The sequence below is a fragment of the Olea europaea genome, chromosome 13 (assembly GCF_002742605.1).
Source record: "Olea europaea var. sylvestris chromosome 13, O_europaea_v1, whole genome shotgun sequence".
NCBI classification, from domain to species: Eukaryota; Viridiplantae; Streptophyta; class Magnoliopsida; order Lamiales; family Oleaceae; genus Olea; species Olea europaea.
In genome coordinates this window covers 24,024,994-24,097,082 of record NC_036249.1, presented here as the reverse complement: position 1 = coordinate 24,097,082, position 72,089 = coordinate 24,024,994, and the positions used below count along the sequence as shown (strand labels likewise).

General features: G+C 34.8%; 3 protein-coding genes and 1 pseudogene across 6 annotated transcripts; 1 reads left to right on the top strand and 3 right to left on the bottom strand.

Moving 5' to 3' along the window:
• Nucleotides 1-682: 682 nt before the first annotated feature.
• On the bottom strand, nt 683-4,796 carry LOC111408568 (annotated as a pseudogene).
• A 32,744-nt stretch (nt 4,797-37,540) lies between these two features.
• LOC111407962 (3-hydroxyisobutyryl-CoA hydrolase-like protein 3, mitochondrial) lies at nt 37,541-43,718 on the bottom strand. 4 transcript variants are annotated; one of them, XM_023037690.1, is made up of 11 exons: nt 43,410-43,718; nt 43,153-43,254; nt 42,929-42,973; nt 42,637-42,689; nt 41,456-41,590; nt 41,211-41,307; nt 40,423-40,552; nt 39,222-39,400; nt 38,613-38,740; nt 38,414-38,515; nt 37,541-37,975 (listed from the first exon to the last, which is right to left on the bottom strand). In XM_023037690.1, exons 1-11 carry the CDS (start codon nt 43,645-43,647, stop codon nt 37,877-37,879), a joined length of 1,308 nt encoding a protein of 435 aa, XP_022893458.1. In that variant the 5' UTR covers nt 43,648-43,718; the 3' UTR covers nt 37,541-37,876. The 4 variants fall into 4 exon arrangements, with proteins under 4 accessions (XP_022893458.1, XP_022893455.1, XP_022893456.1 ...); XM_023037687.1 differs by lacking the exon at nt 42,637-42,689 and having other exon boundaries at nt 42,909-42,973; XM_023037688.1 differs by lacking the exon at nt 42,929-42,973.
• Nucleotides 43,719-45,537: 1,819 nt separating this feature from the next.
• LOC111407961 (uncharacterized protein At2g34160-like) lies at nt 45,538-50,587 on the top strand. The gene is made up of 5 exons (XM_023037686.1): nt 45,538-45,847; nt 46,050-46,098; nt 48,294-48,356; nt 49,923-49,987; nt 50,247-50,587. Exons 1-5 carry the CDS (start codon nt 45,728-45,730, stop codon nt 50,328-50,330), a joined length of 381 nt encoding a protein of 126 aa, XP_022893454.1. The 5' UTR covers nt 45,538-45,727; the 3' UTR covers nt 50,331-50,587.
• A 1,070-nt stretch (nt 50,588-51,657) lies between these two features.
• LOC111407960 (signal peptidase complex catalytic subunit SEC11A-like) lies at nt 51,658-58,811 on the bottom strand. The gene is made up of 8 exons (XM_023037685.1): nt 58,629-58,811; nt 57,585-57,697; nt 56,910-56,981; nt 55,490-55,525; nt 54,293-54,338; nt 54,046-54,133; nt 52,197-52,254; nt 51,658-52,049 (listed from the first exon to the last, which is right to left on the bottom strand). The coding sequence occupies exons 1-8, from the start codon at nt 58,705-58,707 to the stop codon at nt 51,999-52,001; spliced, it is 543 nt and encodes a 180-aa protein (XP_022893453.1). The 5' UTR covers nt 58,708-58,811; the 3' UTR covers nt 51,658-51,998.
• Nucleotides 58,812-72,089: the final 13,278 nt, after the last annotated feature.

Below are 72,089 nucleotides of genomic sequence, written 5' to 3'. Positions count from 1 at the left end.
AGCAGTAAGGTCCAATCTCCATATGCCCAAATCTATCAGGGTCTGCGACTAAAAGAAGCAAATCACAATTAGGGAAACAATGAGTATTGATCTACACAATCTGAGAACAACAACCTAGGCAACATGGATAGGAAAGCAACTTGTGGAGCATATGAAATTAACTGTCATTTAACTAGTGAGCAAAGATACAACAGAACGACCATATATTACTATGATTTTTCTACATGGTACATAGAGTATTAAAATAATATTATGTATGTGGTCATATTAGCATTTTTGTTCCACATGAACTGTTCGAATTACCAGTTTTTGTTTTGCCTGGTGAATTGATCTACATCTAGCTAACAGTAGCCCTAGCCCACTTAGGGTTGTTTGAAAAAGCTTTACATAAAAATTTTAGTAGAATTTTGATAAAAGTTGATGAAATGAGTGGTTGAAAAGTTAATAAAAATTGCGGGTTCCATGAAATGTCTAGGCAAAATTGAAGTTTGACCAGTTGAAAAGTCGATAAAATTTTATCGTAGTTATTCAAACGAGGGCAAAGAACAGTAATAAAGAAACATCTTTTTGATGAGGGGAAAAAAATTAACACAATGTATAAAGTGCAAACTGAGCCCATAGTGCCCATGATGCTTACTTTTCTGTTGGAAGCATGATGAAGACATTAGGGGAATACCGTTTCTCATGCAATGTTGTAGGCACGCTTAGCAGAGTCGAGAGAATTGGAAAGAAGCATGGCGATGGTGACAGGGCCAACACCTCCAGGCACCGGGGTAATAGCTGATGCCTTTGTAATTGCTTCTTCATAGCAAACATCTCCAACAACGCGGTGGCCATGCAAACTATTTGCATCCTGAAAATCATCACTATACTGTAATAAAAATTTACATTCACAAACAACAGTCAAATGACTAGCAGTGAAAGACTTGAAGACATCTAAATTAAATGGTCATTTCCGAACAGTTAAATTTGCTTTGATATAAAAGATTTAGGTCGCTGACGCTATGCCAAGTGGACAAGACCGAACACTAAAATGAGCAATATTCCGATGCTATCCAATCCCGCCGCCAAAAAATTTGGTTTATAATAGATTATAGGGGAAATTGCAGCCGAGGTACCAAACCTTTCGTTTATTAGCAGACTTTGCCCAAACCTTTAGTTTGTGCCACCCACGATACCAAACCTTTCAAAAACTCGCAGTGGAAATTCAAATGGACGGAAATTGTTAATTTGACCGTTAGTTGACCAAAGATTTAACATTGACCAATATTTTGACTAATTTTAAAAGGATATAATGATAACTTTACATTTTTTAACAAAAAAAAAAAAAAAAAAAATTCAATATATTAATAATTAAATCAAAACACAAAAACACTATTCATCTTCTTCTCCACCCCCTCCCCCCCACACTCACTCACCCACTCACTCCACAAAACCAAATCCCACCAAAACACACACTGTGAGATGGGCGAGACGGAGAATTTGGAGATGGTGATGCAGAAGCCATCTACCCAAGTCCTAACAATTCCCTAATCAAGAAATTCTGTATTTCAGCTACAAATCATTCTATAGCAAAATTCCTAAAGTTTCCAATCTTTACAAATCAATGAATCAATAAACTATATCCATTCACAGAAATTAATTAAAAAAAATTCCTATACAAAGTACCAATCATCAACAGACCAGGTCCTTTCTAAAACCCCAAATTCTGCACACATCAAGAAACAACAAAGAGACTTCCAACTTTCAGTTTAACCAAATGGAAGCCAAGTTAACAAGAACCTAACCAAATTCAATATTTTTTATTCATAAAATTGATGAGAAAATCCCGGATTGAGCACACTCAAAAATCGTATATTGATATTAGCAGAATGAAGGAGGAAGATGCTGGCAAGAGAGCCAACGATGCGACGGAAGATGAATAGTGGTTTTGTGTTTTGATTTAATTATTAATATATTGTAATTAATTTTTTTTTTTTTGGTTGAAAAATGTAAAGTTACCATTTTATCCTTTTAAAATTAGTCAAAATATTGGTCAATGTTAAATCTTTGGTCAACTAATGGTCAAATTAACAGTTTCCTTCCATTTGGACTTCCACTGCGAGTTTTTGAAAGGTTTGGTATCGTGGGTGGCACAAACTAAATGTTTGGGCAAAGTCTGCTAATAAACGAAAGGTTTGGTACCTCGACTGCAATTTTCCCTAGATTATATGATTCCCATTAGAAAATCACTTTATTCAAGCAGATTCATTTCAAAACTCAATTGTATAACTTTTCTTTTTAACTTCTAATAAATTTTGTTTTAAATATCTTCTATGTAGATTTAAATTTATCTTTATTTTTTTTAAAGAACTGAACGAAGACTAATATGGCCAAGAAAAAGTTCTTTAGTTTTCAGGTAATTCCTGACAAAATGTAAGAATATAAACCTCCATCTACCTTAACAGAATTGGTTCCCTTATCAATCACAGTAGCCTCTGGTTTCAGCCAAAAGCCACGAACTATGTTTGGAACTCCAATATCCGTAATCACAATGTGAGCTTCAGACGTAACTTGCTCTGGGTTCTTTGTCATTGCATGCACCATACTGTGGCGTGATATCTCTGTAAAGAACCAATGCAGTATGAAAAAATCGAAGGTTTAAACAAACTGGTCGTCACTAAGCTTCATATTTGTTTCAAATTGTTTACTGAACTAATCTTTGTTACAATTTGATCACTCTCAAAAGTCAGTGAACACTAGTGTCTTAAACTCAAATATCAGGTAGTCAGAACATTAGCAGTAAGAAAAAAAATATGTGTGTACCTGCAAAAGCAATGAAACGGGCAATCCAACAATTTTACTTCTCCCGATTACCACCGCTTTCTTTCCAATGAGTTCCACACCATATTGCAGGAACAACTCAATGCAGCCCTTTGGGGCACAAGGAACAAACAGTGGTTCCCTTCCTTGAATGGCAAGATTCCCCATATCAACGGGATGGAAGCCATCAACGTCCTTTTCTACTCTAAAAAAATTCATGATCTTCCCCTCAACCAAATGCTGTTCCAGTACATGATTTATTAGAATGAATGAATGTATGAAGACCCACAAGAAATTTTTAACTTATGGCTCATGTTCAAACTATCTGATCAAGTGGATCTCTGGTATTGCCAAGACTACATTTTTTTTAGACAACATGAACTAGCATTTTCAAGTTATCATGGCAATTTCGTAACCGACAACAAAAAGACAATTGTAGGTGTGATGCCATAAATTGCACTAGATTATCTACAACAATTTAATAACGTCGAAGTGGCAATGATAATGATATGCATAAAAGTAAGTTCTGCAAAAACGTTTCAATTACAGCACAGTATGATTACGAACAAATTAAATGCTTCACTTGTACTAAAAATATAGAAGACCATAGATCACAGGAAATATGAACCTAAAGTATCTCTTTTAGGAAAATAAGTAATATTAAAGAAGAATTCCTCCAGAAAAGCCTTTCCAGTGTTAAATTTATAGTAAAACTAAAAATGAAAAATAGTGGATAATAATAATAGGAAACTCATAAATCATAATATCAAGGGAAAATCAAACTCGAAATATAACTACTAGTGGAATCAACTGAGAGCACTTGATGGATTGCATTCCTAATGATTGAGATTACAATCCAAAAGTATATACTTATTTAAACCATAAATTTAGAAAGTAGATGTAATTTTATTTCTCATAATAATTGTTAGTAAGTTAAAGGAATTTCTTTCCTGTTATTTTATCGAGTTAATTACTAACTCTAGTTAGGATTTCGCATATAAATATGGCTACATGGTCGATAATTCAAACATAAATTGATGTTCCTTTCTTTCTAAATTTTGCTACTATTCATTAGAGCAAGGTAACCTTCACTACGTCTTGACACTACACGGTTCCATATAGAAATGTTGTTATGCTAGGCCTTGGCTAAACGTTGGCCAGTTTTTGCTACATCTATTATACAATCCAACACATTGTAGTAGGAGAAAGCAAGAAATTTATATAAAGAAACATAATTTTGCAAAGTACATTACCCAATACTATTATAATGCAACACAGATTAGTTTCCATTATAGTGCTTCATAGATCTTCGTGCACCTCCTAGGAACTTTCACCATCTATAATTGAAATTCTAAATTTATAGAAAGCAATTGTCTAAGTTCGAGTATGATTAAAAAAAGGGCAATTGAGTGGTGCAATAAAACAATTTCCTTCAACATTTCTGCAAAATGTGTTGTAAATTCACCTGAAAATAAATCAGAGGAAAACAAACAATTCAACATAGCCAAAAAGCAATTACTTGAGGAAGAGAAAGTTGCACAATAACTCCTTTGCACAGATGGATTTTCATTAAAACTAGAAACAACTTGAAGAACATCAGTCTCTTTGCAATCCTCGGGTAGCCCTTCAACAAATGATGCAATTCTGACTTTATCACAAGCTTTTACCTTGATGCGAACAAACTATTGCGAATCCATTCTTTTACCTACAAGAAGAATACCTAATTCAGGAACTTTTCCAATGGAATTCTTCATTGCACAAATTTCACTTGCTATTTCAGATTCACGATCTGTTCGATAGTGATTATGAGAATTTATTTTTTGACCGTTAGAGAGAAAAGTGGATCACACCTATAAGTAAAAAAGTAAAAAATGATAGCTGGACAGTGAAATAACAGTCAAAAAATTGATTTTCTGGGGTGAAAAATTGCTATAAAATGGGGGCTTAATACTGTTCACAATTGACTTCCCATTAAGTACTATAGCAGTCTTCATGTTAGCTGTTTTAGTTTGCATATAGTGGTGGACAAAGTCAGTTTCTTAGAAACACTACTTATACATAGGGGAAAACATAAATAATTAGTGTTAAGATATTTCATCCACAATCTGTGGTTTTAGAACATAAGTGTGTCTTTGCACATAAGAGAGAGAGTGATCAGTGTCATGTTATTTGATCTATGAGCCCAAAATATTGAAGGGAAGCGAAATTATACACATTCTAAAAGTAAATCACTGTAAAGGAATTCTTGCTATCACAATTCCATTTCCCATTCATGAGTATATAGAGCCTTCATTGTCTAGTATAATGAAACACTAATAAACATGGTGCAACTACCAGAATTTATAAATTAACCAACTTTTAGGATTATATGAAGACAACTTATTGATAACAGAGGAAAATAATAAGAAGTGGATTTTAGGATGGGCATATGATTTCCTTGATAGCAAACACAATGTCACAATCAAATGAAAACATCCTCATTTTAGTATGTAACAAACTTCAAATGTCAATTATAAGAGTTAAATTTGAAACAGGTCACCGAATTGAATAATCCAAGGAGCCGTTTATGTTGAAAAACTGTTTTTTTTTTTCGATATAAGAAAAGAAAGGACATTCAAGACTGAAAGACACAAACCTATGAACCAGATTATGAAACTTTAACAGAGATATTCTATTGTGACAAATGAAGTACCATAAGAATTGAATGAAAAAAATATTCACATATAGTAAATTCAACAAAAGCCATTGCCAATAAGTAAAAAATTATTTTAAAAAAAAGGCAATTGACTGAAGCCAAATTTTCATTCTTTGTGCAGTTATTGGATTATGTAGAAGTCAAATAAAACATTTCTTGTTGTCGGATGCCATTTGCATCCCACGGATTTGCAGTGCAAGATCCGCTCCAGAACATTTTTGTCAAAACTGATTATTTCATCCCAATATCCACAGGGACAACTAAAGATTCTAATTTTTCCAAGCTACATAGAAATGCTTTCCCAAATATTTCCATCACTGGCAGGACCAAAATGACAATATACTGTGGTAACAAATATCTTTACTTGGCTCTATCGTATCCAGAAGTCCCTCTGAGTTACCATAAATTTATTATCACCTTGCTAATTTAACAACTGCGGTTTGCTTTGTCGATCAAGCTCCTTGATGAAAACCCAATAAAGAGCTCAAGGTGTAAACTTACTTTGCGTTAAACATTAAATTTTCAGCTTAACTCTAAATTTTAAGGGGGCGGGGGGTGTTTGTTTTTGTTTTGCCGTTGGGTGTGTGTTTGTTTTGTTGTTTTATAACTTTTTAACTTTTAATAACTTTAATCCTACTCAATACTCTCCTTAATTTTCTATAAATCTTTTATTAGAATCATGTATAAATTCTTTTTTTTTTTCACCACCTATGACATACAAACTTGAACCTGATTTCTTTCTATAAGGTTACCTATGGCACTTGATAAGTGTATTTTTGCACATTTATTTAGGTCATGAACATGACTTAATTACGAATAAAATGATTGAATTGTGATTTAATTTCGTTACATTTGTGAATTGTAGGTAACACCGATAAACATGGTGAAATACATGAGAAAAGACGCGAAAAAGGGCTAAAATGACACAAAGTGAAAGTTCAAGGACCAAGGTGCAATTACCCAAAAGTTGACCCGATGAACAAATCAAGGAATTGGCTGAACCAAATGCCAATTGATGATGCCTTGGGATGATAGAATGGAAAGAGTGAAGAAAAGAGGCCTAGAAGTGAAAAATTCAAGTAAAGGGACTAAATTGAAGTTTTTGGAAGTTGAAGTCTACCATGCGGTCGCATGGTAGAACTCTCATGCAGCCGCACGAAGGGATGCAGGGAATTCAATTGGAAATTGGAATAACCATGCGGCCGTATAGATTAAAACCATGCCGTCGCATGGTTATCTGTCCGATACGAAATTTTTTTTCCTTATACGATTAAAACTCCTTTGGTAATCTAATATTGATAGGATATAAATATCAAAAACATTCCAGAGATGACAAGAACGCAATTGGAGGCCGAAAAACACTTCTTGAAAAGGATTTGAGCGCAAGAACAAAGATTGGCACAAAGAACTTCAAGATTTCTTCAAGATTTCATAACTCGGTGATATCTTTTATTCAAAACATGATGTATTGTGTTATTTTAACTATGTTAGGCTAGATTTTTATTATGCTAGGAGATCGATAAACCATGTGATTTGAATTTTAATATCCTCATTTTGCAATTTGATGTTAAGACACAATTTTTATTGTTTTGAATGATTTATATGCAATTAATGTTTCCGCAATTAATGGCTCGTAATTGTGTGAATTTAAGTGATTTATTCTTGCATTCGAGAGAATTGAAATATATTTGACATAATATAAATCATCGTAGGGTCCGACAGTGGATAGAAATATACCGCTATACCCTACGTGAATCTTTAAGTGTTCATAAAACCACATGCATTTTTACATATACTCTTGTCATAGAAATATAGGCCGGTGGTATGTAGAAATATGTTTGATATATCTCGAGAGAGAGTATTGGATAGATTTAGGAACATTGATTCGTCACAATTGAAGCGTGTTGTCATATTGTGAAACTAGGGTTTAAAGTGATAATTGCATGGGAAATCGTGATCCTAGCGTATTTAATTTCTAATAATTATAACAACGTGCGTTCTCAACTTTTAGTTTTATTCTAGAATGTTAAAATATTGTTTTAATTTCAATTTACTCATTAAATTTGCATAATTAGGGTTTCTTTTTGAAATTAGAGTTTTTAATTAGGTCCATATCCACTTTGACAATCCAATTTCGGTTAAGGCTACGTTAGATAAAATTTGAACTAATCAATCTCTGTGAAACGATATTCGAACTCATTGAATCCACTTTATTACTTGTTAATGAACCGTACACTTGCGGTGTTTTAAAATCGAAAGAAAATATTTCGCGAACAAGTTTTTGGCGCCGTTGCCGGAGATTGAATCTAGTTTAATTTTATTTCTCGAGGTACTAATTCGAACTTTAATTTTTATTTTGCTAGTATAATTTTGTTTTTATTTTTATTTTAGGTTATTATCCTTTATTTGCGTTTTAGTTATTTAAATTATTTGAATCTCAGTGCTCGTACTGGTTTTAATTCTCAGATTTGCATGTCACGATTGCCTAGAGGAGAATTGATTCCAGCTGATCCTGAAATTGAGCGCACTTTTCATCGATGACAAAGAGATCACCGCAAAGCACAAGTACAAATGGCCAACGAATTAAACAATCCTATTATTCAAACTAACGAAGGAGAGGCAATGGATGAAAGAAATGAAATTCTGGGGGACTTCTTGACTCCTCAAGTTATTCAAGGCCAATCCGGCATTGTATATCCACCGTTTAGGCAGCCCAATTTTCAATTGAAGACCAATGTGATACAGCTGTTTCAAAATGGACACCAATTTTATGGCAAAGCCGAGGAGAGTCCACACACACACGTATCTCGATTTCTGGATATGTGTCAACATTTCAGATACCAAGGGATTTCAGATGACGCTATTAGGTTAAGGCTTTTTCCACATACGTTACGAGACAGCACTTGAATGGTTGGATTCACTCCCAGTTGCGAGTATCACTACATGGAACGAGCTGGCACACAAATTTTGCACAAAGTTTTTCTCCCCAGCCAATATAGCGAAGCTAAGACATGACATATCAGTATTCAATCAAGGAGAAACTGAATCATTCGATGAAACCTGGAACAGATTCAAAAACATGCTTCGGAAGTGCCCTCATCATGGGTTCGATAAAAAGACCCAAATCCGATTCTTCTACACAGGATTACTTCCATACCATAAGAGCATGGTGGATTCAGCATCAGATGGCTCAATATCCATACGAACAGTTGATGGGGCATTGGAATTATTTGAGCGAATGGCTACCACATCAGCCATGTGGTCTTCTGAGAGGGCGATCCCAAAGAAAACTCCAGGTGTCTACGAGGTGGATGCTTATTCAGCAATATCTACAAAAATTGACTCTCTATATCACAAGGTGGAAAGCATATCACAAGCATCATGAGCTAAGAAGAGCAATTGTGAGGAATGTGGAGCCGAGCACAAAACATCAGATTGCCCAATACTCATGCAACAACGCCAGCAACACAATCAATATGGAGAGACTTTCAATCCCAGCTGGAAGAAGCATCCCAACTTCTCTTGGAGCAATCAAAATCAGAATAAGTCACAGGGACAATTTCAACAACAATAGAAGAGGCCTCAATTTGAAGATATGATAGGAAAATTTATGGAGAAAGCCGAAGCTACACTTCAAAATCAAAATGCAGCCATCAAAAATTTGGAAACTCAAATGGGGCAGCTAGCCATCGCATTGACTGGTAGAACGTCAGGTAACTTACCAAGTAATACAAAAATCAATCCTAAAGAGCTAGCCAAGGCTATTACAACTCAAAGTGGAGTACAATTGCCTGAAATCCATGTCAAGAGACCGAGTGTGATTGGAGAGACATCTTCCCCCACTGAAGAAGAGACTGTTGTAAAGGAATCAAGTTCAAAGGAAAATTCAGAAAAGTCACAGGATAACGCCAAAGTCATAGTCAACCCCTACGAGCCTCCGATTCCCTTTCCACGACGCTTGAAGAAGCAAAAAGTGGAGCAACAATACAAAAAAATTTCTAGAAGTCTTCAAAAAGCTCCATATCAACATCCCACTAGCCGATGCACTATTTCAGATGCCTAGCTACACAAAATTTCTGAAGGATATCATATCAAATAAACGCAAGCTGGAAGACCATGAGACAGTTATGCTTACGGAGGAATGTAGTGCCAGAATCCAGAATAAGCTCCCACCAAAACTAAAAGATCCAGGGAGTTTTACTGTTCCTTACAAAATCGGTGAAGTATATTTCGATAAAGCATTATGTGACCTCGGTGCAAGTATTAATTTAATGCCTCTGTCTGTTTTCAGAAAACTCGATTTGGGAGAAGCTAAAGCAACCGCTGTGACACTTCAGCTGGCTGACAGGTCACTGACACATCCCAGAGGAATAATTGAAGATGTACTTATCAAGGTTGAGAAGTTCATATTCCCAGCGAATTTTCTTATCTTGGACATGGAAGAAGACAAGGACGTCCCATTGATACTTGGCAGACCATTTCTGACAACAGGGAGAGCGTTAATTGATGTTCAAAGGAGGCAATTGATTTTAAGATTGGGAGAGGAGCAGATATCGTTCAATGTATTTAAGGCAATGAAACTACAAGCAGAATTTGACAGCTGTTATCAAGTTGACATTATTGACTAGGCAGTACAGGAAACATTCCTACTACACAGTCCATTTGATGCATATGAGGCATGCATTGCACAATCTCAATCAGTTCACTCAAGTTTTCTTGAAGTTGAAACATGTGCACGATTTTTGGAGACCAACCTGCCATACACCCGAAAATGGCACTTCGAGGAACTGGGGAAAGGAAATAAGAAGCCACGGCTTCTATCCAGCAGCCGCTAGTTTTAGAACTCAAGTTATTACCGCCACATCTCAGATATGCATACTTGGGTGAGTCAGATACACTTCCAGTGATCATTTCAAAAACAGTCAGTGAGGTGGAGGAAGAAAAATTGCTCAGGGTACTCAAAGAGAACAAGACGGTGATTGGGTGGACAATAGCTGACATGAAAGGAATCAGCCCTTCTCTGTGTATGCATAAAATTCTAATGGAGGAAAACTGCAAGCCAAGTATAGAGGGTCAGAAAAGATTAAATCCGAACATGAAGTGGTTAGGGCAGAGATACTGAAATCACTGGATCTAGGAATTATCTACCCAATTTCAGATAGTGCATAAATTAGCCCAGTTCAAGTGGTACCGAAAAAAGGGGGAATCACAGTGGTGAAAAATGAGAAGAATGAATTAATTCCCACCAGAATAGTTACGGGATGGAGAGTTTGCATCGATTATCACAAACTCAATGCAGCCACACGAAAGGATCATTTTCCCCTCCCATTCATTGATCAGATGTTAGAGAGATTGGCTGGACATTCACACTACTGTTTCCTTGATGGATACTCGGGCTATAATCGAATACCTGTCACACCAGAAGATTAGGAGAAAACCACTTTCACCTATCCCTATGGTACTTTTGCCTATCGTAGGATGCCTTTTGATCTTTGCAATGCTCCAGCCACATTTCAGAGATGTATGATGGCGATATTCTTCGACATGATTGAAAGGTTTATTGAAGTTTTCATGGACGACTTCTCAGTGTTTGGATCTTCATTCAATGAATGTCTAGAGCACCTGAATTTGGTCTTACAGAGATGCAAGAAGACTAACCTGGTTTTAAATTGGGAAAAATGCCACTTTATGGTGCAAGAAGGCATTGTACTCGAGCATCGAATCTCAGCAGAAGGAATTGAGGTGGACAAGGCAAAAATTCAAGTTATTGAGAAGTTACCACCGCCTACATCAGTTAAAGGAGTTCGTAGTTTTTTGGGACATGCAGGGTTCTACAAGAGATTTATAAAAGATTTCTCGAAGGTCACTAAACCATTGTGCAATCTGCTAATGAAAGACGTAATCTTCGAGTTTAATGAGGAATGCCTCACAACATTCAACACTTTAAAGGAGAAGCTTACCACAGCACCAGTAATTGTGGCACCAGACTGGGAACTGCCTTTTGAATTGATGTGTGATGCCAGTGATCATGCCGTGGGAGCAGTATTAGGACAGCGAAGAAATAAGATTTTTCATGTGATCTACTATGCAAGCAGAACTCTAAATGATGCGCAAATCAATTATGCCACCACTGAAAAAGAGCTTTTGGTCGTGGTATATGCATTCGACAAATTTAGATCATACCTTGTTGGGTCTAAAGTCATCGTCAACACAAATCATACTGCATTGAAGTATTTACTCACGAAGAAGGAAGCAAAGCCGAGGTTGATTCGTTGGGTGCTATTACTGCAAGAATTTGATATCGAGATACGAGACAAGAAGGGCAGTGAGAATGTAGTAGCGGATCACCTATCCCGATTAGAGCCTGGAGAGATAGAAGAATTAGTGGACATCAATGAAATCTTCCCAGATGAGCAGATGTTGAGAGTAGATGAAGCACCTTGGTATACAGATATCGTCAATTACTTGGCGGGTTCCATCCCACCACCGGACTACTCGAGTCACCAAAGGAAAAAGTTCTTCGCCGAATTGAAGTATTATTTTTGGGAGGACCCAATTCTCTATAGGCGAGGGGCTGATCAGATAGTAAGGAGATGCAACTTGAGGAAGAAGTACATGAGATTCTCGAGCACTACCATTCATCTGCATACGCAGGGCACTTTGGGGCTTCAAAAACAGCTGCAAAGATTCTACAATCAGGGTTCTACTGGCCTACACTGTTTAGAGACACATTTGAGTTTGTCAAGAGGTATGATCGATGTCAACGCACTGGGAATATCTCGAGGAGGAATGAAATGCCACTGAATAACATTTTGGAAGTGGAGATATTTGATGTTTGGGGAATTGACTTCATGGGACCTTTCCCCCCTTCGTTCTCAAATTAGTATATTTTGGTAGCAGTGGATTACGTATCAAAATGGGTGGAAGCAGTTGCACTACCAACAAATGACTCAAATGTAGTAATAGGGTTCTTGAAGAAATACATTTTCACCCGATATGGTACACTGCGGGCTATAATCAGCGACGGGGGCAAGCACTTCTGTAATCGCCAGTTTGAGCAGTTGTTGAATAAATATGGCGTTAAACACCACGTTGCTACTGCATATCATCCACAAACCATCGGGCAGGTTGAGGTATCTAATCGGCAGCCGAAGAGAATACTCGAGGTCACTGTGAGCCCATCTAAAAAGGATTGGTCTAAAAAGCTGGACGATGCATTATGGGCTTACAGAACAGCATTCAAGACTCCGATAGGCATGTCTCCATACCGCCTAGTCTTTGGGAAAGCGTGTCATTTGCCACTAGAAATGGAGCACTGAGCATATTGGGCTATGAAACAGTTGAATATGGACTTGAGCGCCACCGGTGAAAAGCGCCTACTGCAACTTAATAAGTTAGATGAGTTTAGAATGGAAGCTTAAAAAAATTCAAAACTTTACAAGGAACGAACCAAGAAGTGGCACGACATGCATATTCAGAGGCGAGAGTTCGAAGTGGGGCAGAAAGTGCTATTGTATAACTCGAGACTCAAGCTTTTCCCAGGAAAACTAAGATCAAGGTGGTCAGGTCCTTATACTGTCACGAAGGTCTTACCATATGGGGCTATACAAGTGAGCCATGAGACTAAGGGTACCTTCACTGTTAATGGGCAAAGACTGAAACACTACTAAGGCGGTGACTTCTCCAACCAAAAGTCCACCGTTCAACTCAAGACGCCAGAATGAAGCAACTGCAGAAAAGTCGAGCTATCGACTACAACCTAACGCTGGGTGGGAAGCAACCCACTGTATCATTTTTATTTAATTTATTATGCTCTCTGCATTAGATTAGGAATTATTATTTTTTTTCAATTTCATTTTGCATTTTTTATGTGGTCATCGATCATCCATACATGTTAAAAGAGTCCAAGCACTGTTCACATGAGTACTTAAGCATCACACACGAGTTCGGGTCAATTGGAGTAGTTTGGGTGATTGAGTGTGGAATTCACGCATTTCGAGGTAAATTTTATTTTCTAAATTTTACATGTCAATGTATGACTTTGAATACAAAAATTTGGTTTTGGATACTAAGTTTAAGACCCATACACATCCCAGAATGTTTAGAAGTATGCTTTTGAAAAATTGGGGGCGTTGAGAGCCGGGTCAATTCATTAATTGAAAACCAAAATTTTAGTCAAAAGTCGAGTTTTTGGGGATATCAAATGTGTTTTATTTTATTCCCATTATTATTATTTTTTCCTTCCTATGCAAAGTCATTTTTTTTATATAAAAAAAAAAAATTCAAATGTCAGTGCGTGATTGTGAAATTTAATCATAATTGTGTTTAAATAAAAAAAAAACATTTTTACTGTGGTCACATGGTACGACCGCACACATAGGTACCGAAACTCAAGTGGCTAATGCCACTTGAACCATGCGGCCGCAGGCGCTATAACCATGCGGTCGCATGGCAGAGACGGGTGTGATTTTAAAATCACACCCGGTTTCTTTCTTCACAAAATTTTTTTTCTCTCTTCGTGTTCTTCCCCCAAAATTCCCTCACGATTCATATAACATTTTCACACACACATTCTTCCCATCCAATCACGTTTGCATCCCACGATATTCATCCTGTATATCACGCCATACACTTCAAGGTAAGATGTTGTTTCTCACATTTGTCTCGGCATTCTCTTTTTGAGTAATTAGTCTTGGATTTCGTTTTTTTTATGAATTGAGGAAGAATGGGCTAGTTCACATCGGGATGGTGTTGTTGTGATTGTGTTGTGTGCTTTTGGGATGAATTGGATATTATCTTCATTCACTTAGGATTACTTTTACATAAGGCACACCAAGTGTTTGATGAAATGCCACAATACCCTTTTGTGTACAATTATGTTTTTTATGCATATACGTTGATTCACCAACATGGCATAAGATATATTTTCATGGATTCCCAAATAATTTGAACTAGAAAACACCATTTTCACATTGCACCACATAGGCACATGACTAGGTCACCGCACATCACGGCATCCTCAGTCCCTTACTTTGCATCTTCATTTGACATACCAAACGACATCCAATTGAGTTGAAATTCGAGTATGTGCTACACTTCAATGAATACTTTGATATGCCTAGAGATTGTCTTGGAAAATTTTGATAATTCTCAATGATGTCAAGGGCTGAAAGTGCGCACTCGGTCATCGTTCCAAATTCTGAAATATTGCATAGTTACGCCGAGTTTTTCTCCATTTTTCACATTGGCAAAATACTTGAATTCAATTAAACATCATATCTTGACTAGTGCATACCATGTTGCTACACATGCATCTAGGAAAGTTTGGGGGATTTGTGTAATGCATATTTTATTTTCTCATTTCTTGCCTATTCTTTTCACATCGAACTTAGTGAGTGTAATCTTACAAACTTTGCAAGATGCCTCCTAAAAGAACTTTGCACGGGAAAGAAAAAGCAAGCTCCTCGACCGGGATAGCCCATCCTCGAGAGCTCGCAGGAGAAGTTCAGCGATTCTTAACTGCAACTACCGCGGCACGATATGAAAACATCGTACGCCATTGGACTTTACATGCTGAAAGACCCGTTAAGCTTGATGACTTCCCGGGTTTTGAGTTGGTAAATTTAATTCAACTCTGTGAGTGGCAAAAGTTAGTGGAGAGACCGCATCCACTCTATGAGATTTTATGTCGAGAGTTCTTCGCCAATTTCAACAGTGACATTGACACGCTAGGCTCCGAGCATTTCCATCAGACTTGGGTACGGGGGAAATGGATTATGTTCTCTCCCGAGGTCATTCATGATTACTACTAGCTTACCATGGATAATGTGATTTCTCTCCCAATTGACTTTCATTGGAATGAAGTGGCTGAATTTTTAATGGGGCGGGAGAATGCATGGCCCCTCGAAACTACCGAGTGGCATCAGATTGAGCTTACCCCTTCCATGGCCATCCTATGGCTCTTTATGTGCCACAATGTCGAGCCCATATCACACAGGACTACATTTTCAGATCAGACAGTAGGATTCATCTACCATTTGGCTCGAGGCAACAAGATTGATCTCGCTACTCATATATACAATCAACTACACTCATTGGGAACTTGGAGAGATCGCCGCTCCACTTTGATATTCTCGAGCCTCATTAGTGGCATATGTCGGGCTGCGGGGGTTGCCCTCCTACCTGAAGAATTACCTGAAAAATCCAGCCCCATGATCAAACGAACTACATTTGACGCTCAAACAAGGGCTCGGGTTAAACACAGGGAAGAGCAAGAAAATGAGCGACGTAGACAACAGGCAGAACAAGGCTAAATCCTTGCAGATCAAGAACACCCACGGGTTCCAATACCACAAGCTGACGTGGACAATCAGTTGCTGAGACAGATCTTCTCCACCACCATGGGCATTAGCCGAGACCTTCACAGTTTCTTTCAAGATTTTGGCAACATGAGGACTGAATTGGGAAGTTTACAAAGAGACAATCACCTTGCGTTGAATTACATCAGAGATGCTAGGGATCATGCTACAGTCATGCGACGGGAGGTTGATACCATGAATGGCCGGCTGAGCATGTATATTGGCCGGGTGGACGGTATCCAAATGAGGGTTAATGAAACTTGGGAGACCATGAGAGCTATCCAGGCTGAGCAGACACAGCAGTCTACCTTGATGCGGGAAATGAATGAGATGATACGGCAGCTCCTTGGACGACACCCTTCTCTGCTCGATGATGGTACAGCAGGACCCAGTTTCCCACCACCTCATCCATTTTGATTCAAGGAAAGTACTATTTACCACATTTTGATTTTCCTTTTTATGTTGTCCGTAAAATTCTATCTTTAATCTTTTGTTAATTTTACATTGAGGACAATGTAGTAACAAAGTTTGGGGAGGTGACATAATTTTAACTAAATATCTGTGTTATCTGTGTTCATCGGTATCTGTTCCCAAAGTGCGTGCATGATAAAATAAAATAAAATAAATTTTTTTGCATTTTATTCAGTTTTGCTTTAATTCTTTTCATGCATGCTTGTGTGGGCTTGATAACCTTGCTAGCTTTGATGTTATAATTGGACTAGTTTAAACTGTAAAATCTTTGGATCTGATGCAACTAGGCTAATTGACACTTGTTGATGCAAAACTTGACATTATCTGTGCACATTATTCATGCTTGACATGTTAGATAAATGACTGGATTTTGAGTATAAAATAGAAAAAGAATGATAACCCTCTATTGAATTAAATCGTAAACTGCCTTAAGATAGCTTGGTGATGTTTGAGCTATTGTAAGGGAGCATTGAGATGAGTGGAGGCTCCGTGCGTGAATTTGAACGTTTTCTTACTATAAAAGTTGTTAATCTATGAGGACTATCTGATTTTCTTATTACTCCTAATTTTATAAGTTCTTCTATATGCATTTTAAAGTCTTCAATATCATCATTTGTAGCTTCTATATTTTTTGTCTTCATTATATATTCTGGATTTTTTATTTTTAATTCACACATTATTCTATCTTTTTCCCAATATTTTAATACATTTTCTCCTATTATTTCCATTTTTTCTAATTTTGATATTAAACTATCTATTTCTTGTTATGTAACTAATTTATTATATATTTTTTCATTGTCTAAGAATTCATAATCTATTATTTCTATTGTCTCTAGATCTATTTCATATTCTTCTTCTATATTATTTTCTATTGACTGACAGTCTTTTTCTTTTTTACAGGGACATTCTTTTTCTTGACTTTTACTACTACTACTACCACCTTCCATTATTACTGTAATCTAGATTTTTTAATAACTATAAAAGATTTTTCAGAAAAAATTAAGATAGAAATTCAAACAAAAGGATATGAAGACGTAAAATGTGGAGATAATTTATTAATACATATAGGATTCTTAGGGAGATGTTCTAATAATTCAGAAACTAAATATAAAATTTACATAGACAAAGTAGTAAATTTAATGAGTAGCAAAGGAATTAATATGGTAAGACCCAAAGAATATTCATCAAACAATTAGCAGGATTATAATGGGATACGAATAGATTTTTAGAAAAAAGTCAAGAAAAAATTATAGCACCACAAGAATCATTAACCTATAAAGACATTAATGGAAGAACTAGTTTAAGATTCTTAGATTATAATCAAATACAAAATAATAATTTTGAAGAAGAATTAAATCAATCTAATTCAGAAGAACAAGAACAAGAACAAGTTAATGAATATGTTCATATAGAATTATTAGAAGAAAATTTAGATAAAATAATTTTCCCTAAAGAATTAGGAATGATATTAGATAAAAAAGAATTATTATCATTAGAAGATCAAATGTATATTAATAAACAAATAAAAGAACTAGAATATTTATATTATGACTCAGATTTAAATATAAGGATAGGAATAAGTAAAGAAGAAATAGAAGAAACAATATCAGAAAGATCTAATTATAAAGAACTTATGGATGATGAAAATGTTTATAAATCTTTTGATAAGACACCTTTTGATAGAACCATAAAACATGAGACATTAACCTATGGATATGGTTATCCTCCAAGAGGAGCTTATAATATTTATAATAACCCACCAGAAAATACTAAATATGTTTCAAGAGGAAGTGAAAGACCATTAGAAAATAAAATAAAATTTCAAGCAGCCAATAAAGCACAAATATTAAATATTACAGCACATGATCCACAGACATGGACAAATGTAATAGATGTATGGAAAAATACTATAATATGACATTTTATTAGAAATTTCCGAGAAATGAAACCTTTAGATATGTATAGGTATTTAGAAACATTTTTAGGAGAAAGTACTAAAGCAATGTTGGAAGCATTTCAAGCAGACAAAAAAAGAATTTGAACAATTAGTAAGCCTAGGAAGTAATCCTTATAATTTTGTCAATAAAATTCAGATATTAATTACTGGAGCAGATCCAAATTCAAGACACATGAGTATACAAAGGAAAGAAATGAGAGATTTAGAACAACTTAGTTTATATAAATGGACTAAAAGTAGACATGTTAAGAGATTTTTAAATGAATATTATTACTTAGTGTCAATTTCAGGAAATACATTTAATCAAGAAATAGGAAATAAATTATTTCATAAATTACTAGGACTATTAGGATTAGAAATAACAGATTCATGGAATAATTTGAATTCAGTAAAAGAACATCCAGAAAAACAATGGAGTATAGAACATAGAATTCAACATGTAATAAGATGTTTAGAAGGAAAATGTGTAGAACTACAAATACAAAAACAACTTAAAAGGACAGATTATAAATTTTGTAAAAACATTTTTACACCACAAACATATGGAGCCTCTAGTTCAAAGAATTATAAGAAAAGATATAAAAAAGATAAAAGACCAGTTAGGAAAAAATATTTTATTAGAAAATCTAATAAAAGAAAACCTTATTTAGATGAAAAAAGACATATTAGAAAATTTAAACAAGATAGAACTTATAGAAATAAACTTAATTGTTATGCTTGTAATAGTAATGAGCATTTAGCCAAGACTTGTTCAAAAAGAATAAACAATAATGATAAAAAAATACATTAATAAAATGCACTAATGAAGATCTAATACGGGTAGATGAGTATGTATCAGATAAAGAATCTATATATAGTATAATATCTATTGAAGATAAAAATCTGGAAATAGGACAAGAAGAATCTGATTATGAGATTTTAGATGAATTTTTAGATTTAAAAATTAATAATGAATCAGAATCAAAAGAGGATATAGAACTAGTAGAAATAGAGGATTGTATACATAATTGACAGAAAAATATAGGAACAGATAATATAGCATGTTATTTATGTTTTTGATATCCAGTTAGCAAATCAAGAGCAAAATATTTAGAATGTTATAAAAAAGCATGTATTAAACGTTTAGAAAATAATAATTTAATAATTAAAGAAGAAGAAGTAACAACAGAATTTACTCAAGAACAAATAGAAATTTTAGAAATAAGAATTCTTAAGAAAAGAATTGAAAATTTAGAAGAAATGCAAAAGTTATTTATAAAAAAAAAATAGAAATCTTAGAAAATAATAAAGGAAAAATATTATAAAAGAAAACCAAGACTCAATACAAACAGAATATATAGAAGTAGTTTGTAATTCAGAAAAATTAAAAGATATTAAGATAAAATGTCAAATAAGAATAGACAATTATATTATAAAATGCTTAGGACTTACAGATTGAGGATGTAGTAATTGTGTAATTAATAAAAGATTAATACCAGATAAATATATTGTAAAATAAAAAAATCAGTTAATGCACAACAAATGGATGGAGAATCATATACTTATACAGAAAATATATATATGTATGTATGTATGTATACAAATATATGTGTACATATATGTGGCAGTGAGATGTATTTGTTAAGTCAATATGTATTGATGAAAAGCTAATAGGGAAGAGGAAGAAATTTGATGAGGACATTTACTTTTTATTTATTTTTAGTTGGACTTTATTCATGTTTTGAGATTTTTATTTATATAATTGGGCTTGTATTGGTCCAAGCCCATTCTAGGTACGGTTTTGTTTTGACTATTTAAACCTAATTTGTCGTGTAATTTCATTAGTTGATGATTATGAATTATTGAAATTGTTTGTGGTGGTTCCTTTCTCTTCCTTTCCCTTTTCCCCTGAATTTCTGCTTCTTCTTCGATTTCTTCCCCCGGTTCTCTCCGGTTCCCCTCCCCTTCTTGCTTTTTCTTTCTATTCTTTATTTCGTCCTGCATCAAATTTGGTATCAAAGTCGAAACTTGGGTAATTTTTCATCTACAATCCAAAACTTTCTTCAAATTCTATTCCCCAAAACTTGTATAGCAGCACAAACGAAATAATTTGTTTTGAGGCAACAATTTTCTTGCTTAGTTGAAAAAGAGAGAGTTATTGTTCACCCGAGAAAAAAAATAAATAAATCAGTTCCTTTAGTATTCTCATCAGTTTTTGAAAAAAAATAAAAAAATATCGAATTACTATACCTGTTGCGAATTCCAATCTTTGCTGCTGTTCCTGAATTGTCATATTCTTTACAAATTGACAACCCTAAAGCCCACTATTTTCAAGAAGCCCAAAGTCCCACATGCTCCCAACTTCAATTAGCCGAACACCAACTCCATTATAAATCATATAGCCCAAGCCCAAATACCTACAAATTGATCACTAAACCCAACTACCTAATTTCATTATCATTTAACCCAGTTCAACCTAACCCATTACCCGGCCCACATCACAACCATCATCCTCCAAATTTAACCCCAACTCCATGACCAATCCCAATTAAGACCCCTACTCCCTTTGGCCCCCATCGTTTGCCGTCCACCCTTGCGTTGGCGTCCCACCCAGCAACGAATGCCGATGACACCCGCCGCCTTCCCTTATCATTACACGTCAAGAACAAACCATAGCCCACCGTGAGAGAACAACCCACAATCACAAGCACCTATTTCCACATACACACAAATACCACCCACTTTCTCTCCCTGCGTAAATGTCACCCGCCACCAATGTACCTTGTAACTCTTGACTATACAAATCGCTCCACCATAAAAAAGTCACTGTCAATTATAACTGCAATACTACCATCGCCACAACAACCACTGGTTGTCCTTCATTATCAGCAAATACAAAATAAGCACACTACCATCTTTACATAACAACCACCACTACAGCCCACAATAAAAAACTTGCCTTCTGCAATTGCCAACAAGCATCAACAACCACGCTCTCCACATTTTTTGCCACACCAGTGTGATAGTCGTAAAATAAGTGTAATGTTGCTTTACAAGATGCATTTGGAGTGGTTTTTGAAGCTGAAGACTTTTGACACGGAGCATGGGACACAAGCTGGCTTGTAATCCTCACTTTACCAACTCAGACCAAGTGGACATCAGATAGTCCTTGATCTCTATTTATTATTGGTTTATACTACCCCTACATTTTTAAAATTGCATTGATCAAAATCTTTGTGTTGCTATTACCTTGATAATATTAGCCTTGACCCTACTTGATCGGAATCATTGAATGAATTGAATCCCATAGTTTCTCCACTTACCCTATGTGAGATTTTGATTCACCATTTGTACACTTGCTTTCAACCCCTCAACTTATTTCAAGTGATTAGGTTTTTTACTAGTGTTTGACCCCTTGCTTTGCTATTTTACATATACCAGCAATATTAGCTTGCCATATTTGGATTTATTTAATCCCAATATTTAAAATAAAAAGGGGCTCAATTTGTTATTTTCCATTGATTGCACTTATTATTCATTGATCTCACCATTGCACATCATTTAGATGCTAATATAGTGCATACATAGTGGTTGACTGACCGTCTTGTCACTTCTAATTTCAGTAACTAAACATGGACACTTCACAATTTGACGAACTCCCTCGACAAATAGCAGTTATCCAATCCCGGATGATCGCTACTCTTGAACACAGAGTAACGCCCTCTCTGCTAGTCTGAACAACTTGCAAATCCCTCATTCAATTGATGTTAATAATTCTGAAGTGTCTCACAATAGACGATATCGTTGTCGACAAGGTGACCAAAAATATTTTCAACACGATCATAGGGATAGGGATCAAGTTCGAGAGTGAGAACTGTCAAATTGATTTCAATTGCCCCTCAATGGAGGATTTTCCTTTCAATATATAGAAAGTCGTGACTGGTACATGGCTGATTTGTCGGTAATTACATCAATTTGTGTTCCTCTAAATATAGTAAGGATACATTATTTCTATATACAAAATCCTAATTAAGCTAATTAGGATGTGTGATTTGGACAAGAATATTCCTATATAACATCCCCCTCAAATTGATGCTGGATGATCAAAAAGCATCAATTTGTCAATCATCATTTGATAGCGGTTGCGAAACAAGGCTTTGGTAAAAGTATCAGCAGTCTGATGTTCGGTGGAAATGTGAGAAAGTGTAATCACCTGTTGATCAAGAGCTTCATAAATATAATGACAATCTACTTCAATATGTTTGGTAAGTTCATGAAATACCGAATTTGTGCAATTTGAATAGCAATAGTATTATCAGCATGGAGAGAAGTAGCAGTAATTTGGGAAATGCCAAGTTCACCTAACAAATCACGAAGCCAAACAATCTCTAAATAGGCAGATGACATGGCACGGTACTCAAATTCAGTGGAGGACTTCGAGACCCTATCATGTTTCTTACTTTTTCAAGAAATAAGAGCATCTCCAAGAAACATGCACCAACCAGCAATTGAACGATTAGTATCCATACAACCAGCCCAATCAGCATCACTTTAACCTATTAACTGTAAAGAGTTGACAGTAGAGAAAAACAATCCACGGCTAGAGGTACCTTTGAGGTAACAAAGAATTCGTCGTACAGCTGCAAAGTGAGGCTGACGAGGACTTTGCATAAATTGACTAACCCGCTGCACGGTAAATGAAATATCAGGTCGAGTAATCGTCAAATAGTTCAAGCTCCCTACAAGCCGTTGATATAGAGATGGATCAAATAAAAGCTCTCGTCCATCCTGACTAAGCTTTACATTGACCTCTAGAGGTGTAAGAACAGAACTTCCCTACTAAAGACCGACAGATGTAAGAATCTCTTGAGTATATTTGTCCTAATGTAGAAAGAGACCATTTGGACAAGGATGTACCTCAAGACCAAGAAAATACTTAAGAGAACCAAGATCCTTCATATGAAAGGCAATATTGAGATGCTGCTGTAGTTCCTCAATCAACTGAGTATCAGACCTGGTGATGGTAATATCATCCACATACACTAACAACACAATAATGCCAGTGATAGTTTTCTTAAAAATAGAGACAAATCAAACTGACTTTGAGTAAAATGAAAATCAAGCAGAGTAGTACGAAATTTTTCAAACCATGCACGCAAGGCCTGCTTTAATCCATAGAGAGACCACTTCAAACGACATACCTCAGTGAAGAATAAGTGAACATGCCGAGGGGGGGGACGCATATAAATTTTCTCCTTCAAGCCCCCATGTAAGAATGCATTCTTTACGTCTATTTGCCAAAGAGACCATCCTTTAGATGTGGCAATTGCCAAAATAGTCCTTACAATAGTCATCTTTGCCACATGCGCAAATGTTTCATTATAGTCAAGGCCATATTCTTGAAGATTCCCAAGAGCCACCAATCGAGCCTTATACCTTTTTACAAAACCATCAAATCGAAGTTTGATGGCGTATACCCATTTGCATCCAATAAGCTTTATTCCACTAAGACATGGAACGATATCCCATGTGTGATTATCCTAAAGAGCTTGAAGTTCTTCTTGCATGGCTTGTTGCCAACATGCATAGTAGAAGCCTGAGAGTAGGATTTAAGCACAATAGTAGTATCAGGAGTAGCCTAATGAGCAGTATGAGAGAAGCCATATTTATCTGGGGGTCGTGAAATTTGAAAAGATCGTCGAGGTACAGTGATCAAGGGATCAGGCATCGGTTCAGTGTGAGAAAGGGACAGTGGAGACGATGGAGGACGTCTCTGGTACTCAAATCCGGGCTTTAAACGTTCAATAGTACATGATAAATCATCAGATTCAAGTACGTGAATAGAAGTAGAGGGAAAATCAACACGAGATTGGAATAAACATTGAGTTTCAAAGAAAATCATATTTTGAGATATACGTAGCGTGTTAGCATCTACATCATAACATACAAACCCTTTCTATGTATTACTATACCCGATGAATGCACATCGAGCAGCTTGTGTAGTAAGCTTGTGATGTTCGGTGGAAGGTAAATGGACAAAGCAAACGCAACCAAAGATATGAAGAGAATTATATGTAGGTACAATACCGAACAATCGAAAATACGGCATATCAAATTGCAAATTTTGAGAGGAAAGCCGATTAATCAAATAAACAGTGTGGATAAAGCTTCTACCCAAAATCTAGGAGGCACAAAAGATTCAATCAACAAGGTACGAACAATATCTAAAAAATGACGATTCTTACACTCAGCAACTCCATTCTGTTGGAGAGTGTAAGGGGAAGAACGCTAACAGAGAATCCCTTTTATTTTGAGATATTCTTGAAATTCATTGGACGTGTATTCCCCTCTCGAATCAGAACATAATATCTTAATATGAGTAGAAAATTGGGTCTCAACAAATGCAACAAAATTTTTAAACCTGGCAAACAAATCAGCTTTAGAGCGAAGAAAATATATCCAAGTGAAACGACTATAGTTGTCAATGAATGTTACGAAATACTTATATTGAGCATGAGAAGTTACAGGACTCACGCCCCATACATCAGAATGAATAATCTCAAAACATATGGAAGCTCGATTAGCATGTGACGAAAAAGGTAGAGTTTTGCTCTTACCAAGTTTACAAGAACTAAAATCGGAAGACATGAGAAAATGAATCTTTATTGCCCAAACAACCATTGTTTATTAGATGAGTCAAGACATTAGAATTGGGATGACCCAATTTCTTAAGCCAAACATTATGATCAGTAGCAATAGCAGTACAAGCAAACGAATCAGAAATGAAAAACTGAAGAGGAAATAAACCCCACACTTTAGGCCCCTTCGCGATCACTTTCCCCGATGCTTGACCTTGCACACAACAACCAGAACGATTAAAATGAATTTTACAATTATCATCTACCAACTATCCAACAGAAATTAAATTCGTAGATAATTTTGGTGACAAAAATACATTGGTAAAAGAAGATCCCAAATTTTCGATTTCTTTGATAGGTAGAGTATTGCCATTCGCAATTCGAATATGTTGATCACCCTCATACTTACGAATATCATGTAGTGCGTCTGTACTACCAGTCAAATGGTTGGATGCTACAGAATTAACTAACCAAGGAGAGGTAAGTAGATCTTGCTTACCTTGAAGAACAAGAGCAGTAAAGGTAGAAACAATCATCTGTTGGACCATCTCAGGTGTAAGAGTAGTGGAAGAACCAGTTGGAGGTGTAACGGATGCATTAGGCTAAATAGTAGTGTGAAAACCTGTCCCTTGTTTAATTTGAGGTCACACTCGACAATCTTTAATGATATGCCCTTCCTTTTTGCAGTAATTGCAAAATTTACTAGTGCAATTTTTTGCAATATGCCCAGACTCCTTACAACTGTAGCACTGTACCTGTGTCTTGAATTTTCTTTTCCCTTGAGCTACGTATGCCACATTAACCATCTCAATAGTCGTTTCTGGAATTATTCCAAGTTGGGTGGCAAGATGTTGTTCCTCACGTAGCAATTCTCCTAGGCATACATCCAATGAGGGAATAGGAGTACGATTCAGTAAATTAGCCCGCACAAACTCAAATTTTGGTCTCAGCTTCATCAGAAATTGATCTCTCTAACTCTCAGCATGAATAGCTTAGTGCCGCTAAAGCTTCCTTAAGGACTTTGGAATGAACTATCCCAGAGTATTCACTCCACAAATTAAGAAGTCCAGCATAAAATTGATCAATAGAAAGATTACCTTGATTGTAGTTTGGCAATTTCCAACTCCAATTGAAACTTTCGAGCATTGTTGTCTTGATAGTAAATACGCTTGAGATAATCCCTCATTTATCTGGCTATAGTGAATGAAGAGAGATTATTGACCATATGTGATTCAATAGAACTCAGTAGCCATGAAGCAATCTCAACATCTTTGCTTTCCCATGAATTAAGTTCTTTAGCATCAATCGGTGCCTTAGAAAATCCATCCAAATGACCCCATAGTTCTTTTCTTTTCACAAACATAGAGTAATTTTTTCCATTAAAACGAATAATAGAATTTTCTCCCGACATAATGAAGCAAGAAATTAATTTACTACTTAAATCCAACAAAGTAGCAATGCAAATAAAATAGTCCAAGTCCAATAGAATAGCCCAACAAAGGATTAAAGTTCAAGAATTTAATAATAGCAACCCAACAGATTAAAATCCAATATCCTAGTAATGTGGTCCAACAACAGAAAGCCCAATCAAAAAAAATAAAATTATGTCCAAAACCCAACCAAATCTGGTCTTGCCTCAGATCAACAGAAGCTCAAACCTAAAATTGTCGATTGATGGCCTCGGCGATTCATACTGAACCAATCCAAGAATCGCCCGTTCTTGTCGACGCCTGGAGCAAATGAGCTAAAGGAGGAGACGGCTCTGAAATTTCATGTTGACAACCGGAATCGAACCACAGAGAACTCCAAATACCAAGAGTGCACCAGAGACACTGACCGCACTTTTACTCACTCGAGATTGCCGACCGAACTCAGAGCCTAGAACGACTGCCCAGAACCAGATATTAAACCAAGAAATAATTCTAAAAAATAAAGAAAGGCTCTGATACCATGTCAAATTGACTTCAATTGCCTCTCAATGGAGGATTTTCCTTTCAATATATAGAGAGCTATGATTGGATACATGGCTGATTTGTTGGTAATTACATCAATTTGTGTCCCTCTAAATATAGTAAGAATACATTATTTCTATATACAAAATCCTAATTAAGCTAATTAGAATGTGTGATTTGGACAAGAATATTCATGTTTAACAAGAACGAGGCCATGGTCGTCATAGTACTCATTCTCTTCCTCGTCATAAGAAGCATTTCTTTAGAGACATTAAGTTAGATACTTCTACGTTCGATGGTTCCTTAGATCTTGAAATTTTTACTCAATAGAACACCCTTACACAATGAAATTGGCTAGTAACTGAGTACATTGTTCAATTTGAGGAATTTCGAATGAAATGTCATGTCGTTGAGGATGAGGCCCTGACCTTGAGTAAGTTTATACAAGGTCTAAGAGATGATCTTAGGCATGAGCTTTTCTTGCGAAGCGTCACTACTCTTGATCACGCTTATTCTTTAGCCCGAGACTATGAGTTGATTATTAATACTCCATATGAAAGGCGCGATCACCATCATTCATCCATCTTATTAGCACCACCTCATCATAAGTCTATCATAGAGCCTTCCCCGTCTAGTGTTCCTCCCATTTGGAAAAATATGTGTAAAATTTGTGATAGTCTATGGCCTTCTTTTCCATATAGAAGGCATATTGAAAATCATTATTCTGTTTCATTAGCTCAACTTTCTCCCGTTAAGTCCCTTCTAGGACCTCTCCCGTCTAATATTCCTCCATCTTGGAAATTAAGGGTAAAATTTCTAAAATTCGAAGGACGTCTTCTCACTTGTTATACGTTAGCTGTAAGGACTTTAGCCACATCTCTTCCAAATGTCATAGTCGAGCCTTAACCATGGAAGAATGAAAGAATGTAATAGATGAGCCGTTAAAAGATCTAGTCTATGAACCTAAACTTGAAAATTTGGATAACTTGGATGATAATGAGTACACCTCATTAGGTAGTATCCGGACTTTTCCTATAACTCTAGGTGTTGTACCTCTTGTTCTCGATATCTCTCAGTCAAGTGTTGTGTATTATACCTTTATCCAACCCAAAGGTACTGATGATTTGCACAATCTTGCTTGGAATTTGATCCTCCCAACTGTTCAAATGGCATATAACAATTTTATGAATTGCTCTATAAGTCTAAGTCATTTTGAAATTATTCCTGATTATAAGTCTAAGATACATTTAGACCTTATTCCAATGTCCCCACATACTAGTATGTCTATGTCAGCTAAGGCATTTGTACATCATCTTCATGACTTGCATATTGAGATCAATAAACAATTTGAAGCAAGTAATGTATTATATAAACTTCAAGCTGATTTGTATAAGCGGAATTTTGAATTTAATATTGGGGATTATGTTATATTGCAAGCCTGCATGCTGGTCCTTATGAAATTTTAAAGTATGTTGTACAAATATATGTGTCATTGATCTTTTCTTTCATTTTGGCCACCACTCTATTTTAACTGTTGAGGACTTAGGTACTTACAAAGGTCTTTTAATTATTTTGAAGATCCTTTTCTACTTTCACATGTGGACACCCAACCTACATATCCTACAATTTCTACTCCAATAACACTCATCACAGCACACAAAGATAAAATTAATGCTATTTTAGATGAACATGTTGTGTTAACAATTAATGGAGAGAATTGATACTCCCTTGTTTGTTGGGAAAATCGACGTGCTTCTTATGCTCCTCATTATGTACAATCATGTGAAAATTTTGAAGATGAGGTGCATGAGTATTGGTTATTTGGAGTTCAATATCAATATTTGGTTAGAAGGAAAGACCGTCCCACTTGGTCAGATCATATTCTTGGGAATCAGCTATAATTTTTATTACTGTCAATCATGGAGTTTTGATACTTGGCTCATCAGAAAGATCGTCCACCGTAGCATGACTTGAAGCATTTGGAGTATCAACTTGACTGTAGCTTTTTTGATCTATCCACTCAATAAGGTCGAGTTTTTCTCCTACCCCGAGAGAGTTGATGATGATATCTACTTTTTATTTATTTTTAGTTGGACTTTATTTATGTTTTGAGATTTTTATTTATGTAATAGGGTTTGTATTAGCCCAAGCCCATTCTGAGTAGGGTTTTTTTTGACTATTTAAACCTAATTTGTCATGTAATTTCATTATTTGATGATTATGAATTATTGAAATTGGTTGTGGTGGCTCCTTTCTTTTCTTTCCCCTTTTTCCTTGAATTTCTGCTTCTTCTCCGATTTCTCCTCCCTTTCTTGCTTCTTCTTTCTATTCTTTATTTAGTCCTGCATCAAAATTACACTACAAGGTGCCCATGAAGTGGTAATATAGGCAAAAATAGAGATTTTGCAACTGACTCGCCCAAGTGTATCAGTTAAATGTTCGCTCTAGTGCCAGCTGACAAAGGACCAAAGAATAAAAGGTAACTAACTATCTAATTCTACACTACAAATGCAAGGGAAACTTCTCATTTGCATAACTTCAAGAAAACTAGTTTAGCTGTGTTAAATAAGGATTGAGATTTTCAAAGAGTTGTAGATAAGTAAAAAAATCTTGCACAAAAAACAATAAAATACTAAGGTTGTGTTTGATTAGCATGGAAAATGTATCTAGAATGTTTCCTAGAAAAGAAATAATTTCAAAGCACGTGTTCGGATCCTGGTCGTGCATTTGGAGTTCCTTCTCTTTGTCTGAGGAAGCTATGAAATATTGGAAAAAGGTATAAATATGGAAACATCTCTGCCATTTGTATTGGAGAAGTTATGGAGGAAATCGGGTTTTAAGCGGACCCCAATTGAAAGGCACTAGACGGACTAATAGCAAGCGAGATAAAGAAAGCTGCTAGCCCAAGACTTTCCGGGATAGTATTAGGATCTCCTTGTCCTTGTTTGTGTTCCAAGTTACTTCCACTACTGCATCTACGACATAAGGAGCAGAGGCTGGGAGCTCTCATTTCTAATCCAAGAGAAAGCATTTGAACAGAGCTTATTCGATGCTACACGACCAAGCTTTTAAGACCCCTCCCCCCCAAAAAAATGTTTTCCTTAAAAACAAGGAAAACTAGGCACATTGCAAATGTTGGGAAAAAATAGCAATCAAACACTCCAAAAGTCGAAATTTGGGTGGAAAATTTTCCAATCAAACACAATCTCAGTTCTAATTGCATCCTTGCAGTAACAGTTGGTGTTTAACATGAAAAATCACTCAATATTGCTACAAATAGCCATTGGATAAACTTAAAAATCGTGCCTTAAAACCCACCTTAAGGAAATAAACATACACTTAAAACACTTAAATAAATGCACAAAATGGAAAATCTATATAAAGAATTCTACTCCAGGCCAATTCTTCTAAATCACGACATACCAAACCTCAATTAATTCTTATCCTGCTTCGTTTACAAGGTAGAACCAAAATTTAAATCTAGTAACTATATACCACAATTATTTGCAAGAGCAATAGGCCGACATTTGTGAGCACTGGGAATCCATTCATCAAGGAGATCGATTGATGTGAGAGTGTGGAAACTTGATAAACAGTTTCATAATTGTTGGGAAATTTTCGACCATCGAGGTTGGAGAATAAATAATCCACCAGAAAATCAAGAACATGAAAATGGAGAAGAAAAAGAAGAGACAAAATGATATGAAGGCTCGAACGTGTAATTGCTATCCTCAAACTATATTTGCCCCCTCTCGGATATGATTTTGATTCATAAAATGTCTCACGGAAAACGGTTTGAAGGATTATAATAAGCCTTGTAAAGAATAAACACTTACGCACTTGTGTGATTCTCCAAAACTTGAAGAACACTAGGGAAATTTCAATATGGATGAAGAAGATTTTGGTTTCTTCTTTGTGGAATGAAAAGATATTTTTTCATATGTTTATGATATGAATTCTATTATTGTTTCATTGATCATCCATGGCCTATTTATAGGCCTCAATCAATGCCACGAATTGGTGCCAAAACCATGTTGAAAGATTGCAAGAAACTCTCCAAAAGCCGCCAAAAAACTAACTAGAAACAAACTCCAATGGTCACTTGTTTACTACCATGCGGTCACATGGTTCAAGGATAACATGGCTGCTAATTTTCTGCCGTAGGCCATGCAACCGAATGGCTAGTCTGCCATGCGGTCGCATGGCACATACAATGAGCCATCATTTCGGGTTTTTTCATTCCATTTCGTTTCACTTTCATTCCACAAAGTAAAGTCGGAATCAAAGGTAGCGTGAAGTTTTGAACCATTTGTTCCATGTGACAATACCGATAAGAATACACTGACGAGTATTACGTGTTCTCAAGTTCCTCATAACTCGCTTAGCACTAATATGGTCTTGCGCTAATCCTTTTCAACAAACTTTTAAGAGAGAAACTCAAACTCTCTATTGAGGCGACACCACCACCTCGAAGTTTGTTTAGGTAAAGTTCTTCCAATACCTTTGTTACTTTTAGAAGTACTTGTATTTTAGCACTGAACTTCATTAAGAGCTTAAAGCTCAACCCTCATTCAGTAACAACCAGCATTATTTTAATTATGATAGGATTATCACGGATTTATATAATGCTGCAACCATCCACGTATCGAATGACTTGTTAGTACCCTTTGAACCCGTGAATTACCTTTTTAAGTAATTACAGGTATGGTTGCCGTCATTGGTGGACTTTTATAGTTTAGGAGTTTCAATCTCATCCTACTCAAAGTAGATGCTACTAAAAATTTTATTTAGTGTCTAGTTAAAGGATCCGCTGAATTCTTTTTAGAAATTATTCCATCTTTGATAATTTCCTTGTGACGTCACCTCTAAGAGTTATATGTCTTTAATTCTCATTTCATGTGACTTAGTATCTTATCAAAATATAGCTAGCCAATGATCGATTCATTTGATAGGTACAACTCATCACCACCAAGAAGCCACATGCTTCTCACTCACTTTATTTAAAGTCTTATAAATTTTCAAAACACCGTTGGATGATTTCCATCAAATCATTACACTAGTCAAATCAATTTTATTGTGGATTCCATACTTGGGTATTCACTTGCAAATCATTCAATTATTACAATGATTTTCAATAGAATGAATATTCTTTAAATATTCCATTAGTTTTGCAAGTGCCATGATCGACTATCACCTAATTCATCCATTTAGACTTAGTATATCTCATCCTTATAATTATAATCATAAGGGCTTTTCTACGTTTTCTTCTTTCATAGATATCTTTATATGATTAAAAGATATAAGCAACTGTAACTTTTAAATCAAGTTAACTTCACAATTCCTCACTTGGGAATTTATATGCAATCTTGTAAATAGCATTCACAAGTCTTGAACTTCTCATGTAAGTTCACGATTATTAATGTTAACCCCCACGTTTCGGGTTAAACTTCAACTTATAATTCATCAATATATTAACCTCCATATTTGGGATTGTAATTGAACTTAGAGTTCATCAACTCTTTCATAGTTAATTATCTTGTCATTTTAATAATCTTCATGAAAGTCTAAGTACTTTCTGATAGTGGTCGTTAAATCACTATGTACTTCAATCCAACTATCTTTAATTTTGATCACATAATTTGATCAAGTTCGTCTTATAGACCAATAATGCTTTTTCAAGCATAAACCAAATTTAATTGGTTCCATGATAGTAGTCAAATTCAACAACAAATAAGAGCTTCTTGTTTCACAAGAATTGCATTTTGTCACTTTTACAAGAAACATTATATCATATCAAATAATAAGGCACATATTCACCTTACTCACTTTTGGACAACATCAGAGTTTGTCCTTGTATAAGATCATCTCATTTGATTGAGGCTATCGTGAAAAGTTAGTATAATTTCCAACCAAATATGAAAATTTAACTAAATCACCACATTCAAAATTTTCCAAATTTGAAGGATGTTTAGCACCACTGCCAACTTTAGGCACAGTTTGTGCTCTACAAAGTATTTTCATGTCTTATTTTTCGCAAAAATTTTCACTAGAACAAGTCACAATTTGTCAAACTTTATGCAATTATAATTGACATAAAGTCATCTCACTTGATTCCACAGGATTGAATGAGGCTATCAGCATTAACCCAAGTTAATATAAGTTCAATAAGACATGAAATCAATCAAACAAATTTGTCATGTCATTTTCAATTTTCTAGTAGAAGAAATGGTCATGAAAGTTCAAGTACTTTCTTTCATAAAATTTTCCATGTATTTCAACAAAGAGATGAAAATTCAAACGCATTCTTCCAATAATCATGCATTCACTTTATCATGACCAAAGTGAATGAATAGCATACATTTATTTTATGGTTATATTCCATCTATATTTACAATCTTATTCTCACAACAAAGATTGCCACTACCACAATTGAATTAAATAATGGCCGAGATCTATATCATGCAATTCCAAAACCAATTGGTACTCTTCCAATACCACACAAACAATCTGGGAAAGTCACTTCATCTTTCTTATTGCAGTCACGGTCATTTTTAACATATAAAAGTTAAACAAGCCTTTTTGACCAGATCATAACTTTTGCAAGTGACAGCCAATGTATTGGAATTAGTCACCGAATAACAACCATAGCCAAATAAATCTCTAGCCACCACAGGTTTAAATTGCACTCTTAAAATGTCATGCATATGAGCCATTCCCAATTGTCCCAACAAAGTGAGAATAATCAATTCATCTAAATTGATTTCCACAATATCCTTTACACATTAATGTTATTTAGAGCATATCATAAATTTTCCAAATCAATACAATTAGAGGTCCCTTTAGACCCATATGTAACATAGCGATATAACTCTCTGAGATTTTTATGCAATAACATGATTTCCATAATAATATGATATGCAGATTAAACTTTAACCATTAAAGCATATGGATGATCGCCAAAACATGCATTTGTTCAAGATGGATCAATATTGTATTTATTGATCATGCACCTTTCCATTGATCCTCATCAATTTAATTATATATATATAATATATATGCATACCTTTTGTGCAAGCAGGCACCTCAATTATAACCACCACTTAATGGATTCGAATTGAATGAATACAATTCTCTATTAAAGTTTCCAATGGCAGTTATTCGCGAGTCGAGAAATGGCATGTACAAAAGCAAAATTCATGAATACGCATTTCCAATTTCCAGATTTAGAATGCAAATAAGTATTTACCTGGAATACAACATGCATGTAGGCAATGAGAAATCCCATATACAAACAATATGAAAATTTCAATTTGTGCATAAAAGGCTTCAATGATTTTTTACACAACGTTATTTAAGACCATCACTGTCAAAAATGACATATGCTTTTGACATTTGCCTTCCTTAGTTTCCACAGAATGCATGTGAAATATATAATTAGATTCTAAAGTAATTTAGAATATTTGCATTAATTGAACAGACAACTTTCCATAAAGGTAATATAAAATCAGATGGTTTCTTTCCATGTGCAGATATATGTATGGTGTTTATTTACCATAACAAGAATATTCTCAATGAGAATATAAATTTCAAGTGTCAGCATCGATTCAATTTGAGACACCATATATAAACTTGCATGAACCGATTCAATTTTGGAACCACGTGCATCTATTAATTATGACTAAAGCAACCAACAGTTGTCGGGAAAATCATATATTGTCTGGTAAATGCAATCAGATTTTAAAAACTAATTAATTTCAAGTTATTCCTTCCATGGTTGACAAGGATGCCAATTATTGAATTTAATGAATTATACAAATTCATATAGAACTTATTTGCAGTTTCTCCATAGGTGACATGAGTTAACCAGACAAATATTCAACAAAGAACAAATAAGCATCCGAATACTTACATTTTTGCATTATCTCAATGGTCATTGCATACTTTTACCTGTTTGTAGTAGAATATGCACATGGTTAATTTTAATTCTTCCAAGATTAAAGCCATGTATAATCCCAAATTTGAATTTGGAGAGCAATTTTGACTTACAAAAAGATCTGGATTCATATTCTTCTACAAGTTGAACCATTTTGCGAAGTTAATGCCATCAAACAATCCTCACAAACAAAGCCTCAATCCATCACTTGATTATCGCCATATTTCATTCTCCATCGCAAAAATATAGTTTGAGATTGTTGGGAAATTTTCGGCCACCGGGGTTGGAGAAGAAATAATCCACCAAAAAATCAAGAACATGAAAATGGAGAAGAAGAAGAAGAGACAAAACGAACATGAAGGCTTCAACGCGTAATCGCTATCCTTAAACTATATTTGCCCCTTCTCGGATATGATTTTGGTACTTATAGAGTCTCATGACAAATGGTTTGTAGGATTATAATAAGCCTTGTAAAGAATCAACACTTAAGCACTTGTGTGATTCTCCAAAACTTGAAGAACACTAAGGGAATTTCAATATGGATTAAGAAGATTTTGGTTTCTTCTTTGTGGAATGAAAAGATGTTTTTTCATATGTTTGTGATATGAATTCTATTATTTTTTCATTGATCATCCATGGCCTATTTATAGGCATCAATCAATGCCATTGATGCCAAAACCATGTTGAAAGGTTGCAAGAAACTCTCCAAAAGCCGCCAAAAAACTAACTAGAAACGACCTCCAATAATCACTTGTTTACTACCAAGTGACCGCATGGTTCGACACCATGTGGTCGCATGGTTCAAGGATAACACAGCTGCTAATTTTCTACCATAGGCCATGCGGTCGCATGGCACACACAATAAGCCATTGTTTCGGGTCTTTTCATTTCATTTCACTTTCATTCCACACACATGTTTATTGATTTTGAACAACATATTTTCAACGGTAATTCTCGACGAAAGGAATGATGAATGGAATTTTAAAGATTCCTTTATGGAAACGGAACATCCCATAGCAATACCAGTAAGTATCTCCATAGCGTATCATGTATGTTGAGAAGAGATCGTTAGGCAAAGGTCTGTTTCGGTTCGATTCGATTTTCGGTCCAAAATTCTCTGGTTTTTAATAAGTAGAATCGTCAGTTAAAATTTAATTATAGAATCATTCGAGTTTGGTTCTATTCGATTCCCAAGTTCCGTATTATAATTAAATTTGATAATATTTACTAAGTTACATTAATTCAATTAATAATATGTTCAATTTTAGCTCTTACAAAATAACGTAGTCCAATCTTATGTGTCTTTTGTATCTTTTTTTGCTAAATTCTTCATATATTTGATTGTTAAAATCATAGAAAGAGGAAGATAACAAACTCAAAATAATTAAGAGAGACGTTGTCAAGTTTTAATTCGATTTCTATAGATCGTAGAAACGGTATTACGATAGAGTAACAGATTTGGATAAAACTTAGGTTAATTTGATTAATTTGACTTTGAATTGAAAATTAGAAATAGGAAAATCATATTTTTTAGTTTGAATTAAATTAACTAGTTAACAAATTTATTTATAAAAAATAAAATAATTTTACTTACTTAAAATAAATTAATTAACAAAATCACGGAAATTCGATTTTTATTCGATTTTTCGGGTTTTGATCTAGAACTAAAAATCGAACCGAACCCATCAGTTCTGGATTTAGATACCCGTTATATTTTTTTAAGAAGAACCGCTCAATTCAGTTTGGTCGGTCAGATTCGGGAGTTTTATCTACCCCTCGTTAAAATATAATTGTATTAAGAGAGCTGTTATATGTACCCAAAAAAATAAATAAAAGAAAATAAAAGGGTACTGGCAGCAATTGCTGAGTAGGAAATTGTGTGTGAAAATTTATTATATTCAATTTAATTATTATTTGTGATTATTAGGCTATTAAATTAGGTTTATGCTATTAAAAATTAGCTCTATTATATGAATATTGTTAAGGAATAAAAATCTCATAACGAATAAAGATAAAAAAATATATATAGATCAATTTGTAAGGATTTGAACTATTTCTCTTAATAATGTTGACTTTTAAGATGAAGTTCCAAATTTAATATAGTATCAAAGCCTATCAAATTCAAATGAACGATTTGATTTGATTAAACTTCAAAAAAAATTGAACACGCGAATTTCAAGATTGATCCATTCAAACAAACCACCTTCTTGTGATGACATGCTAAAGAATAAAAATCTCCTATCAAATTAAGATTAAAAAAAAAATGATAGACCAACTTGTTAGAATTTGAACTACTCTCCTTAATAAGATTTACTTTCTAAGACGAAACTTCAAGTTTTAACAAATATGAATATGAATTTTTTGTAATTCTCGTTCCGATATATATGAGAGCCCACAAATTTTACAAAGTATTGATTCTCCAAAATACTTGCCATAATTTTAACTCAGCCACTAGTGTCTCACGAGCCAACTCAACTCAACCCACCAAAGGACCCGAGATTTTTGGAAACGAACTAGCTTGCCCTCAATCCGTCTTGTATACGTGCACAAGCTATCTTACGTAGTCGAGCTGAACCCGACAATGAACGAATTAAATAGCCCCACTCAATCCATTTAATATCACCAACTCCTTCAAACCAGCTGGAGAAAGGAGCATCTGACATTAGCTATATTTTTTTTAATTTTTCTCGTGTATGCTAATTATTCAATCCTTATTGGAGACGACATAACAATTTTAAAAAATTTAAAATCTCAATTTGTTGAATCACCACCACTTGCATATCTCAAATCCTAACATAATCTTATGCATCGTACTATCAATATTGTCTAGTAGACTATTCCGGGAATCAAATATAATAAGAACGAAGGGCAGCCATATCATGAACCTGTAGCCATCACACACTGTCCTTAAAAAAGGACCGAAAAAAAAAAAAAAGAGAGAGTCCGAATTCTGCCTTTTATTGTTTATTTGCACCTATTGGGCAGGATAGAATCAACAGGAGCCAACCATCGACACATAGCTTTGGTACATCCAAATAAGAAGCCATTGATCTCTTCATGCACGAAGGTGCGAGAATTGCAAGCCCACGACTCACACACGCAATTCTTCTTCTGAACTCAAGGGTTCGAAAAGAGATTCTACTTCATCGGTTTTCACTTCTTCCAAGCTTGAAGGATTCCATTTTGGGTTCTGTCAGAGAGCAAATAAAAGTTAATTAGTTATAAATAACATTGAAAAAAATCCCAATTTCTTAGTTTTCATTCATCCAGATCACGAGTTAAAGATAACCGTGCAATCTTTACTGCTGTTTTTGCGTACTGATAATGCAGACAAATTTATCAGAGGCAATTAAAAGAAATGCATTTTGAAGTTTAGCCCACTTTGAAGGGGAAAAATGTGAGCTCACAGCTTGCCCAACTCTATGCAAACTGCTCAGACAAAATACACCAAAAATATAAATAAAACAATAAAAGAACGTCTGAAGAAGCTGTTATATATTGTGTAATCAAGGAGCGCCAAACTAATGGACAAAAGGAACTAGTGAAAAATTTTCTTCATTGAATGGAAATGGAAATTTAAAAAAAAAAATTAAAAATAAAAAATAAAAACCCAAGTGTAAGAAGTGACCTGATCTTTATCCACCAAGACAGCCCTAACACCCTCAGCAAAATCATTTCGAAGAGACGACCTTATAGCTATGCGATATTCAGCTTTCATCACACCAGTCAGCTAGAGAGAGATTTGAAAGATGATTAACACAGGGTAACATTACAAAAATTTTAATGTCATCCAGGCCAAAGAATTGAAAGCAAGACAAATTTATCACCTTAGACAAATCTTGGTCACTTTTTCCTCTAGCAGATGCAACTCTTGAGAAATGCTTTTGTGTGAGGCAAAGTGAAAAATGGGCTCCTTTACTGAGCCCTTGCAAGGCATCCTTTGCCCACTCAGCCACTGCCAAGAACACAGTAGAAAATAGCATAAAGGATAATAATTAATAGGAGAAATCACACCATTCATCACCAATATATTCCCCCAATATCAAGTTCATCCCAAACTTCCAATGTAGTTGCACAATCAATCCTCGCTAACAGAATCTTTTCGTTAAATAGTCATACGGCCCATGGAAACATCTAACTTCAAGTTTCTAGCTGTCAGTCCAAATTGGGAAGCAAAACCTAATTTTATAAAGTTGGAGATGTGAGGACCATATGGTAATTCAAAGGAATTTCTAATGGTTTCTGCAACTGGGGACTACCAGTGCAGCTATAATGAAAGACTGGATCCAACCTGCTACTTGGGCAATAGAATGGGAGCCAGTGGTGTACTTTTACCAAATTAATAAATGTTCAACATGTTTCTTAACATCAATGAACAAGAAATCCAACACGTGCACTCCATAACATGCGCAGCTGACAATTTGACACTATCTTACCCAAGGTATCGGTACTTTCCTGATGTTTTTCCAGCTCCTCGATCATCTCCTTAACAGACTTATTACCTCCAAAAGTTGAAATTATCCGAGGTAAAAGCAACTTCAGACGAGGTTCAGACTCCGGGTTTGTGCTATATTGTTCCAGCATTGCTTTGATTTCCTGATCTGGGTCCTCGGAACTGCATGGAAAACATAATTTTCCAGAATGATAGACTGATAGAAGCTAGCTTTCTAATAATAAAGTTTCCACTGCATCAAATTGTTTCGTTAAGACAGTCTAGCAGAATATGTACTATGGAGTGAGACCAAAATAAAAACCAAGCAACCCCAGTTAAAACATCATTTTTAACGAATACAAAGGAACACTTTCTGATCATGCTGATCACTCTAGACAACGTTCCTTTCAGTGAAGAAAGAGAAGTAAATTCAAAATATTCAAGCACGAATCCAGACAGATAAAATACCATAAACCTCATTTGACAATGTTCATTAATAACAAATACAGATTCATGTCCAGCTGTTGGCTAACAGGAGAAACAAACAGAAGAAGAGAGAGAAGGAAAAAGAAATTGGGAGATGGAAAATTCAGTCTCTCTGTATTCAATTCAATTTCACTTTAATCGTGAAATCCTACTCCTACTTTAAAAACTTCAAATATAAAATAAAATAATCCCAATCGAAACTTCCTAACTAATAATATGGAAAGAAAATAAATTAAATGAGATCAAATCAAATCAAATGAAACTAACGTCTATTTTTTTCTCATAAAATAGGTCTTCAAATTTAAAAATGTTGGCCAATTTGCCATCATCAGCCAAATCAGATTCACATTACTAAACCAGACACCAAAACATAAGATTTTGTTCTGAAATCAAATACATACAAGGTGGCTGCTAATAGATCTTTCTTCAATGCATCCAAGTTCCCAGAAGGCACATAATGTATTCCGAGGCCTACATATATAGCATCAGCTGGAGTTGATACCCTATTTCCAGTCAGTCCAAGGTAAGCCCCTGCAAAATTCAAGTAGATGAAAAGACAAATGGATCGAAGAATAAGACCTGTTACAGTGGGAGCTTCATCTATATTTTTCAGCAATTAACCATGCGTTGATTTCCAAATTAGCAAAATATCAGTACATAAGGAGGGTGTCAAACTTAAACATGAAACATAAGATTTTACGAAGAAATGAAATACATACAAGGTGGCTGCTAATAGATCTTTCTTCAATGCATCCAAGTTCCCAGAAGGCACATAATGTGTTCCGAGGCCTACATATATAGCATCAGCTGGAGTTGATACCCTATTTCCAGTCAGTCCAAGGTAAGCCCCTGCAAAATTCAAGTAGATGAAAAGACAAATGGATCGAAGAATAAGACCTGTTAAAGTGGGAGCTTCATCTATATTTTTCAGCAATTAACCATGCGTTGATTTCCAAATTAGCAAAATATCAGTACATAAGGAGGGTGTCAAACTTAAACATGCAACACTACAAAATCTGCGGAGGCAACACCACAAATCTATCTGAGGCATTAATAATTAACTTCCGTAGGATCCCTAAAGACTAGGGAGTACAATAGTGACTATTCACCAATACCAATTAAAATGGCCAAATGCCCTCTCCAAATCAATCTTAAACACTAAAACCACCTTTTCATTGCCCTGTACTCAACTGACTCATTAATCTTTAATGACAAACCTAAGATTAGTCTCCCTTGCACAAAATCCCCGGAATAATCAAGATCATGTCTTCCAAATCCCTCTTCAATCTCATTGCTAAAACAGTTTTCCATGATCCTCGCAAATACTAGAAAACCACTTAATCTTCTAGAGTTTGATTTTTTGGGATAAGGGAAACAGTTGGACACATCCCTGAACTAATCATGCGATCCTTGAAGAAATCTACCATATTTCCTCTTAAGAAGGATAATAACAATATAACAATTTCTAGAGGAAGGAAAAGTGCCAGTGAAATAACAAAAAGCTAACCTACTGCCCCTTCTCCTGGACTTTGTGCAGCTATATATGCAAAACCAACATCTGGAAACAAGCCAATTCCATTTTCTGGCATGGCAAGGACAGTTCTCTGAAATAATATTAGGCATATAACTTAGATAGTAGTACTTGGCACTTCTCTGAAATAATAATATAAGGCAAATAACTTAGATAGTAGTACTTGGCGCATGTTTCCATCTAAGCTGTGGAACCAAAACTCCACTATAGAATGAGATTACCTCAGTAATGATCCTGTACCGACCATGACCAGATAGGCCAATCCCAAAGCCCATTGTAATACCATCCATCAAGCTGATATAAGGCTTTTTGTACTCAGAAATTTTGCATATTAGCGAATATTCAGCTGTGAACACCTGGAGAGGAATTTGGGATTATAAGAATAATTTAATGTCAAATGACTTTAAAAATAAAACTTGTCACGAAAAAATGTCAAATCTCCAACAAAATGCTGATTAATCTATCACATAAAAATGGAAAATATTTTATAACAAGATTTAAATGTAAATTATCAGACAAGGATAAACTGTGTGCTGCAAAAATTTCTTCATCAACAGAATTTAAATATTTATATGTTGAAGGTGTAATCACAATCATGGAGCACATACATTGAAAGAAACAAGCAAAAAAGCAGCTTGCAATCTTTGGCACTTAATGGTCATATAAGGATTTCATTTTCTCTTTTCACAAAAAGGTACTTGCAATCTCATGTCATAGCATGATGATAACAAGGATAGAGACAATATTCCAACAAGCTGAGTAACTTCTAAAGGAGTGTAATAAGCTTTTGCAATCCATCCAGGCTTATCGCAAAGGGAATTGACAGGTACTTTACTTGATATTTTGAGTTACTCTATAATGTTCAAAACGTAATAAAAACTGATTGGAAAGAACAGGGCTCATCCTCATTGCAGCATATTCAAACCATGTGTTGAGTGTGTTTACAAGTGACATTATTCTATAAAATTCATGAAATGCAAGATATTTTTTCATGAATGATTCACGAAAACCAAGGAAAAGAATTTACTTCATAAGAAAATTCAATTTTATTTTGCTTCGCGATGTGGAGACAGAGATAAATATGTAATGCTTGTTCGTCAGCAAACTTCATCAAGCTAGTTCATTAAAATTCCAATTGTAAAGCTTGTTTATGCATGTGTATCCATAGCATCTGCACAGAAACAGTTAAGTTGGTCCGTGCAACGAATGTTTACCATGTGAAGACATGGTATCCCCGTTAATGTCATTGTATCGAGTAAATCAGCTGATAAAGTAGGTTTTTTTACAGTATTTGACAGTTTTCTAACTATAAATTCATATTCAATGGCAAAATAAGTTTCTCTAAATTTGGAATTTAGGTGGTTCTGACTCAGTATTATTCAGTTAATGGATGTTACAAGACCTCAATCATATCTGACTGTTCGTTTTTTCTCGTAATCATCTTGACATCACCACCTGCATATAAAGTCGTCAATAGAGGTTTAGCATTCATTGCCTAAGTTAATTTATCCAATTTTATATCTGGTTCACAAATTGTATAACTATACAGCAAACAAAAAGAACTGATATTAGCATGATGAATTTCTACTTTTCCATTCACACTGATGATCATCTAACAAGCTCAGATTACATGCCACAAGTACTTATAGCACATATTCATGAAGCTAGAAAAACCTTTTGCACAAGAGGTGTGGTTTTGTCTTTTTGAATTTCAGCTACAACCCCCTTAATATCCATTCCTGCATTGACCATGAATGATTAACCTCCATAGCTCCCCAAACACTTGGAAAAACAGTCAAATTTCAGAAAGACAAGTAAGAATAGAACTCCCCTTTTAAAAGATAAACACTAAATTGCAGATACTAAAAGCAAATTGCACATAAAAAGATATTAGACGTAGAAACAATGCTTCAATAACCTGCACAAAAGGCACGAGAGGAGCTACTTCCAACCAGAACGCACTTGACCCTTGGGTCAGTTTCCCATTCATCAAGAAAGCTCTTATATTTTATATCCATATCTGCATCAGATATTCAAAAGAAAGAAAGGAAAAAAAAATCAATTGCCCATTTCACTTCGCTCCCTCGACCAAATTCGGGCAGCCATTAAAAAATTTAAATTTCTACCACTGAATATAATAGATAACCATCAATTAGGGATGTTAAACTTAAAAACCTAGGTTCATAGCGTTGAGGGCTTTGGAACGATCGAGAGTGATGAGAGCGACGCCATTTGGGAACACATTTCCTCTGACGAACTCATCAGCTCCATTTGAGGCCATTATCGTGAAGTTTTTAACTGGTTGAAAGGATCTGTAGAAATTACTGCAGGTGGGTTTTGTAGAGTGAAATGAATTGCTGAAGAGAAAGTGGTATGATTGGGTTAATCGCTGAACCCCAGTTAAACTTCTCATAATTTTCACACACTACCGTGATAAAGAGGTTTTTTCTTAAAAAGACGGCCTTCCGAAAATTTTCATGGTCTCGAGCTACCTCGTGCCCTCATTTGAGCTCTATTTTCGTCAAAGAAAATACATTTTTAAATAATATGTTGATGAGAAATGTATAATTAAAAAATAAAGAAAGATCATGAATTTACTTGTAATATTGTTTTATTGAAAAAATATGTTGTTAAAATGAAATCAAATCACTGTTAAAAAATGTATTTTGATTGAAAAATGGGGTCAAACAAGGGCCAAATAAGGTCGTGGTTGGTTTGCCGTTTTCGGCCCATTTTTCGTTTTCGAAAACGTAGAAAACGCGTTTGGTCCTTTGTTTTCGAAAACGCATTTTCGAAAACAAGTTAAAATTTATAACTGAAAACGCAAAACGACTTTTTATCATTTTCAGCGTTTTCAGTTATATATGTCAAAAACGCTCAAAACGTAGAAAACGACTGTTTTCGAAGAAAACTAAAAATCGTATTAAAAATGAAAATACAAACCAACCACTACCTAAATTTTTAACGTGAATCTTTGGGATTGGGAGATTGATTCTCGACTAGGAATCAATTTTGATTGAGTACAAGGTTATCCTTGAAAATCTCAACAAGTCTATTTGAAGGTAAATTTCAAATGGACTCTATGTATACACGAGTTTTATAAATGAATGAATAGTCAATCGTCAATTCTCATTCATAAAACGTACACATACATGACACAATATTGTTTTCCTCACGACTTTCTTTTTTCAAGCCAAATCTTTCCCTGTTATTCATACAAAGTTATGCCAGCTACGTTCAAATATTAATTATAAATTTATAGCAAGTTAGCTTGAAGAAAATAAAGGGGACATGATCTTTTTGGGTTGTTTCAATGTTTAATTTTTTTAGTCTTGTGTATCAAAAACAAATTTTCGTTATGCTATGTGCAGGAGTACTGTCCTATATGTTTCTATATTTAGGTTTCCATACTAACGTTTGAGATAAATTAATCATTGGACAAATCAGTTTAAACTTTTGGACGTCAATTTTGGCCTTTTGATTATTGGCAACGCTTTTATTAGATATCATTCTCGTGATGTGAACTTTTCAATCAGCTTGTAAGAAATTTTTGAGTATACATATTTGCAGAATGGTTAGACAAGATAGACTATAAGTGTGTTACTGTGTATAATTAATAATTTGTTACTCACCCTTTCTATTTTTCAAATTTTTTGGTGGAAAGTGTGTAATGATAGTGGGTGGAATGACATGATGTGAATGAATTCGTATGCTGGTGATCCAAAGATTATTTTCAAAATATATTTCAAACATTAGTGACATTAGATTTTTATTTTATCGAGTTGCTGGACATGTTCTAGAGATTTTGTTATGTCAAACAATATGTGTAACTTTTTACTCTACTAAAAAATTGTAAAAAATGTTTTGAACATTCATTTTTAAAAAAGGCTTTTTAGGTTCATTTTGACCTAAATTCTCATTCTTTTCTCATTAAAATGAAAAATATAATCGTTATCTATCACATTAAGTCACGAAATTTGAATTTCTATCTCTTGTGTGGGGTTCGTAACGACTATATTTTTCATTCTCATTCTTCCAAAAATGAGAAACAAACGAGAGCTTAATTCTTCTGTTCTGTATTAACTTCATTGGACTTCATTTCTCTCTTGGAATTATTTAACTTGTCGTTGACGTAAAGAAAATTTAATTTGTTAATATATCAAGTTAATAGAACTCGAAATGTTAGGGATTTAAGCTTTGAGTGTTCAGATCACCATTTCATAATTAAAAAAAAATATATATATATATATATATATATATAGACGAGGGGCAAATCGGGTAAAACAGTATTTCCCGCAGTTGAACCCCAGTTTACAGGGAAATAAACCAAATCCCAGCTTAAACGTAAACCCTCGCTCTGCAACAAACTTAAAGCCCCGGCACTTCCATTGCTAATTATTGTCATTTTTCTCCAACAAAATACTGACTACATATACAAAATAATATATATATTGACTCCTTCAACTCAATTAGGGTTGCAGAAATCGATAAAAATGGAAGAGATCACCGAAGGAGTAAACAACATTGACATCGCCGGCGAGTCTAACAAGAGGAATCGAATCCAGGTTTCCAACACTAAAAAGCCTCTATTCTTTTACGTCAACCTCGCCAAGGTATATATATTTCTTCTTATATGATTTTTATATATATTTTTTCTATTTCTTTTATCGGGGAGGAAAATCGTTTTTTTTTTTTTTTCCCATCTGTTTTTTATTCTTTTATCTGTATATAGATATTCTAAGCTCGTGTATGGAAGATAGTAAATGTGGGTTCTTGATTGCGTGAGTCTGATATTGGTATATATTGTATGTGCAGAGGTACATGCAGCAGCACAACGAGGTGGGACTTTCTGCACTAGGAATGGGTACTGTTTCACCTTTTCATTCTCTCAGTTGTTGTTTCCTTTCTCCCCCCCCCCCCCCCCCCTTTGTTAAAAAATTCTGGGGCCACTATGGTCCTCTTTATAGATGTTATGATTGCTTCTAGCAAGCAAGTCTTAAACCAAGCATTTCCCCCTCTTTCTATTCTTTCTCTTTGTTGTTGGTTTTAAGTACAACATTCATGTGAAGAATCTGAATTAGTAATTGCAAGGCCCTGTTTCTGTATTTCTGGTTATTAATGTGATGTGCTAACAAGAATGAATTGCATTCAGCTAATGGAGAATAGTTGTGACTTGTGTTCCATGCTCCAAGTTAATGATCGGTGCTTGGATGGAGAATAGTTGTGACTTGTGTTCCATGCACCAAGTTTCTAGTTACTACTTTTAAAAAATAATCCAAAAAGGTGTTGACCACTTCCACTACAAATTATCCTCTCTTGGGTTCATAACCGTGTGTTCTTTATTTGCTCAGTCTAATTTAAATTGTTTTCCATGTTCTAGTGCTTATGTGCATTTAGCTCAAATTTTATGCTCATGATCAAATAGAATTCATTCACTTCCTTGTGTTGGACTTCGTTAGAGTGGTGAATCCAGGATTCTACTATTGTATCTTCTTTTGAACCTAGGTTGATGTATAAATTTGCAGTGAAGGGGCAAACTTTTATGGTCTGCTGATGTAATCTACACAACAGAAAGAATGTCGTTTTAGAATGAAGTAAAAAAATTCTTCATCTGCAGGCTTACTTGCAAGAATAATTGACGTTTTGATCTGCCTGAACATCATTTCTTGATAAGATTCTGATGGGTATTTCCTCAAATAGCTTAAGGAATTGGCTTCTGGCTACCACTCCCAATTTTAATTATTTTTTCTGTACAGATAAGACATTTAATTGATAAATTATCCTATTCAGTTGATTTGAATTATACGGGTATGGCCGTGGAAAGTCAATAAACATTAGGAGTGGTGAAACGACATTATGATCTACTATAATGTACTGACACGGACACGTGTGTCCGACATTATACGTTTCGGATACTATCGGACACGTGATTTTTCAAAAAAAATACCAACACGACACCTTAATTAAAATATTTAAAAATCTAGTATAAATTTAATTTTACGCTTGTTATTAATTTTTTTTGTTGAAATCTTTTAAATATAAGTACCTATTTGTTATTTACTAATAAGTTTGTGATAAAAATATTAATATTTTTAATAAATAATGAAAATGTTTATGGTAGAGTGTCCAAGGAGTATTGGTATCGACACATGTCTGATACGTGTCGGACACAGACATGCTATCCTAATTGAAGTATCTGTGCTATAGAGATGATCTACTAGCTGTAGATGATGAGATCCTGGAAAGTAAAAACAAATGTTGTGAAAACTTTCTAATAAATGCATCAAGATATTTAAATAGTAGAATAATTAGAAATGAAACTACAAAACGGGCATAAAAAGGTTGACCCTTCCTATGGAAAAACTTCATCATTATAATTTAGCTTGCCATAATTTCTTTTGCTTTTGTATCTTACGACACCATGAATGCTAGGTTGAATATAGGACTCTTTTTGTGGGGAAAAGGGGGGGTGGGTGGGTGGGGTTGAGGACAATTGAAATGACAAGGTGCCAAGAATTTTTCTTTCAATTTACTTTTCCCAAAGTTTTTTCCATTAAAAGATTTTGGTCAACCTCCCATCGTAATTAAGACCATTTTTACTCAGTCGAAATGGACCTCTTTGTGGCTAGGTAATGTGGTGCACAGCTAATACTAATGATATACTTATAGGAAAAGTTGACCTAAAACCACATGAAATGACGTAACTATGAAACAAGGTATTTGTTAAATTGAGTCTGTTTGCCAATTCTGACATTTCATCTTGTGCTGTTTGCTTTAAAGCCAAATTTAGAGCAGTCATCTATAAAATTTTTATATATTATGCCTATATGATTCTTTTTGATGGTATTCACTGAAACTTCTTCATATCAATGATTTGCACAATGACAGTTTCATAATTTGTACGCAGTTTTTCTCGTTTTGGGGACTGCATTGCAATATTTTCAGTTTTCATTTTAGTCTCTTCCCTGTCTTAGGGATGGTGAACTTCTAGCCACATTTTTAAGTTTTATGGCTTATTATTTACCTCCATTATTGATAAGCACTCTTCAATATTTGCAGCTATTTCCACGGTGGTGAGTATTGCTGAAATTCTGAAAAATAATGGATTTGCAGTTGAGAAGAGTAAGACTTTCAGCTTTCACGTGATTATCTTTTCACCATTTATTATTTTGAAAATTTCTTTCTGAATGTTACATTTCATAATGCTGGGAAAATTACTGCAGGCCTCTCTACCTATGCATAATGCAGTGCTTCAACTTAGTTTTTGTTACATTTGGTCCCCAACATTTTTATTTTGTAGAACTAGTGTCCCAGGTGGAGTCTTCTATCTATTTGGCCATTTAAAAGCTACATGGCTTACTTTTTGGGAGTGTAAAGTAGGTAGCCAAATAATTTCAATTAGAAAGAAACAAAAAGAAAAGAAAAAATGTAGAAAAGGTAGATAAAATAGCAAAACTTCCCCCACTCCCATCTGATATCTTCCCTACCCCTAGTACGTGCTCCCCATCCTTGCCCTATGTGATCCCCACCATCTATTTCCAATTCTCCAATCTAGGAAGCACGGATATGGATATACATAATTCAAATACAATACGGTTACGCCGATAAAGTTGTTTAAAAAAATTAGGATAAGCAGATACGTGTTATAAAATTCAATATAATTTCATTAAAAAAAAAAAAAATTAAAACGGAAGCATACTAATAAAACTAAAATAAAATACTAAAGCATTTTATATTAATCCTTAATTATCCCAACTTCATTTTCTTCAATATCATCAACATCAGTTTCTTTATTATCACTAAAAATAACACTCTTCAACTCTGGCTCAATTAATGATAGATTAACAACCTCATCCAACACCTTCAAGAGTATCGAACATATCTTCAACGATGTCTAAAATTTTGGATTCTCCTTTTGAATAGAAATCCAATTTTCTTGTTAAAAGATGCAGATTGTTATGAATAAAAACCAATTTTCTAGCTCATTGTGGAGTTATTTTGTTCGTTCCCATAGAATGCACAGAAGAATACTCAATCCAATTTCTTTCAGCACAATATTAAGAAGATGGTTGCACAAGACGTTTCAAACTAATGCTTTGAAGCAAAGATACATGTGAACCATAAAGTAGCCACAAGTCTTTGAATCCATATTATACTGGTAAGTAATAGAATCAAACTCACTAATAACATTCTTCTTCATGTGTCTATGTGTCAGATACTTATCGAAAATAATTAAAAAATATGTACCGGACACGTATCGACAAATTAAAAAAAATACAAAAATATATAAAATAATTAAAAAAAAAAAAGTATCCACTACGTATCAATGAGTATCGGAGAGTATCCAAGCTTGGATATGTATGGGATACGGGTACGTAATAAGTATCTGTGCTTCTTCCAGTTTCCCCTATGTCTCCTTCCCCTGCCTGGGTAGCATTTCGGAGGCGGGGATGAGGCGACAGGAAGTTGAGTAGGGAGGGAGGACGTTTTTAATTTTATTTTAATCAGAGGCAGGTTTGTGTTATCAACCAAATTTTGTCCTTTTAGCTGCTATGATCAGAAATGGTCTGTTGAAGTCCCTAGTACTTCTAATAGGTTGGGGGAGCCTGCTGTAATTGTTCTTAAATATTTTAACCTGGTATTTTCATCATTTCATGTATCAACAAAGATGATTCTGTTATGCTGCAGAGATCATGACGTCCACTGTTGAAATCAGAGATGAATCTAGAGGGCGACCTATCTCAAAAGCCAAAGTAAGTACCGAGTATATAATCTGATATATGGCTGGGCACACTTAGATATCACAGCCATTGTTTCTTTTGTTTTCTTTCCCTGGAATGCCTGAATGCGTTGTTTTCTAATGCCCGAGTTCCACAAGTGCAAAGCTGTTTCAAATAGCAATTGTTAACCTTGAAGCACCAATACTCACCCGGGATTGGCATTTCAATGTATGTGCTTGATGGGCCTAAATTATCTACCTCCCCTGACGAAATCTGTGTTATATTTTTTTAGATCGAAATAGTTTTGGGGAAAACTGAAAATTTTGACGAACTGATGGCGGCTGGTGATGACAGAGCTGGAGACGGTGAAGAATAGAGTTAAAAGGTGGCGTGTTCTCTTATTAATCTTCTGTTTTGATGTTTTTTAAGTAAGTAGCTTTGGTTGTGGACCGAAGTCAGACTTGCTATTCAAAATTCAATTATGTTAATTAGACCTCGTTGTCCTGATTAACTTTCATGCACTGTTCAATTTTCTCTGATTGCTAGTGAAAAAATAATGTATATATAGGCAAGGATCAAAGTTTCTTGTGGGACTCTATTTTTCGTTCTATAGTGCAATTTTTGTTTACTTCATTAGTTTATAGATGGGGATATCAGTAACAGTTGGAATGGATCACCTGTATATTTGGGGCCAAATAAGTTTGGTACATAGTATGTAATAGGATTTGACACAACGGTAGATAATCTACCCTATCGAGCAAGCCATGCAGGGTTCAAGAAGTCGATCAGTAGCTCGAACTTCACTTTCAGGCCAACTTTTTGATAAATTCTTGTAGTGCAACCATTTTGATAACATCGTTTGCCAAACTTAAAGCACTGAAAATGAACATTGGTATTCGTCGCAATTTCTACTTGCATATTTGTTAATTTAACGCCGGAAAACTTTTCATTTAGAACACAAAAATGAAAAATAATTTGACACTCAAGTCACAATACGAATAATTAAAGCAAAATTAGTTACCAGCACCACTTTCTTTTCTTATTTTCTAAAGAAATCCAAGTTGACAGTTTTTTCCTTCCGTTTTTCTCAGTTCTGAAAATCAAAGCAGCCCTTTAATCAAAATCTTCAATTAAATTATATCAAAAGAAACTAAAGGAAGAATCAATTGTTTTTTTCTTGATATTTTCAAAATTAAGAATAGCCCACCAAATTAAAATCCACAAACAACCCACCTTAAAATAACTCTCTTACCTTTTCAAGAAAAAAGAAACAAAACCAGAAACCTAAAGTTACTGACTAGTTACGAGGCTTTTGTGATGTTTCAGATTTGATATTCTATTAATATTTGTTATTTTTTATTGTTTAATAAAAATTCCGAACTTGATGTACATTGACAAGAAAGAAGAGAAATGAGAAGCAGCAAGGTGTTTCAGAGCAATATTGATAACTGATAAGCCTATATAAAGTGGAGGAGAACCAAGGAGCTGAGTTATAATTTACAAATTGACCTGCTAAACTTAAATTTGAATGAACCCTACAAATTTAGTCTTACTATATATAATAACAGCAAAATACTAATTATATAGGTTATAAAAATGTCCGTCGTAACCTAGACCTAGGCTTAATACGGCTTTAAGTTTTCCAATTGTCTTGTCAACTACAGGTCATGATCATGTCAAACGTGGACAGCAATGTAACAAGGTTTCGATTCCAAAGTTTGATTTAGGAGTGTTTCATCAATTGGTCCGAGCAATTTCCAGCATCAACGATAACATGTTCAACTCGAAAATAAATCAAAGACGAGGATAAAAAAGCAGAAGAAGAAGAAGAAGAGCACACTGCTCATGAAATAATATAATCCAATTTCAAGAAAATGTTTTCTATTCCCCTTTGCGTTTCAGTCTACAAAATGAGAGATGCAGATCTGCCCAATTTTTAATGTCTGCGTGCTACTTTTTCAGGTCTTGCAAAGAAAGGGCCTGGCGATAGAGCTGGGCGGAGAGGCGATACTAGTTAATCTCCGAAGTTCAATGTTCACAACCCTCATTCTTTCGAAGTAATTACTAGCAATCCCAAAGCTCCTATGAGTATATACTGCAAGAGAAACAAACCAAGTGAAACACTAAACCTGCTGTTTTTTTCTGATCATTTAAGTAAGCTCCGCATGAAAATCATAAAACAAACGGGGGTGATCAACGGTTTATGCGAACTACTCGGAAAATGTAGCTTTAAAGGGCTAACCTTGATGATTGGCTTTTCGGTCATTATTATTGTCACCCACCCTACATAGGGCAGAAATCTGCAATGATAGAAACAAGAGAGCAGATTGTGCATCAGAATTCAGAATAATGAGAAAAAGCAAGAATATAAAATCATGTCGAGCCGATTAACACTGCTCGTTAACTAGTAACCTACATCCAAGCACATCAAAGGTCTGGCCACAATGTGCATAAAGTTTAAATGACCAAAATTATTAGAATCGGGAAAGAAATAGATAACCTTCAGCAAAGACACAGGCAGTCAAAATCATCTCAATTCGTAGGTTTGACACCATCACACCTGGATTCACAGGCATCATAATAATCCTAGATCTGAATATATTTGGATGCTAGTAACCTATTAGAACTCAACTCCAATTTGCTCATTTAGTCAGTAAGCATTAGAATTTAAGTGAACGAATCCTGCTGCTCAACCACCTCATATTTGGCTTAAGAAAGCTCATTCAAGCTCAGTGCCTAAAAATAAATGATTAAGCGCAAGTATTATTTATGCTAATTTATAACTTCCGAACGTCAACAGCCTATGGCACAGCTTGAGCAGCTCATCATAGTTACATCATCTATCCTATTTACAGGTGTGAAGTGAGCTGGCCCACCATGTGCAACACCCTTTCCACACAGGTATAGCACAATCTCACTCTGCCATGAACTGTCATATTAAGATACGTGGTTTGTGTCGGGCCAGCATTAATAGGCTCGTGACAGAGTAATAATTACTAACAAGGAAGCAGAAAGCACCTGAGAATGATTTAGTAAGGATAAAATGCCTCCTTAGTCCGCTTGACACCAGTTCGTTTAATATGGCTCCATTTTTTTCTTTATTTATTGATGGTACGGTACAATTGCTAATTTCAGACCGAGTATTCCAGAGATGTAAATGATCTTGCAGAATTGATAGATCTGTTACAGCTCTTCCATTTTCTTCCTCTCCATACTGGGAAGATAGCGTCTAGACAGTCCAGGTGCATTTTCATGATGGCATATTTCTCCTCACTAACTCAATCTAAGGCGCTTTCTCAATTTCCTTTCAAGTCATAAGCCTAATATCCTTCCAAGGTTCTTTGGTTCTTGAGTAAATTAGCGATTCTGATCAGTTACAAGAGTGGAGATAGCACGAGTCTTTATTCCCAATTTTTTGTCTCGTGTGTTGGAGACATAAAGGAAAATGTAAATTGTGTTCCAATTTATTGGGATTTTCCTTCTTTCAAGTCAAGTGGAAGAAAAATACAATGCGCTTCTGGCATTATATGGGTTTTTGTTTGCAGTCTCCAGGGAACCTGTTTTCTTACAATCCATCATTGATTTCTTTCTCCATCATTGATTTCTTTCTGAAGTACAAATATTTTGAGAATTTAGAAAGAATGGAAGTTCTTGAAAAGATGCTGCTATTGACATTGCTTGGTCAATTTAGTTCGAGCACATTGCTAGTATCTTCTAAAGCAAGATTATTGATAGTTCCCTTGTGGAATAGTGGTTTCCCTACCATACCCATGGGCATCATTTTTGCTATTAGTATTAAGAACCTGTGGGGTAAAACTAATTAGCTGGGCCACGCATAACAAATACATGTCTACGAGTGTTGTAGAGAAGGGCTACCAAATGGACTAAGTTCATCTAAATTCAAGTTTTTTCCTGACTACATGTTAGGAGACTTAAAAAGTTCATAATTCATCATAGACCACAAAAAAGTAAGTCAATTACTCCCAAAAAGATAAGTATCCTTTTATCTTCTAACCAGAACTTAAAATATAGGAAACTAGCTGCCCATTTAATATATAATTGTGCAAGAACATTTCCAACCATCAACTTACCCAACAGCTCTTCCCATGATGTGATGCCTTTGCAGCCAGAGCTGACCATGAGCATACAGAAGCCTGTCATCCCCAAAATTATTATCTCCTGTAACATCAGACACAGAAATAACTAGTTGTCACTGTCTGACAAATGCATAGAAGGAAATCAATTGTAAACTGAATTGTTTAGCATTAAAATGCATTAAAGTTGAAACTGATTCAAATGTATATAGCTTCATAAATTAATAATTCAAATATATGGTACCTTTTGTCAGGATATCAACTTCTCCTGTGTCTTGGCGCTCATGAACCTAAAGAAAAGAACATCATTGTGTTTAATGTAATAGGAAGGATAAGAAAAATGAGACAGCAGGAAGATGAAATAACTTCTCTTATATGGCAAGCATAACAAGTAATATGTGTAAGTGGACTAATAACCACTGCAGCCAGTTTGGATGTTCGTGCAACATAACATACATCATGACACCTCTGGAAAGTGAACTCCCGTTTGAATTGGAACAAAATATTAGGTGAGAGTTTAAAAGAAGAGTATTCAAATATCACTATTGTTTCAGCGAATAATTGTTCTCTCTAATCAGGACTATGGCAGATTTCAATCCCTTTTCTGATATAGTTTTCACAGCCTTAAATTGTATTCCCTCATGAGTTGAACTAACTTTGTCGGAAAGATAAAGTAACCTACACCATGCTGGAACCTCATCTGCCTTCATCATTCTAGCTGTCTCAACAGAACAAGATGTAGACTCTGGTAATGTTAAATAGCCAACAGGAGTAAATGGACACAGAGTCAACACATTTCAATTCAATATTTGATTCCATATTCGAAATTTTACTAATCAATGTCTTCTATGTCAAACTGCATTACCAAAAAATTACACTAACTAAATATGACTAGAAAGATAGACAACAAGAATGCAAAGCAAATGCAAAGTTACTGAATTAGATTAGCAGAGAGATCGACTAGCTTCACACCTTCGCACTTCCCAATACATAGAAATAGTATCACTTAATGTGAAACAAATGAAAGGGAAATATAACAAGAATAAACAATTTAAGAGCTCAATAATATTACTGTAACCTTGAAGAGGAAAATAGAGTTTCACGTGTGTACACCTACTGTTTCCTATTTTCCTATGTCTAGTTTCTTTTTCAACAATATTTAAAAGGTAACATAATGAAGTAAGCTTGCTGTTTCCCTCTTCTACTTCCCAGCTTTCCCTCGTCATCATTTTCTCACTTATCCAATAAAAAAAACTTACCATTATTCCCATTCACTCATTGCAAAAATAAATAAATAAATAAATAAATAAAAATATATATATATATATATTAGTCCTTTTATTAACAGAAAATCCAGTACTACTAAAGTCCCAAGGATACATACAAATGCAAAGAGAAAAAAATGAGAAAAATAAGAAAAAATATTCACTATCATTCTTACCTTAATGACTCGGTGGACAATAGGAATTTCACGCCCCTGACACAAAGCAAAAAGAAAGAAATATACTCGTCAGTAAATATACTGCAAACTTCAACATTATCAAAACAAATGCCTAAACATGATATCTAACTGATGGGAAGCATTTGGAAAATTCCTTCTAAGTTAAAATCCTGGAGCTCGTATAAGAGTGGATGTTTTGAATTCAGAACAAGTGCTTCTTCAATCCTGAAGCGATTATTTTGAACTTGCTTCTCAAATCAGATAGATGACATTCAACTCATTCAAATGTCAAGGTATCACCACGTCCACTAAAACAATCAAATGTATCGTTTCACTTAAATCCCCAAGTACATCTAAAGTTCATCGTTCTTTTTAACAATGTCAATCAATTCACCATCAACATCCTCACAGCATGTAGAGGTAAGGATATGTGAATATAGCCCTCCAAAGACAATGCAATTAATCAATTTCTGCTCAATTGATCTGCTCCAGTTAATCCACTCATCTGCCCTTTCTAATTTTGATAAGTTGTTGACTTATCATGCATCTCTTTCATCAGTTATATTCACATCAACTATAACTGTCAAAGATCAGCAGTCGGCACATCACCTTTTTTGTCATAATTGAATTTTTGAGTCCTCATTGAGTCTCCAGTCTTTTTCAATAATTTTCACTCTATTAATCTCCTTCCAACTAATTCATTCATATAGGCACTATAGGTCTGCGGGTGTTTTTTTCTTTTATCGTCATTCTCTTTTGACATCTGGTACTGAATATTCTTTAAGGTGCTAATCCTTATTTTGGGATAACCATTCATAGTTAACCTCCAATCATCTGTATATTTATAAAAAGGAATTTGATTCATTCCACTAGAACACCCTTTTCTACCGAATAAATATTCTCTCTCATGAAAATGTCCTATAGCATCGTAGTTACCTTGATATAAGATTTTAACCATGGTATATCGATAATTTTCCTTAGAAATGATAAATATGGTCCTTCTCTGGAACTGTAATATGAAAACATATAGGCAGGTGGAGAATTGCAAGTAGCATTAATTAAACGCTCATATTTTACCAAACAAATAAATAAATTTTGTTTTAGATTTGTACCTTTTAAAATGTTGAGCATACAAGTAGTGGGTGATGATGCCTAGTAAGTAGTAAGAAATCAACAGTGACAGGAACTCATACTTCGAGTTACTTGCCCTACTGTTAGTGCTAAATGAACTTTATTTTCCTCTAAACATTTACTGGGAAAAATGAAGTTGTCCATAAATATATTACTTTTCCCGTGTTTATCTTAATATGATATGGGAAAATTGGTCCATGAACTAACAAATAATAAGTCATCTAAGAAAACTTATAAAGTGAGAAAAATAAATGATACTCAAAACAAAATAAGATTAGGGACTACGTACATCAACATTAAACACCACAATCTCCCCTGCCCGAATAGGTTCCTTACTCATGTGTAAGAACAATATGTCACCCTGCACAAAAGTAAATGATTAATATCGAAAGCAATTGACTGTCTATGTGACTTGGAGAGCAGGAAATACGAAATCTTGTAACAAAATAAGAAACATATGAAAGCTAGCAATATAAAGATGCAAGGAAGTATGTGTAGAGCTATACTCATAAATCAACAAACAAAACACAAAATTAATAGCTATTTGTCAATAGAAACTGGCATAGGTAAGATCCTTTGATTGTTTAATAAAAACTCTTAATGAATCTGTGAAAGATAAAATTAAAAAGAATTGGCATTTACCTAAATTGTGAAGTAATAAAAAGTGTAACTCTAATATAGCATGGAGTACAAGTCGATTTGCACAATGGATACTCTTGACCTATGCTTTTTATCAATCCCAAGAAAGAGGGGTGCTTAGCAGCAAACATCATCAATCAACTACACAGTTGATAAGAATCAACTATTATGACACACACCTATAATCAATTAACTAAAACGTATAACTTAGGCTGACTTGAATCCATTTGAGAGTTAGATGCTGATAACTACCAGATCCATTGAAACTAATTGGTAACATCACATTTGTGCAGGAAGTAGCAATATAATCTATTGACAAACTCACCCTTTTAAAGCCAGGTTCCATGCTTCCGGAGAGCACAACAACAACTGGTGATTCACTACCAGTGACGCACATTAATCCTTTCCATATAATAAGTGCAGATGTTACAATCATTCCTGAAAGAAAATGTAAAATGGCTTGTCGAGAACAGTGACGGAATAAAAACTATGAAAATGGTTTTGACCGTTCACAGAGATGAACTGAAATAAAAGGGGAAAAAAGAAAGAAAAAACTCCTGTAATTTCATTCACATTAAGGTAAATGGGCCACATTGTCTGTGCTCGTAATTTAATAAACGGCCTAGAAATTACATTTGGCATCATAAAAATGTTGCTAATTATAAGGGCAATGGAAGCATCGTATATGTTCCGGTGAAGCATCTAAAAAGGCCCCTCTCAAAAGATGAAAATTTATTAGACATGAAAAGAAACATTATATGTTTTAAAAGTGCAAAAAACATAATCAACATTCCGTAACACCAAGAACCTTGTTGGTCAATTCATAAACCACCAATGGTGGCGATGGTCTGGAAATGGGATTTCAATATAAAAAAGTCTACGTAAGATCCAGGAAACTAGATTCTTTGTAATGTTCAGAGCAGAATAAAGCAGAGCTACCACCATTGGTTAATCACCTCTAGTGATTTGTAAATTGAAATCGCCATCCTTTGTACAATGCGGTTTAAAACACATGGTTTGGCTATATGAATCATTTAATATATGTCTTCAGTATTTCAATGTCAATAACCCCAAATGTTAAATCGTAGAATTAATTATCCAAAATAATATTTCACAAGAGACCTAAAAGATCTTCCCTTACGTTATTAAAACATCTAAATTCAGAATCCAACCCCGCGGATAAATGAAGTCAAAATCCAAACTCAAAACAAATAATAATTGAATGGGAAAAAATAAAGCGAATTTACTCTGAAATCCCATGTATAAAATCAAATTTCATGAAAACCTAAACAGAATGAAAATTACTGCACGCCTGCATCCATAATCACAAACACAGATACAGAGTGATAGAAAGGATTAACTGACGAACCGAGGCTAATCGCTTGCGTAAGGACTTGTCTGAACTGTAGAGATTTGATTGAATCGATCTGCTCTCCGATCCACCCCATTTTTCTCGCGCCGTTCTCTCTCTCACTCACTGTGTGGGTAATTTTCAGTTCTGAAGCGAAACGCGAAAAACCCTGTTAGAACGGCAGGTTTACAAGGATTAAAATAAAAGAAATATGGAGGTGAGCCTCGTTCTTCTCGAAGTTCATTTTTTTTAAAGTTATTTTCAATCATATATTTTTTAATAAAATTATATTATCGGTAAATTTAAATTTTTTTTTTAATTTTTAATCACACATATTTTATTAATCACTATTTAAACAAGGCTATATTCGGGCTGAGTCAAGTTTTGTTCTGCACACCTCTGAAATTTTGGCACCTTAAAATTGGTGAGTTGTCAACCGTTTGGTGCCTTTTAAAATTCATCAATTTAATTTAAATTTTTCCTCTTTTATTTTTAACTACAAAATCTTAAATAAAATAATATTTTACGTAAATAAAAAAATTTTCATTCTTTTACAATCATCAATTTTTCAAAAAAAAAAAAAAAAAACTATTCCCTCATTATATATCCAAATAATGGAGGCCAAACGGGAGTTTTATGAAGTCCTTGTTTGAACCTTGTTTTACTAAAAATTCTTTTTTAAAAAAAATCATTTTCAATAAAATAGTTTTACATATAAATTGAAATTTTTTCTTATTTATTAATCACACATTCTTTAAAAAACACTATTTCGAAATGCAATATTTTCCAAAATGGGGCTTAAACAAGCTATATTTGGCTCCATTTTTCAAAATTAATTTTTAGTTATATATTTAAGGGAATTCATAGTTTTTTTTTTTTAATCGCGTTTTCAATCATATATTTTATCAAATATTTCTCAAAATCTACTTAAAAATTAAAAATATTATGTTTAGTTGAATCATGGGCAAAATAGACCATGAAGAAGCAGATTTAGTCTTCATTTTTTTCCTATAGCTTATTTAATTGTTTTTTTCAAACTTATTTTCAATAACATTATTTCAATAAAATAATTTGTTTGTGAACTCATAATTTTTTCCTATTTTTTAACCATATATTCTCAAAAAAAAAAATATATTTTCACTTCAAATAACATCTCCAAAACCAATACTTGGTGCATTTTGGGTTTCCTTACGAGCAACTTAAAATTTCAAACATAGTCAAATTTCAATCGAATTTGATCTCCTAAATATTAGTGCTTAGTTTATACTAAACACTATGCTTAGGTGGCACACTACAATAGGTGGCGTAATTGATTTTAAAATTAATCATTATCTTTCACCACATATTATAGTGTGTCACGTTACTCGGTATTTAGGAGACCATAACTGAAACTTCAATTATAATCAAACATTCACAACCATGATCTACTTACTATCTACAAATTTCACGGATTCATTAATCCTCTCATTATAATATATATATAAATTATTTATAATGAAATCCAAAAAAATGTTATAACTAAATTTGTGAGGTGTCAAAAAGTTATATGTTAACTTCGAATCAAGTTGAGACCACAAGCGGTCTTGGGTAGAGGCAAGTGAGGCCCATGTCTCAAGCCCAACAATTAAAGGGGCCTCAAATATTTTTTTTTTTCTCGTTCATATCAGCCTTCCTCTCTTCATTTGACTTAGTGCAGGTGCATTCGAGAAGTGAAGAACCAAGAAGGTTGAAAACTCACTTCTCTCACAAGTCTCAGTCGTCCGTCACCATCAATGCCATTGCATGCCTACCCTACCGGCATAAAATCTGATTTTTATGTAATATATATTTAGTATATTGTATTCCTTCTCCTCCTTCTCCTTTTTTATTTTTTTTTATTTTTTTATTTTTGCATTCAACAATTTCTCAAATGAAGTTGATTGACTAGGGCTATTTTATTGAATTTTTCTTTATTAATGATGATAACTGATAAGACGGAGATGGAGCCTGTACTAGGGTATGATTTGTTTTCCACTTTTCATGTGTTCAAGTACTGTAACTCAAACTCAAAGCAAAGAAGGAGTTTTGATAATTTATTGTTGGATGCTCGAGATAAAAATTGAACATCGGGCCCAGTCCCCCCCTCCCCAAACTCAAGCCCAAGAAGTTTTTTTAAGAGTATTTTTTAGTTGTAATTTTTTTCACATATTAGTTCGATTTTGGATCCAATCCTAGATTCATCCCTGTTGAACACGGATCTATTATATATTAATAACAATTCTTTACTTTGAGATTAAGATTAGTGATTTAGTAGAATAACATAAACAAACCGACTCATGTCTCATTGGTGGCTTACAGTTTACTGGTACACATCTCAATTGTAAAAAATATAGGAATTTTAGATATTGTTGTGATGCAATTTAAATGTGTTGACATAATTTGCAGGTGCCAAAGGTATTAAATATATCTTTATGCTTAATTTAAATTTATCTTTAATAATTAATTGGTTGTTGTTGTTGTCGTTAAATTTTGATTTTAGGATTGTGAGTTGTGACGGTAGAATTCTCAAAATGTTGCATTGTGTCATTTCATAATTTTTGCTCAAATCCTATTTCTCAAGTAAGCAATGGCTCGCCCTTGTTTATTTATAAACAAATAGGAAATGTTTGAAACCTTGTCAGCTTATATGATTGTGTTGTAGTGTTGCACCCTTGTCAGGTTATATTGCTTTTGTTAGATTTAATTGTAAGATCAATTGCACAGGTGTATGTAGTGATTATGTTAAAAACTTTAATTGTGAGATGATTGAAATATTTTATTCTTATCATTTTTAGGTTAATCATTGGACGGTAGCCATATGTCATGCCTTCTAAATATGAGTTTGAAGCTCAAAAAAGAAAAAGAAATGAATTGGCATTAATTTAAAACCAAGCAGAATATATTGATAAGTAATTCAATAGAACAACGCGAATGAATTTACTAAGAATGAAGAATTGATTCAAGATACCAGTGTAAATTGATAGAAGAGAAGGGAGGAGATGTTCAATGTAAAAAATTTAAATCAAGAAAGTTGCTTTTCTTGAATTCGGAGGATCGTGCAATTGGAAAAACATTGATAAAAAAATGAGGGATTATTTAGTTGAAAACTGGATTTGTTATTGCCATGGATGAAGCAACGAAAAAGGCAAATAAAATGGAAATTGAAATTGTATTTCGAGGAAAATTCATAATTCGAATTTTTTTTAATGAAAGTGGTAGTGATAAGGTAAAACAATCAGCTAATGAATTTTTTAGAGTTGAATACTTCATTTTTATAATTAATCAAGATTTATCTTCTCTAAAAACTCAATTCGAACAATTTAAAGAACATGAAGAGGTATTTGGATTTTAATTTTATGTGGAGAGGTTAAGGCATATAACTTTTTCCAATTTATTGAAATCTTGGGAAATATCTGGAACAGAATGGATGTTCGGACATTCATGGAGATGATTTATATTTGAAGTTATTAGTCTTGAAGTGTTATATACCAAATGAAGCAACGAGAGCAATTTAAGTTCTACAACATTTGAAAACATTGAATGGTTGTTTCCCGAATGCTTTTATTGCTTATAAAATTTTGTTAATCATACTGGTTATAGTTGCATCCATAGAAAAAAGTTTTTTCAAATTGAAATTGATCAAGACTTATCTCCGATGAACTATGTCACATGAAAGACTAAATGGATTGGCCATGTTATCAATTGAGAAAGAAATGGCCAAATTTTTTTTTTCCTTTTTTTTTTTTGGTATAATACATTTTGTTTGTTGTTTTACTATTAAGTTTTAAATTAACAGGTTAACAATTAGTTCCATAATACACTTATACATTTTGCATGCATAATACAATTTTGGGGGCCTAATTCGCCTCAGGCCTAAAAATCACAAGACCGGCACTGGTTGAGATCCAAAGAGTAAGTAGATCCTGCCTTCACTTCTATTCTAGCACTTGTTACCTGCACACTTGGAATGCACGCATTAGAGACCCAAAGCGTAAGTAGACCCCACCTTCACTTCTATTCTAGCGCATGTTACCTGCACACTTGGAATGCACGCATTCGACACGCAAACCATGTTCTCTCAAAACAATATTAGATAAAGATATGTGACTAATATAATCAAATATAATAGATTGTGTAGTATTACAGTCATGACCAAAATACATATTTTGGTTTTAAACAAAATGGAATTAAACATAATTTTGGTACAAATTTTGGTTTAAATCAAATGAAATTAATTATTAAACTAAATCTCAAGGATGTGAAAATTAGTAAACAACCCCAAATATATTGATAACACTAAAAATGAGCTACAAAAATTCGGGCTCCACTCTTATCTACACATTGCAACATGTAAAGAAAATCGTTCCTTGATACGCAAGCCAATAAAATGTTTGAGCATCGAGGTTATTCAATCACAACATTACCTTTTAAGAGAAATATTTTCAAAGATATAGAAATAAACGATGAATATGATGCCAACATTAGAGAAAATAGTTGCATATCTCTTTTTTTTTTTAAATTACATTCTCCTTAGAATGATACAAGAGATGATATCTATAGCGCTACAATTGAAATTGTGACCGTTGGATGAAGCACATGTGGCTTCATCTAACCTACTGGGGACATCCCATCATCTACTTGTCCTAAGTTGCACTTAAGTATTTGGGAAAGGGGAGTCGTCCTATCGTCTGTGTCTGCACTTATGGTCAACGTGATGATAAGACTTGACTTGTTTAGGCCGTAGGTTGTCACATCAATCACTTCAGCATCCGTGGTCAATAGGCTGATAGGACTTAATTTGTTTGGGTTATAGGTTGTCTCACCAATCACTTTCACCAGATTCACAAAGGATCTTATTGGGAACCATCTTTGATTTGACACCCATAGAAGTTGGGAAGCTTTGATGAAAGGGCCTCAAATGGTAATGCTTCGGTAAAGGGTCTTCAGTTGGAAGGCATCATTCATTGTATGTGGGCTTCGGTGGCCATATATTTTGGCAACGTGGACTGCTCCTGACAATTTTTGGTAGGGTTCCATGTGGGTAACAACTTAAGTCTTATTGGCGAGACGTAGTAACAGTTCCCCAAGTCCACATATGATTATTCATATAATGCATGGATTTCATTTGCAAAAAGGTTTGTTGGGGTAAACATTTTCCTACAATGATTAATTTTTCGACACAACACAATAGTCCCCATTGACACATAAAAATGAGCAAACAAAAACCCAGGCCACACTGGCGTTTACACGTGGTCATGTGTAAAGAATATCTTTCTTTGAGACGCAAGCCAATGAAGTGTTAAAGCACTAGGGTTAATTGATCACAGCAAAACCTTTAAAGAGACACATCTTCAAAGATATAGAAACTAACGATGGATACGATGCGAAGATTAGAGAAAATAGTTGCATTTCTCTTTGTATTTGAAATTGCATTCTCCATAGAATGATACAAGAGAAGTTATTTATAGTATTACAATCGAAGTTGTAACTGTTGAATAAAGCGCACATGGCTTCATATGAACCACTGGGACATCCCATCACAAACTTGTCCTAGGCTGCACTTGAGTATCTGGGAAAACGGAGCTGCCCCATGGTCTATGTCAATACTCTTGGTCAATGGGCTAACAAGACTTGACTTGCTTGGGTTGCAAATTGTCACATCAATGACTTTCACCTGATCTTCAAAGGATCTTCTTGGGAACCAAATTTGATCCGAGGCCTTCAAAATTTTAGGAGCTTTGGTGAAAGGGCTTTGGATGATAGGCACTTCGATAAAGGGGCTTTGGCTGGAGGGCTTCAACATCGTATGTGGGCTTTAATCATTGTGCATCTTCTCATTGACCAACTTCAGACTGACATATTGTGTTTCGTTTATAGGCTTCGATGGCCATACATTTTGGCGACATGGATTGCTCTTTATAGTTTCTAGTAGGGTTCTACGTGGGTAACAACTTAAGCCTTATTGGAGAGGCATAACATATATTGCTATGTAAAATGAAGCATGCCTTCTCCCTTTATGAATCCCTTTAGTTCATAACAAATTCACAATGGCAGAGTACTTCCAAAACCATAGCAGAACTTCTGTTGTCGACATACTAACCACTACCGTAGTATGAAATCCAAAAAGCACAATACTACTACCACCAAATATGTTAAAAACCACTACGCCACAAAATGAGCTACAAGTCACCACCCTTAGTAAACTTGCTCAAACTTATATACATCTTAATTTTATTTATTTTTTAAATGAATTAAATCGTTATTATATAAGAAGAATCAAACCTGTTTTACAATTTACAAATGAATCAACTAATGGAAGAATGGTCCGCCTATGAATCAGATTATGGAATCAAGAAAACAAGAACAAATTATAGAAATTTGAAAGAAATCTTATTGAACAACACAGAGAATAGAATAGGGACAGAGAAGAATCGTTCAATATTGAAATTGGTAATAAGGGTATTATGGTTTCAAACTTCATTCAATGTTTTATCCTAAACAGTAAACCGATAGCAGGTCGAGGTTTACATCCAACGAGTTTTTAGGCGAGTTTATAATTTAAGGTTTTATAAGTTGAACCGGACCGATTTTCAATTGAATCGATTGGTCTGATTTTCAAAACGTTGCTCAAAATACAAATTGTAGGGTAGGCCTTTATCATACATGTTCTAATGCTCAAGTCAGTCAATGGGACAGTAGAAAAAGATGTTGAGTGCGAGAGTAACATTAAAGGAGACAATGTTTATATTTGAGAGTGCAAATTATCCAGGTTTTAGTTACCCTTATCAAGTCAGTAAATGTGAGTATTTATAGACGTATTGAAAAGAGAGAGAGATTTGGCTCTCGGCCTCCATTGCATAATGCCATTCAATCACTTCTTACGTGAATCCATGCTATTAAAGTGAAACTTGAATGATGTACTTTGAAATCCATGGCAAATGGAATCCATGCTATTAAAGTGAAACTTGAATGATGTACTTTGAAATCCATGGCAAATGTCTCAAAAACTTGAGGCTCAGTTGATGTAGCTAAGGCCTTTGTTCATTTTCTTTGACTAGGAGTAAGGAGGTGGTGCTTCTGCAACAAGTTAAATCACTTTGGAGTCATATGGTAGTAAGTCAAGTAAATTGTAACTTTATGGTCAGGGAGAAGATTATGGCTACATATTTGAAACGAGTATGGACCTTCTACCTTACTTTAAATTTTTTAGCTCATTCAGATCCCCACGTTCACAATACCAATGCAGGAGCTCTATCTAAAATAGCCAATGATGAAGATTCAAAGCTACTCAACATTGTGCCCATTGAACATCTAGCACAGTCCACTATTGTAGCTAAAAATGAGGTGATGTGCATAGAGGGGCCCACGAATGGCTAAAGCCCATTATTGAATATCCCAAACATCAGACCCTCCTGAAAGATAAAGAAGAGGCCCGAAACTTAAGAGAAAAGGCTGAAAAACATTACATGTTGTCTTTCGAGACAATGTACTCCACAAATGAGGTTTCTTTATGCATCTTCTGTAATGCATTGGAGGGAAGCATGAAAACTATGTTCTAAAGGACATCAACGAGGAAAGATGTAGGAACTATACTAGAGACAAGGCCTTAGCGCAAAAGGTCCTGAAATAAGGATATTATTGGCTCACCATGAAGAACACTATACACCATGTAAAGAAATGTAATAAGTGTAGATGCTTCATCACAACTTCTAGGAAACACCTCAAGAACTTACAGTAAATACCAGCCCCTGGCCATTTGCCAACTGTCGAATTGATTTGATTGAGCCTCTCCCTAAAGTACGAGGCAATGCTTGCCATGCTATAGTTCCAATTAATTATTTCATAAAGTGGGTTGAAGAAGAGCTTGTAATAAAAATCACTCAAGCTAATACTTTCAAATTTATTTGGAAAAATATCATCAGTCAGCTAAGCATTTCCTACTCCATGATCTCCGACAATGGTAAATAGTTTGATACTGATTAATTAGAAGGCTTTGCAAGGAGATAGAAATTGTAAGCACTTTTTCACTTTACAGCATCCTAAGACAAAGGTCAAGATGATACCATCAACAAGACCATCAAATACACTTTCAAGTGAAAGCTTTATGCTTTTAAGAGTGTCTAGGTTGATGAGCACCCCATGTGTTGTTGGTCATCCAGGCCACTAGCAAAATAGCTACAGGAAAAAATCGTTTTTCGATGGTCTACGAGTAGAGACTATGAGTATAATAAAAGTGGACTACGTTTTTTAATATAATCTCGTGTAAATATTATTGAAATATAGAATATTAATAAAATATATTTTATAGGTGTGTCCGTTCCGTATCTCATGTGTCTGTATCCATAGCTAGTGGCGGATCCAGCACCTAGCGAGGGGGTGTGACTACACGTGCTGGATTCGCAGGAGTTACAATCATCGCTGCTGGGAGGAAGCTTGAAGTGTGAAGATTGAAATGCAAGCAACAGATTGTGGAAAAAGGAAGATGAAAGGTTAGTGGATTGACATTTTCTTTTTTTTCTTTTTTTAAGTTTGGGTCTTTTTTTTTTAGCCTATTGTTTTTTGAGAACAATACATAATCCAGGCTTTTAACGTATATTATTTCATTTTTAAGAATCAAGGTTTAAATATACACAAATCAGGTCATAAATCATATATATATATATATATATATATATATATATATATATATATATTTATTCTTGTTGTTTTGTGGGCCTACGAGCTATTAATTATTTTAGACCTGCGAGTCCATTATTATTGTTATTATTGTGGGCCTGAGAGCTCTTAATCATTTTGGACCTACGAGTCCGTTATTGTTATTATTGCTGTAGGCCTGCGAGTTCAATTTCTTTTAGGCATGCATGCCAACCAGTATATAATACATGTTGCAGCTAGACTAATTGAAGAAATAAGAAGAGGAGTAGACCATGGAGATGGAGCATTGTATGAGTCTAAAATATTAAGTCACATATATTGACCAACTAGTCTTCCTCATGGTTCGGAAAGACTAGATAATAAAAGTCCATAATTGTCCACACTATTACATTATATTATATATATTTTTATTTTATATATATATATATATATATATATATATATATATAAATGTTACAAATGGCTCTTTAAAATAAGTAATCTGTTACAATTTCTATCGAAATCTCAGTCACAAATCAATGCAACATCCAAAAAAGAAGAAGCTCAAGTAATTGTAGGAAGGAAATCATTTCACGTTATCGAAATCGACCTCGATACCAATCGAAATTAATTGATCTGAAATCAACCAACCATCGTTCTTCACGTAGATTTGTCGATTCTGGATTACAATCAAGTATGTGATTCCAATTTTGAAATCCTATGATAGCATCTGTATTCATCGTGTGGGTTCGAATTCAGCCAATTCATGTTAGGGCATTACGATTTACAGACAGTTACCTATGTGACTCAGCTGCATTATGATTGTGGACGTGAAATCATTACATTATGGACAGTTACTTATGTGACCGATCTCAATATGTAGCATGAATTTCAATGTGTGACCGTAATAGGTGATTGGGATTGACTGCATGTGTTAGTGTTCTACGTATGATACATAATTTTTTGTATGTGACCTTGAGTTGTATATGAAATCATACTTTTTGTCAATGCCAAGAACTATATAAAGTGACCATAGCAGATACCTTAAACTGATATGTGACTGATTTTCTCATCTAAATCCGACAGTTTTCCTTTTGAATTTTGCAGAAATGGGCTATGTGCACGTTTGCTTGTTATACGGGTCACAGTCAGCACTGGTGATGGTTGATCATAATTGTTGTTATATAAAGCTTGTAGAAACAGCAGTGACAGAGTTCAGTCTAGATCCTACTAAGGTAGCTATCACAATGACTTACACACTTAATGTTGATCTGCCTCTAGTAAGAATAAGTAGTAATGGTAATGTTGCTCCTAAGGCACATCTCCAAGTGGTAAAAGGGGAGGGTGGAGAAATCCAGCTTTACTTGAGGCTACTGCGTCAAGGGTTCGAATCCTGAAATATGAATTTGGCTCTTGGGTAAGTGCAAGTGTACAAGCAGCCTTCCACCCTGTATACTTGGAGACATAACCTGCGATTTACCTCCCTCACAATACTCCAGGGCAGGGATGGTGGGGGACCCTTAAGGTTAGGGTTTAACCTTTTTTTTAAGTAGTAATAGTAATGTTCGAACATACGTGACTCTAAAAACTATAGAGCGTGAACCGTCAAAGTACCTGATAAACATTGAGGTGACATCTACAGAAATAGGACATGAATCGCTCAGTTCTATGTTGGACAATCCAAATGCACTTTATGTGCAATCTAGTGAAGGAGTGTATCCGTTGCAGAATATAATAACTAACATATGTGATGCAGCTGTAGAAACATCCCATCGCATGGATAAAAATTTGGTCACAATTGTTTCCATTCCTGATGCTATGAGTATAGAAGAAGGCAGAGTGTTTCGCAATAAGGATGTTTTGAAATTGAGCATGTCTTTCTTTGCCATACAAAATATGTTTGAATACGTGGTAGTTCGATCAGATAAGAAAGAGTATCTAGTGAAGTGTTCACATGATGAATACAGCTGGATATGTAGGTCTTCAAGGTTGGGAAAACAGATATTTTCAAGATTCGAAAGCTAACCGATGGTCACACATGTGCTTCAAACATAGTTTTAGGAGCTCACAGGCAAGTCTCAACATTTGTGGTGTCTTCTTGCATCAAGTATAAGTATATATCATCGAGTACTGTATACACTTCGAACTATATGTAACGACATATTGCATACATATAGGGTCACAATGAATTATGTTAAAACTTGGAGGTCGCTGGAAAGAACTCTGAAACTAATCAGGGGGATCCAACAGAGTCATTTCAACAACTATCAAGCTACTTTTATTTGCTCGAACAGACAAATCCTGGAACGGTGACAAAGTTGGAAGTCGATGGTCACAACAGATTCAAATACTATTTCATGGCACTTGGTACATCGATTGAAGGATGGGTCCACTGTAGGCCTGTAATAGTTTTGGACCGCACGTACCTGAATGGACACTACGGAGGCACTCTATTTATAGCTTGTACACAGATGCTAATAACAGCATCTTTGTGCTTGCATTCGGTGTTGGGGATAACGAAAATGATGCATCTTGGACATGATTTTTAGAAAACCTTAGGGGTGTTTATGATAATAGGGAAGGACTTCTTTTGTATCAAATAGGCATAACAATATAAAGACTACAGTCAAACGGGTGTATCCGGGTACAAGCCATGGAATTTGTACGTACCATTTGCTACAAAACTTGAAATCACACTTTGGTAAATCAGGTCACAATATAACGAAACCATTCAATTTAACTGTTCGTGCATACACTTTGTCAGATTTTGAGTACAATATGCAACAATTGGACACAATCAACAAGAAGGTTAGAGGTTACCTGGTAAGGTTTTACTTTCGTACATGTACATACTGTCCGTGAAAAATGTACGCCTTCCAACCTAATAATGTTTTGACTTCGCAGGATAAAATTGGACCAGAAAGGTGGTCACGGCTCCACATGCCTGCAAATAGGTATTCCAAGACGACCTCTAATATAGTGGAATCCGTCAACGCAGTCACAAAAGCAGCAAAGAACTATCCTATTATAGCGTTGTTGGATTCATTGCGACAAACAATACAATCTTGGTTTTATAAGAACAGAGACACGATATATGGCACATTCACAAAGTTGTCCACAAAGTACGAGAAAATGATGAGAGAAATGAGCACATCTTTGAGGAACATGAGGGTGACGATCATATTTGTTACATTATATCATATACATATATATGTGACTTGGTGGAATATCCAGTATGTAAGATATTTGACCTGACATTATCCTTTTCTTTGTTCCCATGTATCTCCAGCAAACCAAACAATATTTTCAGTTGCTGGTGAGGGATCATCATTTGTCGTTGATATAGAGAAACGAACTTGCACATGTCGGATGCTTCAAGTTGATCAGATGTCATGTCCACATGCATTGGCTAGAATAGCAACAACTAAACGGGATCCGTACGATTATTGTTCGTGCTTCTACACCCGTGAAGCATACATGAATGCATACCAATATACAGTATACCCAGTGGGGAGTCCAAATGAGTGGATTGTGCTCCCGAAAGTTGAAGACGTAAGTGTCCTGGTACCTAATTAGAAAAGGAGCTCAGGCAGACCAGCTGAAAATAGGAGAAGATCGTGCATTGAGGGGAAACAAACGGTGAAATGTGGACGTTGTGAAGGTAGTGGTCACAATCGCAGGACATGCAACAACCTGCTTCCATTAGCGAAAAAATAATTCAAAATCATGTGAAATGTTAACAGTATCGACATTTTAGCGTTCATTACTTGGTTTGTTAGGCCCTTACACGTACATAATTTAGGCTTCCAGTTTAATTGATCTGTGACAAACAAAATACGCAAATGAACTTCTCACATTAACATTCGTACATTTTTTCTTCTCTCCACAAGATGTTTGCATCTGTCACTTGTAACAGCAGCTATGCAGACATATGACTTGTGACCTGTGACAGCAACTGTGCAGATATATTAAATTCCAAGACCTGTGATATACAGTCATGTGACTTGTAATATGTGTATAGTCATGTGACCCAACTTGTCACCAACAACCTGTGACCAAGGAATACAGATCGAAGAACGTGACTGCAACTTGATTACGTATGCACATGTGCACATAGTGATATGATTCTGGGACACGTACACGTAGTCACTTGGCATGTGATGTGTAACCTCTGCAAATAATACTGTAACCTAAGATCTGTGACCCATTTCAACTGTGACTTTTGTACTTGATATAGTGACCTAATATATGTGACAATCCTCAAAAAATCTTTGACCTGTGAACATAATACTGTAACATGTGATATGTGACCCATTTCACAAACATATTGAACTGTGTACAAAAACATGATAAAGGTTTGTGACCTATGGCATAGACATCTGTGACCTGTTTCACAAACATTTGTAACCTATGATGACCCATTTCAAGATAATTGTGACTTGTGTACTTGATTTTGTAACATGTGATATGTGACCCATTTCACAAATATATGTGACATGTGTACAAAAATATATGGAACTCTGGTGTATGACCTATGTCACATATATATGTGACCTGTATTAAAAACATATGTGACCTATTTCACAAATATCTGTGATCTGTGACTCATTTCAAATATGTCTGTGACCTGTGAGCATAACATAGTGTCCTTTAATCTGTGACCTATTCAAACACTTTTGTGACTTGCGACCTGTGTCTACAACACTTTGTCCAATGCATATGAACATATAACGAATCAACACTTTTACCAAAAGTATTTACCACACCGACAACAAGACATAAGCCAAACGATCATACGGGAACTGTCATATATACAATTCTCATAAC

Coding starts and splice junctions, on each gene's coding strand:
- LOC111407960 (XM_023037685.1), bottom strand. CDS start 58,707: ATGGGGTGGATCGGAGAGCAGATCGATTCAATCAAATCTCTACAGTTC. Junction 54,339..55,489: donor TTGTCCACCGAGTCATTAAG/GTAAGAATGATA, acceptor TCTTTTCTTTAG/GTTCATGAGCGCCAAGACAC. Junction 54,134..54,292: donor AGTTGATATCCTGACAAAAG/GTACCATATATT, acceptor CTGATGTTACAG/GAGATAATAATTTTGGGGAT.
- LOC111407962 (XM_023037690.1), bottom strand. CDS start 43,647: ATGAGAAGTTTAACTGGGGTTCAGCGATTAACCCAATCATACCACTTT. Junction 42,974..43,152: donor CTCTCGTGCCTTTTGTGCAG/GTTATTGAAGCA, acceptor TGGTCAATGCAG/GAATGGATATTAAGGGGGTT. Junction 40,553..41,210: donor TCCAGGAGAAGGGGCAGTAG/GTTAGCTTTTTG, acceptor TGAATTTTGCAG/GGGCTTACCTTGGACTGACT.
- LOC111407961 (XM_023037686.1), top strand. CDS start 45,728: ATGGAAGAGATCACCGAAGGAGTAAACAACATTGACATCGCCGGCGAG. Junction 48,357..49,922: donor TGGATTTGCAGTTGAGAAGA/GTAAGACTTTCA, acceptor GTTATGCTGCAG/AGATCATGACGTCCACTGTT. Junction 49,988..50,246: donor GACCTATCTCAAAAGCCAAA/GTAAGTACCGAG, acceptor ATATTTTTTTAG/ATCGAAATAGTTTTGGGGAA.